Consider the following 60,948-nt stretch of genomic DNA (forward strand, 5'->3'; position numbering starts at 1 on the left):
GATAGCATGAGGAAAGTACATTTCTATGCCTACATGTCAAGATACATGTAAAATCATGAATGTCACCAAAACTAGGAAGCAGAAAGAAAAACAACTCTATACATCTATCTCAAGTACACATGTTAAATGCAATGCCTCTCAGTGATGAATTCATGTACTCACACTCTTAGAGTACTCAATATCACTGCCTCACATTATCTTTTACCATGCTCAATACTCAGCACTCTCAATCACTCAGCACTGTATTATACTCGTTGCGGCGTGCAACCCGATCCATATATAAATATAGCCCTAAGGCTCGTTGCGACGTGCAACTCGACCCATATATTTATGTAGCCCTAAGGCTCGTTGCGGCGTGCAACCCGAACCATATACTTATAGTCGACTGTGCTCACTGGGGGTGTGCAAACTCCGGAGGGGGTTCTTCAGCCCAAGCGCTAAAATCTGCACGGACAACTCACGTGTTGCACGGACAACTCACATGCTATAATATCAATATCAGTATCTGCACGGACAACTCACGTGTTGTACGGACAACTCACATGCTATAGTATTAATTTCAGTATCTGCATGGACAACTCGCTATAGTATCAATATCAGTATCTGCACGAACAACAAGCGTCCTACATGGACAACTCACGTGCTATAGTATCAATATCAGTGTCGGCGCGGACAACTCACATGCTATAGCATCAATATCTCACAAACCGGCCCCAGACTCACTCAGTCATCAATATCTCCAGTTTCACTCACTAGCTCACACTGTCATGAAACTAGCCCGACAACAATGATGTCAATAATAACAACTGAGACTGAGATATTATATGAATACATGAATATGACTGAGTATGAAATATCAATGAAATCAGTGAGATGACCGCAAGAAACGACCACTATGGGTCCCAACAATATCTACATAAAGCCTAAACATGATATCTAGCTTGATGTACAGCTCAATTTACTTATCACATGGTAAAAACATAGATATCAACAAAGTAGAACCACTACATAGTGTCCTGGACACAACAGAGTCACCATTCACAGTGTGCACGCCCACACGCCCGTCACCTAGCGTGTGCGTCACCTCAACATCAATAACATAACACATAATTCGGGGTTTCATACCCTCAGCATTAAGTTTAAAAGAGTTACTTATCTCAAACTGCGAAGTTCTTTACTCCGCTATGTCCTTGCCTCGTAAATCGGCATCCGAATGCCTTGAATCTAGCCACAATTAATGTGATTCAGTCAATACAATTTATATAAATTAATTCCTTGTGAAAATATTAATTTTTCACGAAAATTTGAAATTTAACTAAAAATCGCCCCGGTGGGGCCCACACCTCGGAATCCGGCGAAACTCACAAAGTTCGATAACCCATTCAACCACGAGTCCAACCATACCAAAATTACTAAATTTGGATAACAATTCGGCCTCCAAATCCTCACATCTTATTTTCAAATCCCTAGGTCCAAATCCCCAATTTACACCTCAAAAACATGTAATCTAGTCAGATTATTCGATGATAATTTAATTATGGAGTTGAAATGATCACAAATAACTTACCTCAAGATTTCCCATGATTTCTTGCTTAAAAATCGCCCCAAGCCATGTTCTTTCGCCCAAAAATGTCAAAATGGGCTAAAAAAACCAGAACAAAATTAAAAACCCAATTTTGGTCGCAAAAGGCCTGAGTCCTGTCGCTAAAAGTGTGCACCAGATCCTGCTGCACCAGTAATCTTTTATTTTACTAAAAATATTCTAACTCCATGATACGAACTCGAAATTTGACGATTCTTATTCCCGTGAGTCACAAATAATAATACAAACCTAGTCCTTCAATCAAAACTCGATTCGGAGCTCATTTGCTCAATGTGATACCCATTTCGCTCGTTAAACAATTAACTCATGTTTCGCGTTAAAAACCCAATCGCGACTTGATGAAATTTGACCAAAATTTCCAGAGCACTCCTATAATTCATTATAAAAATTCGGAAGTCTCGAAATCAAATTTTGATCTCTAGAACAAAAAATGGATATTTGGATCATTACATATTTATGCTCAAAATACCAATCTATTCCAAAAACTCTTCAGAAACTCATCCGAGCCCCATGAGGCCCAAACCAAATATACTAACAAGTCACATAATATGACATGAACTTAGTCAATGTCTCAAATTACATTGAAAAATACTAAAACATGAAGCACACCCCAATTCAAGCCTATTCAAAACTAACAAATTCCAATTTCTACATTCGATGCCGAAACCTATCAAATCAATTCCGATTGACCTCAAATTTTGCACACAAGTCATAAATGACATAATGGAGTTGTTCCATTTTCAGAATCATATTTCAATCCCGATATCAAAAAGTCAACTCCCTGGTCAAACTTCCAAACTCAAATTTCCTATTTTCGCCATTTCAAGTCTAATTTAACTATAAACTTCCAAAAATAATTCCGGGCACGCTCCTAAGTCCAAAATCACCATACGGAGCTATTGAAATCATCAAAAATCCATTTCGGGATCATTTACACATATTTTACCATCTGGTCCATTTATTCAACTTAAGCTTCCAAAACATGGATTATTCTTTCAATTAAATTTTGAATCATATGAAAACAAAACTTGACCACTCTCGCAAGTCATAATACACAAAATGATGCTACTCAAGACTTCAAATAGCTAAACAGGATGGAAATGCTATAAATGACAGGTCGGGTTGTTACACTATTCGGTGCCGAATAGTCCAAAACTAATCAAATGGTATATAAATTTATCAATATATGTTCAAAAGTTTATATTCCAACTATTATTGTGATTACCCAACCCTAAGTGTAAGATTCTTAGGACCCGTTTGGCCATAGATTTTGCCAAAATAAACTTGGATTTTATTTGACAAACACATGTTTAGCCATAGAGTTTGCCTATATTTTGGCAAAATCCCAAATCCCAAAACCAACTATTGAACTGGTTTTGGGCCAAAATATTTACAAACACTAATAATATACATATTTTTCCAAAATAAATTTGGGAAATATGTTTTGAAAACGTATGTCCAAACACATTTTCATCTTCAAATCAAATTTCATCCAAATCGGATTTTTCAAAATAAATTTGGGAATCTATGGCCAAACGCTAGTTTAAAATTCACCCTTGGGTCCACATGCCCGTACTCCAAAAATTTTTGAAGAAAGTTGTTACCCATAACCTCATGAACTCAAATATATAATTTTCACTAAATTCCATAACCAATTTGGTGGTTAAATCTCATTTTTATCAAAAACTTAGGTTTTTCATCTAACCCATAAATTCCACAAATTTACATGTTAAAATCTACCCATAATCTATATATTTGTCACGACCCAAACTCGACCGTCGTGATGGCGTCTATCGTACTGAGATTCAGATGTTCCAAATAGCGTAATCCTTTATCACTAGAGGGAACTCAAAGTGCACTGCATACCATAAGCCTCCAAACTTCAAGATTTTAAGTTTATTCAAGCGTACGATGGAAGACGAAGGTCATGAAATTAGAGTCCCTCTAGCATGAAGCTCCTTCAAGTTGTCTAAATCCCTTATCTCTTCTGACATTATGTAATAAAATGTCATAAAATTTTCAAGTTAATCCAAAGAATGAAATTGGATCAAACAGATCAAGTGGCTACTAGACTAATTCATCGCTAAAAAATACAAGAAAAATGAATTAGGCAACATAAATTAAAGAGGCTACTTAATGAATTAGGCGATTAATGTCTTTTTTTTTTACTAATTAGGCAATTAATATTACTTTTGCTTTTCCTACTAACTAAAGTAAATAACTAAAATGACGTACCTGCAAGAGTATGAAGCAAGATGAACAAATAATTGAAATTGACTGCCCTATTAGTTTTTGGAATATAAACATTATAAATTAAATATTGTTGCATTGCTTAGCCTACTTACTGCATGTTGCTCATCAATTTTTCGACTTCCTCATTGAGCCATAGTCTGCTACGTTCTTCAGGATCTTTTTTAAAATTCACTATATATTTACTTATATTCTTTATTAAGTCATGCATTTGAACCTGATTAAAGATATATCATGATATGTGCGTTAAAACGCAAGTCACAAATCATAAATTCGAACTTTGTTGCAACATCCTAGTTTTAAGTCGAGAAAATGGACGGCTAACTTTTGAACTGTATAACACTGACTTTTCAAGGTTTTTAATTAATAAAAGAAGAAAAAGAAGGTGAGAGAGAGATCGTCTTTAAAGTTGTCCCATGACTTTGGTTTAGTAGTAAAAACGTATATCATGATGTGTGCGTTAAACGTAAAGCGAACATCATAAGTTCGAACTCGGCTGCAACAACCCAGTTTTAAGTCGAATTAAGATGTACGGGTAAATTTATTAATCTACTATTAAGTTACGTAGCTGACTTTTCGAGGGTTTTTAATTATATAAAGAAGAGAAAAAAGGTGATTGAGAGATCGTTTTCAAAGTTTTGATTTTAATAATAATTGCCAAATGTAGCTTACACGGACGCTTGGAGAATCTTACTTTAATTAAATGAAAAGGTGACTGCAGAGAAATAGTAGATAAGTAAAGTATATAATAAATAGTATAGAAAAAATATTTTGGTCTGCTATGAACAGACGCCCACGACTTTTGACTCGAAATCTTCACCAAATTTTGGTCCCCCCACCCTACCCAACCACTCCGTAATTCTTTAAAAAAAAAAATTGTTTCTTTTGTTTTTTGTCTTCCAAAAATATGTAATTAAGTCAACTCACGAATTCAAAATTTAAATTCGGCATGTTTATATGAAAGCATATAAATGATGCAAGAAATTTTCTATTTTAATTGTTGATTCTAATCCGAAAGTAATATACGCCTTAGTCGTCGGTTTGATTCATTTGGATCTTCATTTTTATGATCATCTTTATTGATTTTGATGATTAAATAAAATGAATACTTTGAACAAGGAACAACCATTAGTATTAATGCAAAAGGGATGACACCTGCTAGTACGAGGGGGGGATTTAGTAAAGGGATAATGCCGCTTTTTACTAATATAGTCCCGAGTTGGTAATTAGAGTTAGAAGCTTCACAGCTTCCTCCACTCACCTCCACGGGCGAATATAGTCTACTAGACTCTTTCTTGGCTAGTCTAGTAGACTATATCTCGGCTGGGAATCAAGCCCCAACACAAAGAGCTGTGGGCCAGGTTGCTTTGCTTTATCGGATCAATCAGTGTGCAGTGGGCAAGCTCTTTCCCAAGTCGCTGAGCTGTTTAACAGAGGGAAGGTCAAAGAGCTGTGGGGCTAGGAGTGTTCTCAATCTTAGCATTCCGAGACAAAGCCTGGGTCGTCGAACTAAAGAATCTCAGCATTGGCCATAAAAACGCGTTTGAAGGCCTGTTTCTGGGACTGATAGGGAGGGGTCTAAAACTTGAATTTCTGCTATATCAACCTTCCAAACCAAAAGGGGATTCCGCTCCTACCGCTAAAGCATTGTTTCGGCCCCTGCTTCCAGAAGAGTTGGTGCAAAAGTCATTGTAGTCCAAATAGCGTATTTCCGGTTAGGGGCCTAAGACTCACTAAAGCAATTGTAGCTATTCACTCCTTCTAGTTCTAGTGAATTTCGCTCCAAATAGCATAAAAAGAAGCTTGAGTTCAATTAGGGGGGAACCCTCTGTAGTCAACCTGCTCCCAATGAAGAGGTAAGGGGCGTAACGATGAAGTCGAACAGGGTTGGTAAATTTACCGGGTGACTCGAAAGCAGGCTCTTAAAGACCACTCCTAGCGCGTCAGTCATTTCGCTCCCAAAGAGCTCCCTAAAAACGTTGCCAATATCGACAGCAGCTCCTGTTCAAGCTCTTGTTTCGGTTTCGTTAGTTGGGGGAAGAATCCGCCCGAATCGGATTTTTTGAGGAACGTATCGAGAGAGAATTGGATTTGTCGGAATTAAGTTCGTCAGAAAGTTACACCGTGTAAATAGGATAACAATAATCTTTTTATTTATTTGTGAGCTGTTAAATCCTCTTGACATGAAGAAAAAATCAAGTATAGTAATAAAGAGGGTTAAGAATTTGTCATTAGTTCAAATTCCAAACTAAGACATTTTAGAATAAAGGAATTACAACCCATGTCACTTGGCCTAATAGCCCAACCGAAAATGGCCCACATTTGAAGCTCTTACCCTATTTAGCCCATGTTGTACATAACTTGAAAGAAGCTTGTCGCACCTCCTTTTTACATACCGAGAGGGTGCGTAGGGAGTTTTCTCCAATTAAAGGACAGTCGAAACGGGATTTGTTTGTTTGTTTCAGAGTCGCCACCTGGGAATTTTAAGGCGTTCCAAGTCACCGGTTTTAATCCCTGAATCGAGGAGAATATGACTCTGTCTATTTAACAGTCTGCGCACCAGAAATCCGGATAAGGAATTTTGTTAACCCGGGAGAAGGTGTTAGGCATTCCCGAGTTCCGTGGTTCCAGCACGGTCGCTCAACTGTTATATTCGGCTTGATTATTTTGATTTGTAAAATACATTTTTATTGCATGATTTTATTGTTACCGCTTCTATTTAGATTTAAAGACCCTTCTTTGAATCGAATCACGCGTACGTGTATCCGTTTTATATATTATATATATTTTAACGTGAAAAATCGTGTCACGCGTACGTATACACAATGATATTGATAATATAATAATTATTATTTTTTTTCGAAATTTTTTATTATAAAAAAAAAGACTAGTTCGAAATTGTGCTTAAAATAAAATTAAGAACGTTCGTCGCTCTTGTATAATTAAATATTGAACCGCACATCTCGAGTTATATGAAATTAATATTGATATTCTCCGAAGAGCCCCCTTTTTATTAAATGTTCGTTCGAAGTTGCGCGAACGCATAATCCGAATTGCTTTTAGAAATATAATCAGGTTACGCGAACGCATCCCTAATCACGCAAAATATTGTTAATAGTAGTATAGATTTTCCATAAATTGTTGAATGTTGACCGCAAATTATATTTTTTGCGTAAGAATTATATTTCTCCAAGCCATTCAAATTTAAAAGAGTAAAAATAAACGTGAGATTAATAATACCATTTTTCCGTAAATACAATATATGCATACCCAAAAAGCGAATTGCATATAAAACTAGGAAAAAGAATTAATTTGATAAACAAACTAATAGTTTTCGAAGAAATTATATCTCCTTCTCATCTACTTGTTTTTAGTCCAAAGTTATAATTATTCGGTTAATTTTTGATTACGAAGATTGAGTTTGAGATAAATAAACCAATTCTTATTCTCTGCCTATGCGAATATTTGCAAACACTAACTCTATATTTTGTAAAAAAAATCATCGACATTATTTCATACATTAAAAGAAATGAGTTGATTTAACTACGCCATTTGTTATTAATAAAGAGAATTAATCTACCAATTGATTTAATAAGACGACATCATCTAGCCTTAAACAAAATTGGATATTTGACAAAATAAGCTAGTAATGTAATTTCTGGGTATTTCCGTACTATTCTTTACTTAGCTAACAATATCACAAGATTTAATTAATGGCCAATTTTCTGCAATGTTCCCTATCAATTCAAACAGTAAATATCATCACTAGTCCTCAAAACATATAAGATTATCGTGGAATTTACTACTCCAAAAGGTTAATTAGTTAACAGTTTATCATGTCAAGTATAATACTATACTAACCAATTAAAACAAAACTGAAACTTAAACTAATAAAATTTAAATGAGTAGAAGACATCCTTATAACCAAACTTCATTTACTTGCCATGTTGAAGCTTTTCATGACATGAATTTACAGATATGTACCGGATCGAACGACATACGTACGGACTATTTTGACGACCCAAGCATCGAGCGAATGACGATGAACTTGGATGGAAACAATCTGTCCGGAAATGAATCTCGCACCAAGATAACTTGACGCCGAAGATGACCACGAACGGACGACCAAAGAAGGTGGTCGTTTGGCATCGTTTTAAAAACGAAAAATGGCAGCCCGTCACAAGCAGAAGGTAGCAGCAACTCGATTAGTGAAGAAGACGAATGTGAGGCAGCATCGCGGCAGCAGCAGCTCGGAGGAAGGAGGAGAAGCAGCGGCGACGAAGGAGCTTGGTCAACGAACTATGGTGAAGCAATAGCGTTTGGTCGACGTCGAACAGCAGCAGCAGTGGGGTGTCGAGCAGCAGCAGTGTCGACGCGGACGACTCAGAGGCAGCAAGAAGAAGCAACAAGCATGGCGTTATGGCCATGGCGATGGGTCGACGACGAAGACACAGCCATGGACGAGCCTTTTGAGCTCGACATGGAGAAGATGGGCTTCTTGGTGGTGTGTGCGCTTGTGTCGAAGGAGATGAAGCTGCTGGAGCTTAGCCATGGCAGCCATGGATGTGTGTTTTAGAGTTTGGAGAAGAAAGAAGAAAAGAAGAAGAAGAATGATAGGGGCGCGGATGACTTAGGTCATTTTTAGGGTTTTTGGGTTTTGTTTTTTTTTTGTTTTGTTTTGTGTCTTTGAAATGCAAGATAGGGGTACTGGGTCTTTTGGGTTATGGACTGGGTCGACCCAGTTCAAAATGGACTGGGTCGTAGGGAAGATTGGGCCATTTTTTGGGCCTGTGGCTTGAAATTGAAGAAGAGGCCTAATTCCGACTTTCTTTATATTTTCGCTCTCTTTTCTTCTTTTATTTTTTCTAAAACTAAATTATAAAAATACTTAAACTATTATTAAGAACTAAATTAAGTTATAAAAGCGCAAATTAACTCCCAATAATAATTAACGCACAATTAAGTATTAATTAAGCATAAAATTGTATATTTGGACATTAAATGCTAAAAATGCAAACGATGCCTATTTTTGTAATTTTTTAACTTTTGTAAAACAAATTTAATTACTAACAATTTGTAGAATTAAATCCTACATGCGAAATGCGACATATTTTTGTATATTTTTTTTTAAAATTTAGCAAATAAACACGCACAGACAAATACAAATAATTATTCAAAATATCACAAAATATCACAAAATTGTACACCAAAGAAAAATCATTTTATTTTTGAATTTTTTGGGAGTAATTCTCATATTGGGCAAAAATCACGTGCTTACAGCTGCCCCTCTTTGCCCGAAGACACGAAGGGTTTTCGTGCAAAGATAAAGCGAGCGATTTTTGCCCATCCGAGTACTCCGTTGAAGCATTTTTGAAAAAGATTTGACCGAACCTTTGCTTCAAAGGTTTCCTACATATCCTGGGCTAAACAGGAATCAGGCCAATGTAGTTCGGGAAAATTTTGGTAGCTGGGACTACCGTGGGACTGCGTTGTTACTGTTGTTGCATGCTATTATCAGTGCTTACCGATCTCCTTGTTACACCGTGCTTAAAAAAAACAAGAAGCTAGGCTAGAGTACAATTTGTTTTTGTTGCCTTGCTTCCTTGTCTGCTTGCATTTCTTTCGGTGCTTTACTTCTTTTGACACATGTACTTGAGTTTGTACTGTGACCTCTTGTTGCAACCTTCTGTTTCCCGGTGCCGGGGAATTTTATTGTTTCCTGCTGGGGATTCCTATTGTAACCCTCTGTTTTATTGTCCTCTGACTTGATCTTGAAATGTATGCATCTGTTATCTGGGCGGGCTCCCAACTTCAATACTTGAAAATTAAAGACTGAATGTATGCCTCTGTTCTATGGGCGGGCTCCCAACTTCATCAACTGAAATGTTAAGACTAAAATGTATGCCTCTGTTATCTGGGCGGGCTCCCAACATCAACAACAACTTTTAAAAATAAGCGTCATTCCTCTCTTCAGGCGGGCTCCTGACTTAAAATACACAACTTTTAAAATAAATGCCTTTCCTTTCTTCAGGCGGGCTCCTGACTTCAACAACAATTTTGAAAATAAATCGTCATTCCTCTCTTCAGGCGGGCTCCTGACTTCAACAACAACTTTGAAAATAATCGCCATTCCTCTCTTCAGGCGGGCTCCTGACTTCAACAACTTTCTTCTTTTTTTTCAAATTCAAACTTCTTTTTTTTTTTAAATTATCCTAGGAAAAAATTCATCAAACTAGGATTTGATATCTTATCTTAGGAGAAAGATTCATCGGACTAAGATTTGATATCTTATCTTGGGAGAAAAATTTCATCAGACCAAGATTGTGACTCTAGGAGATAAATCGTCAGACTAGGTCCATTTTGTTGTGATCTTAGGAGAAAGATTCATCCGACTAAGATTTTATCTTGGGAGAACAATTTCATCAGACCAAGATTTTGACTCTAGGAGATAAATCGTCAGACTAGGTCCATTTTGTTGTGATCTTAGGAGAAAGATTCATCCGACTAAGATTTTATCTTGGGAGAACAATTTCATCAGACCAAGATTTTGACTCTAGGAGATAAATCGTTAGACTAGGTCCATTTGTTGTGATCTTAGGAGAAAGATTCATCCGACTAAGATTTTATCTTGGGAGAACAATTTCATCAGACCAAGATTTTGACTCTAGGAGATAAATCGTTAGACTAGGTCCATTTGTTGTGATCTTAGGAGAAAGATTCATCCGACTAAGATTTTATCTTGGGAGAACAATTTCATCAGACCAAGATTTTGACTCTAGGAGATAAATCGTCAGACTAGGTCCATTTTGTTGTGATCTTAGGAGAAAGATTCATCCGACTAAGATTTTATCTTGGGAGAACAATTTCATCAGACCAAGATTTTGACTCTAGGAGATAAATCATCAGACTAGGTCCATTTTGTTGTGATCTTAGGAGAAAGATTCATCCGACTAAGATTTGATATCTTATCTTGGGAGAAAAATTTCATCGGACCAAGATTGTATCGGGAGGTAAATTCATCATACTAGGACTTTTTATCCTAGGAGAAAAATATAGTAAAGATCAATGATTTGAGAAACTTACCTTCGTAATTTCTTCTTTTCTTTTCTCCTTCCTTTGAGCTGCTTTGTTCTTGCTTGCTGGGGATAATACCACTGTGGGAGTCTCCTTTCTTCCCCTCCTTCAAATTTGTTTTTGGTTTTTTTTTTCTTCAACACTGCTAGGGATAAAAGTGTTATCTTCTTGGGATAACGTTGTTGAGGATAACGCTGTTGGGGAATTTTATCAAATCGATGCTTCATTCTTTTGGAAGCTGCTGGGGATGATAATGGCTCTTTGCTTTTCTGAGCACAAGTGTCATCCCTTTATTCTGTCTGCTGGGGATAACTTCCTCCATTGGAAACTTATTATGTTGGGGCAACCCTGGTTCAAAGACCACTTCCTTGGTGCTATTTTTATTCTTCCCCAAATGGGTACCTGATTTTCCAGAAAATTTTCTAACTGAAAAGAAAATTTTCTGCCCTAGTTTGACAATCTTTCTTGTGGCATGCATTTCCGACATCAATGCCATTTCCTTTACCTGTTTTAAACAAAATTTGTTAGTTTAAAACGCGGTGGTTGGTTGTGATACTCCTACTTGGGATGGCTTTCCCCTTTCTCCTTCCTTGCTCTGCATTCCACAAGGGACGATATTATTTGCTGAGGATAATCCTTTTCTGCTAGGGATATCCCTCTTCTTTCGTGGCATGGCTCGGAGACTTGCATTTTTCCGACCTTTTAGTCTCGCATGAATTTTCCAAGTCATGCTTATTGCTCTCCTTGTTTGTCCACGGGCCTTGGCCTTGAGGTTTTAATAACCTCTGATTTTGGCAAGGATATCCCTCTTGACACTCGTCAATCCTTTTGTCAATTCCCTTTTGCTGGGGATATCTTTCTTGACACTGGCCTTGTGCTCGTTCCTTGCTGACTATACCACTTGGATGTACTAGCCATATCTCATCTTGCATAATTAGAAAGCTGATGGCCTATTTTGAAGTCATTTCCCACTGGTTCTGACCAAACAGACTCTACTGGGGAATTTTCTATGAAAGGAGAAAGATAAAAAGGAACAGAATAAAAGACAAAGGAAAAAGATGACTCTTTAACAAAAGAAATTATAAATAAAAACCTATCAAACGCAGACACCGACTCTAATGGTCATGACATGCATATGTGGCCTATCCTCCGTCGTCAATCGTCTTTCAAGATCTTCCCTTGACTATCCTCCATCTGATTCCCAATCTTATTCAACTTGTAGTGCCCAAAAGGTTTTCACCATCAAGTCTCTCTCATTTTGGTTTTTCTCTCATCTTTCATCGCCTTATGGTGTCCGTGAAGATTTTCACCGATAAAACTCTCTCATTTATATCACTTTCCAGCTGGGGATTTGGAGTGTTGCCGGTATGACTCTCTCTGCTGGAGATTAGAGTCCTTTCTGTTGTGGAACAGAGTGTTATGTTCACCGGTAAGACTCTCATTTGTCTGACTTGGCATCTTTTGCAGACTGATCAGAAGGTCTTTCTTTGGACCGTAATGTGGGTTTTTTGGATAGGCTTAGAAAGAAAGGGTATTAAAGGCTAAAAAACAAATCAATTTGGGGTTCAAAATTACAACCTTCGAAATCATATTTGTTTATAACAAGAGCAACCCTTGCCCCAGTTTCTTGCTTGGGGATTATTTATTAATTATTATTTTTTATTTATTACACCATGCATACCATGCACATTATGCACACTATGCACCTTATGACCGAGCCGTGAAGCGCCTACGTATCCTCTTTGAGGAATCAGGTCAAACGTAGTTCCCAATTCCTCTTTTTTCTTCTCACTTTCTTTTGTTTTTTTTTTGTTATCATTTTTCTTTTTCTTTTTTTTTTTCGTTTTTTTTTTGATTTTTTTTTACCTTCTAGGCTCGTATTTCCTAGTCGTTGCTATTGATTCCGAACGAGGGGTATGAAAGAAAATAAAATAAGGCTCAAAAGGGGTAACGAAGGATAAAGTGTTTAGGTAGCAGAACAAATGCCTTCGTCATTCCAGTCTTCAAAACATGCCAAGTGCAAACAACATAATTGGACATAGATTTATAGTCTCTTCCGACGGTGCTGGTCTTGACAATTATGTTAAACACTTGCTTTTCATTTGCCATTTCTAAAGCACTGCTGGGCGACACTCTCACTCTCATGAACGACCCTCATGCCAATTCGGCGAATCTTGCATTTAGCGGTTTTCTTTGTGTTTTACTTGCCCTAATTCCACATGACTCGGGCTTCAAATAATCTCACACCGTTCTTATTTCCTTTAAATGGTCTGATCACCTTTCCGAAGTTTTATAATTAACTTTTAAGACTAGGCCCAAACTGTGTGCGCATGTCATGTCCCTAGAATCGGCATTGAACAAAAGCAAAACAAAAGGGTAAAGAAAAACTAAACAAAGAAGATGAAAAAGACCGGAATTTGCTTTTAGACAAAAGGTAGAACCGTTTAAACGACAAAATAAACAGTTACAACCCTAAAACTAAACCAGATAACACCACATTAGGTACTAGACAAATAAAAGGATAAGGGGGTTTGACCACAAGACAATATCCGAATTACAACCCTGACGAAGTCCGGACGACAGAAATGACAACAAAATAAACCACCAAAACTCCTCTCTGGCTGACCAGGAGATGGAGCGCCTTTCCAATTGCCCAATACGGTGTTTTAGCCATCATCATTGCCAAGACCGTTACCAACTTCAATATCATTATCATCAGTTAGCGGCTTTCCGGGATGACTCAAAAATCCCATGTTACCAGGCATCCTCCCCATCATGATGTGCAGGTAAAGGATTCTACGCGATATTCTGGGTGTCATTACCTTGGATCACAATCAGATTTTCCTGGATCATCCTTTCTATTTCTTTTTTCAAATCCTGACAACTTTCAACATTGTGCCCCTGGGCATTGGAATGGTATTCACACCTTTTAGAAGGGTCAAAGCTTCTTGCACGTGGGTCCAGATGATTTGGAGGAATAGATGCAATCATGTCGTGATGCTTTAACCTCTCAAATAAGCTTTCATAGGACTCTCCTATTGGTGTAAAATTATCTTTCAACCTTCGTTCCCCTTTATACTTCTGGCTTGGATGTGGGTTATAGGGCACCTGAAAGTTATGTGGAGGCTTCTGGAGATTTTGTGACGCTCGTGCTCGCCTTCTGGGGCGTTTTGGTGGCCGGGCAACATACTGAGGTGGAACAATAGAGTGTTGTGGGTTCTGAGGGGGATAATATTGCTCAGGGGATTCATAGATAACTTTAGGAGGCTGCTCATACCTTCGAGATGTTCTCCTAGGACCTCTTCTTGACCCTGATGTCATCATGATTTCTTCAATCTTCTCATTTGTGTCGCAAAAATTATCAGACTCAACCCGGACAGCGTGAGTTGCAGCTTTAAAAATTGCTTGACTCATAATTTTTCCTGTCTTAAGACCATTCTCTATTATTTCTCCCATTTTGATTGCTTCCGAGAAGGATTTGCCAACTACGGACATCATGTTCTGAAAGTAATCTGGCTCTTGCGCTTGAAGGAAGACAGTTATTAGCTCGTGGTCATCCATGGGTGGCTTAACTCGAGCTGCTTGCTCTCTCCATTTAATGGCATATTCCCTGAAACTTTCACTTGGTTTCTTTTTCAGGTTTGAAAGGGAAATGCGGTCTGGGGCCATGTCGACGCTGTATTGGAACTGTTTGAAAAATGCTTGTGCCATGTCGTCCCATACATACCAACGAGACGTGTCTTGATCCATAAACCATTCGGAAGCTACTCCCGTAAGGCTTTCCACAAAATAAGCCATTAACAATTCTTCATTTCTTCCCGCACCTCTCATTTGATTGCAATACCTTTTCAGGTGGGCAATGAGGTCTCCATGTCCATCGTACTTTTCAAATTTGGGAGCCTTGAAACCAGGCGGCAAGTGGACATCGGGGAACATACATAGATCTTTGAAGGCAACACTCTTTTGACCAGACAACCCTTGCCTGTTTTTCAACCATTGTTCTAAGTTTTTCACTCTTTGGGTCATTTCTTCTTGTACCATCTTTCGGGCAGGCTCTTCAATCTTTGCAGGAAGATCAAACGAGTACGGGTGGTACTTAGGAGAGTGGTACTGCTCTTGTTGTGTCGCAAATTGTGACTCATGACAAGACTGTCCTTGCCCACTGGCCCATGCTTGACACACTCCGGTCATTTGCTGTTTCAGTATTCTATTTTTCCGGCACAGTAGACTCTTGTTGAACCCTCTGAACAAACCGACCAACTCAACTTTCTTCACAATTCAAAACAAAACATGTTAGAATGGACTCAGTCGATTCTTATTACTAGCAACATTTTTTCCTTTTTTTTCATTTTCTTTTTCATTTTTTGTTGTGGTCGAATCTTATGGAGATTGCCTACGTATCATGACCCCGCATGAATCAGACCTTGCATAGTTCGAACCAATAAAAGATAAGCAATACTAATCATTTTTTTTCAATTTTCATATTGGGTTTCAAAGGTTTAAAAATGACCTGCAAACTTGAAAATCAAACGACCCACATATTATAATCAAAAGTTTTACAAACTCCAAAACAAACGGCCAGCTTCCTTTCTTCATTTGACAAATGCAACCAAACGGTTATTTTTGCAAATGTGGCCCCTTCCAAATTTTGAGGCCGGAGAGGATTATTTTATGACACTTTACACACTTGTCCGTTCTTTTACGAAAATAGCCTTTCGACAACTGAAAGATACTCTGAGGCTATTTCGGCAAGAACGGTTTAAGACGCGGCCGAAGTTGGCTCGGCTTATTATGACAAAATTCAAACGGTATTCACCTGACTGCTGACTCTTTGTTATTTTTTTCATCAAGTAAAACAAGCAAGATGACGAAGGGTAAGAGGTACCTAGTTAATGAAGATTATCAGTATTTACAATTCAAGCAGAGAAATGTAAGTATTGGTGTTACCTCCAATATTAATGGTGATATATACAATTGACCACACTCATCTCAGTTATACCCTATGGGAGCTTACAAATATAGTTTAAGAGAAGAATGTGATATCAAGATTCAGTTCGGGTCTGAGTAACCCAAAAATTGTGGATGGATTGTTATCATTAACTAATGTATCCGAAAGATGGTGCAAATGTGGTAATAGATCTTTTTGTGAGACACCTAGATGGTGAACTTTAGAATAGTACAATCAGATATGAATACTAAAATATTCAGAAATTTCAGAAGATAGGTAGTGGGATCCTAGAAGGGAAAAATATTTCCCTTAGTATGACTCCAGCCCCGAGTAAAAAAAAAGGGAAGAATGTTAGGCATTTTGAAGATCCAGCGAGATAAAATAAGGGGAGCTAAAAGTGAAAGAATATTTTGTTCAAGTTTCAGAATAAAGTGATAGATAAAGATATTATCCAGAGAATAAGAAGAGAGTAAATGAAGCATCCTGAATATGATGTAATATATGGGTGATAACATTAAATCAAAATATGACACGATGACAGAGTCTATAGTCAAGTGAAGGAAAAATACAATAGGTGACATATCTTGAGGCAATAAAAGAGTATAAGCCATAAAGTCATATCCTTATTTCGAGAAATGAGTTGGTGACTTCAACGTGATTACCAGGAGGAAAGGTTAGACCCCAGAATAATAAAAATCAGTATGGGCTGGTGAACAAGATAAACTAAACATGAATTAGGGACTGAAGGATTTTATAATGGTTGATATCATGAGAATTTCAGAGATAACGTTCCGACAATAATAGAATGAACAAAAGAATAACCTTTAAGGTTCATTTAGGAAGATGCTTCCCTAAAGAAAGCACATCGAGCAGAGTTAAGCTTAAGAGACTAAGTGTGCCAGTTATACTAAGTGTCACCCTTGTGCGTAATAAATTCGATTATCCCTGGTATAGAGAGGGTATCGCAAGGCGAGTAAGATGTTAGTGAAAATGTGGAAAAAAATGACAAAAGGAAGAGGTAACTATGGAATAATAAAGTAGGAATGCGGTAAAACGGTGAAAGAAATGAGATAGCATCTTGTAATACCCCCAATATTTTAAATGAGGTCATATGGGGTATTTAGTAAATAATTTAAGTTTTCTTTTAAAAAAAGAAAGAAAAAATCAACTAACTAAGAAAAGTTAAGAATTTAAACCAAAGGGCCGAAGCCCATTGGCACATCTGCCAATAAAAGGTGAAAAGGGTTTAGAAGCAAATTGCTTCTGAAGGAAACAAAGCAGAACAAAAAAATACAAAATGCGCACACAAAAAATGCGAACAGAGAAAGGAAAAAGGGGGAAAAGAGAAGAAGAAGAAAGCTTTGGGCAAAGGCCTTAAGAAGAATTGGGAGTTGAAATTGAAAGTATTAAAGCTCTCATTCGACTCAAGAGGTTAACCTTCTTTCCCTCACATGTTAAACTATTTCACCCATCTATGCAATTTCATGTAGTACAAAAGAATTTAATATCAACTTTCTCTTATATATAAAGAAATATACAATTACTATGGAGATAATGAGGTTATAAAGGTTTGGCTTAAGCACTGATAGGTCTAATTTTAGAGGAATAAATTATATTAAATAGTTTAAAATTGATAGAATTATGGACTAGTTCTATGATTAAATATAATCCACAAACTAAGACTCAAACATGAACCTCGATGATTGGGTATTCTAAATTAGTGAAAGATTTAGCCTAAAGGAGGCGATTAACACGATATCATTGTTATGAAATTATAGATTAATTGGAGGAATTTGTACGAGTTGCTTGAGGTGAAGCAGTTGGTATTTCAGCACGAGTATTGTGAGTAGTAAGCTTATCGCACTTTGTGTTTTCATAAATTGCATGATTTACACATGATTTTTAATGTGAATATGTTACCGATTATTTTGAGTTGCATGTAGGACAAGTCTTTTACTCGATATGATACCGAAATAGTTATTTGAGATGAATACCGTGGTTTTAAATATTTTCGTGTCACTAGATTTGTTTGACCGTTACTTGAATTTACTGTTATCGAAAGGAAATTATATGATTTGATAAGAACCGAAATGCCCTATATTGTTTTAAAATAGTTTCTATGAGTATATACGGATTACAGAGACAAGTATAAATGAGATTAGACATTGAAGGATCTCGTAGCTAACGGCGGGTTTGTTAGACCCGGTGCACCTTGTAATTACAGATTACCGTTATAGCCCTCCCTAGTGGGAAGGTAGAACTAGCATACCGTTACTGATTTCCCTCGAGTAAGGACTACCGTTATATTTGACTTCTTGCGAAAACTTCCACAGTTATACCGATTACATGATCCGTTCATTGAAACCTCCTAAATGTGAATATTTAAATTGTACAGTGGTTACCGAGCTCATTCCTAAATTATTATTTGTATTATATTACAAGAAGAACATGATGAGACTGAATATTATTTATTATTTCTGAAAGGGCATTTTTATGTTATCTTCTGTTTTAGATACTAGCATGTTTTCTGACTTGTCCCCAATAAAAAACGGTTGTGGTTAAGTGTTATTACTTACTGAGCTAGAGACTCATTCCCCGCTAATTTTTTCAGAGACAGCAGTTGACGCAGGCGATGATTTCGTTAATTAGAGCACAGAGATTGATATTTCTCGGTGAGCCTCGCACTTGTTCGCGTGGGCAAAGATTTTTTTTTTTGAACTCTTAGAGTCACTCCATAGTCATTATTTTAGTGTCATGAGTATTCTTTTGTTATTATAGTCTTATGTTGAGTATCGTTCTCATTTATCAAAGTTGGAGATAAATTAGTATTTCTAGTGGTTAGTTGGTGGTTTAGTCATGGTGGAGACTTGTATTGGTTAATTGACATGTTGTCAATTGTTTGGTATTATATTAGGATGTTTGGTTGTTGATTTGAGACAGAAAATTTTTTGGGATGGTCCAAAAACGGGGGAAACTCTCCTCGATTTTCTGTAAAATTTCTGATAAGGCTTACTTGGGAGCACTTGCTCCTAAGTGCCGGTCACAATCGTAAATTGGGTCGTGACAAAGTTGGTATCAGAGCTTAGGATTTAAGTCTCGAGTCATGGAGCAATGTTTAGTAGAGTCTTGTTCATGGGTATGTAGGCGCCCATATCTCGAGGCTACTGAACATTTAGGAATGTTTTCCCTTCCTTCATTCTTTGACCGTGCGTTGAGATAACTTGAGATTGACTTTGGAATATTTCTTTCACAGATGGCTAGGACACGTACACCCTCATCTGCTGGACGTGGTGCTACCTGGGGTGGCGGTCAAGTTGGGGTTCATCAAACTAGAAGACACATTACCCCTCAACCTCAAGTTGGGAACATGGGACAAACCCAAGCTGTTATGCCATATCAAGTGCAAGAGCAGGGAGTTCAGAACGCTCCACCACCAGTGCCAACTGTTGTACCTATTGTTGCCTTACCTGCAGATGTAGTGGCAAGGTTATTGAATATGTTAGAGGAATTAATGCCTACTCAGGGCGGAAGTTCATCCCCTCAGGCTACTTTACAGACACAAGTACCTACACAAACTCAGCCTTTTGGGAATAAGGAAGTGTCCCTACACGAGTTCCTGAAATTGAAATCACCAAAATTCATAGGTTTCGATAATTCAGCAGATCCTCAAAGTTTCTTGGATGGGACACTCAAGGCATTACGTGCTCTTGGATGTTCTAGTGAGAGAGCCGTGGAGCTTCCAGCATACAAACTAGAGGATATGGCCAACACATGGTATGAAACGGTATTTCTAGGAAGGCCAGCAGGAGCACCACCACTGACATGGGACGAGTTCACTAAGTTGTTCAAGAATCATTTTCTTCCAGACAGTCTGATGCAACAATATGCTAGAGACTTTGAGAGATTGATTCAGACTCTAGATATGGATGTGTCAACATATAACACTAAGTTCTGTAAGCTGGCTATATATGCTCTTCACTTAGTGCCTACTGAAGAAGCTCGAGTTCAGAGGTTTGTTGATGGATTGGTTGGTCGTCTATACACTGCAGTAGCCCAACAGATGAATACTTTATACTACCATGATGTAGTCGACCTTGCTAGAAATATTGAAAACAAAGGACGTGAGGAGCGTGCAACTAGTGATTTACGTAATAAGGCCAAGACAGGAGGGGCTTTCAGTGGTGATTTTAGTGAAAATAGAAGAGCAGGAAATTAGGGACAACAACAACAACAGGGTTCTCAGACAAGGACACACATGTCTTCACAGTCCACATACAGACCACATTACAGACAAGGTAATAGGGGACCATCATCTTCTAGACATCGTAATTTTGGGCAGATATATGTCATTACTCCAGTCTGCCAGACTTGTGGTAGATCACATTTGGGACAATGTCGTGTTCTAACTGAAAAGTGATTTTGGTGTGGCCAGTTGGGACATCACTTGAGGGATTGCCCTTAGCATCCGAGAAATTTCAACCAGGCTTCTATTCAGTCAGCTACACCGACTCAGACTACTTGTAATACTTCAGGTGCTACAGGTACAAGACATAGAGGTCGAGGTGTTGGAGACCGTGCTATTGTGAATTAAGGACAAGGCAATACTGGTAGAGGTCAGGCGAGAGTTTTTGCATTTACTAGACAGGATGCTCAGGCCTCTAATGCATTGGTTACATGTATTCTTTCTGTCTGTTCATTTGATGCACTTGCATTGATTGATCTGAGATCTACCCACTCCTATGTGTCTTCGTACTTTGCTTTGAGATTTAGTAGACAACCTGAGCTATTGAATGATCCTTTTCTAGTTGCTACTCCTATTGGAGTCTCTATTATCTGAATACATGTATCGTGCTTGTCAGATTCGGGTTGAGGGAAGAGATACTCTAGCTGACCTTATTGTACTTGATATGATTGACTTTGACATGCTGATGGGAAAGGATTGGTTATCTTCTTGCTATGCTATAGTCGATTGTCATGCAAAGATAGTTAAGTTTGAGATACCAAATGAACCCATTTTTTTTAAGAGGGAGTCAGGTTCTAGAGACTTGCAAAATTGTATCTTTTATGAAGGCTCAACGACTTTTGAAGAAAGGTTGCTTGGGTCTCTTAGCTATTGTAAATGACAAAATAAAGGAAACAATTAGTATAGAAAATGTACCCGTAGTGAGAGAATTTTCTGATGTATTTCCTGAGGATTTACCAGGATTGCCTCAAGTAAGAGAAATAGACTTTGGTATTGATTTGCTACCTGACACATAGCCCATATCGATACCTCCATATCGAATGAAACCAGCAGAGTTGAGGGAGCTAAATCAACAGTTACAAGATTTGTTAGATAAGGGTTTTATTAGACCTAGTGTATCACCATAGGGTGCACCAGTACTGTTCGTAAAGAAGAAAGACGGATCCCTGAGAATGTGCATTGACTACAGGCAGTTGAACAAGATAACAATACGCAATAAATATCCTTTGCCTCGTATAGATGACATGTTTGATCAGTTACAAGGAGCTTCCCACTTTTCAAAAATTGACCTCCGTTCTGGTTATCATCAACTTAGAATCAAAGATGAAGATATTTCTAAGACTGCTTTCAGGAGTCGATACATGCACTATGAGTTTCTTGTGATGCCTTTCGGACTGACAAATGCTCCAGCTGCATTCATGGATTTAATGAATAAGGTGTTCAAGCCGTTTCTGGATAGATTTGTAATAGTATTTATTGATGATATCCTGATATATTCTCGTAGCCAAGGAGAACATGAGAATCATCTCAGGACTATGTTGCAGACATTGCGAGAACATCGGCTTTATGCTAAGTTCTCGAAGTGTGAATTCTGGCTAGACTCGGTAGCATTTTTGGGGTATGATATATCCAAATATGAAATTATGGTAGATCCTAAGAAGATTGAAGCTGTGCAGAAATGGCCCAGACTTACTTCTCATACAGAGATTCGCGGCTTTTTAGGCTTAACGGGCTATTATAGGGTTTTTGTGCAGGACTTCTCCAGAATAGCAGCGCCGCTGACCAAGCTAACACAGAAAAATGCAAGGTTTCAATGGACGGAGGAATGTGAGCAGAGCTTTCAAAAACTCAAAACATGTTTGATAACTGCACCAATATTAGCCTTACCATCAGATTCTGGAGGATTTACTGTATTTTGTGACGCCTCGAGGGTGGGATTAGGATGTGTTCTCATGCAAAATGGTCGTGTTATTGCTTATGCTTCGATACAATTGAAAAAAGCACGAGCAAAACTATCGTACACATGATTTGGAGATGGCTGTAGTGGTAATTTGGAGACATTATCTATACGGCAAAACTTGTGAGATTTATACTGACCATAAAAGTCTGAAGTATATCTTTCAGCAGAGAGATCTAAATCTTCGACAGCATCGTTGGATGGAACTACTCAAAGACTAAGATTATTCTATTTTGTATCATCCTGGAAAAGCTAATATGGTGGCTGATGCATTGAGTAGAAAATCTATGGGGAGTTTGGAACATATAGCCCCTGCAAAGAGACTTTTGGCCAGAGATATTCAGAGACTAGAAGATACAGGTATCAGATTTAGTGTTAGAAATTCAGAGGCATTGTTGGCTTGTGCTCAGGCTAAGTCTTCATTAGTTGAGCGTATTAAGGCCACCCAATATAAGGATGAACGATTATGCAAATACAGAGATGAGGCCTTAGCTGGTAAAAGCAAGGATATGATTGTTGAAAGTGACGGTGTTCTTCGAATGGGTGACAAACTATGTGTAGCAGACGTAGATGGGTTGAGATATGCTATTCTTAAAGAAGCTCACAACACTATATACTATACATCCTGGATCCACAAAAATGTATCATGACCTGAAGCAATTTTATTGGTGGGAAGGTATGAAGAAAGATGTTGCTAACTTTGTTTCGGGTTGTTTAACTTGTCAGCAGGTCAAGGCTGAGCATAAGCGACCCGCAGGACTACTACAACAAATTGAGATTCTAGAGTGGAAATGGGAAATAATTACTATGGATTTTGTCACCGGGATACCACGAACCCTTAGAGGTTATAACTCAGTATGGGTGATTGTAGATCGACGGACGAAATCAGCACACTTTTTGCCGGTGAAGACTACATATTGTGGAGTCATGTATGCACAGATATTTATGAACAAAATTTTCCGACTTCATGGAGTTCCAGTATCCATCATCTCTGATAGAGGATCAGAGTTCACTTCACATTTTTGGAAATCTTTTCAAGAAGCATTGGGTACACGAGTAGATCTTAGTACTGCGTTCCATCCACAGACCGACGGGCAGTCTGAATGTACTATTCAGATCTTGGAGGATATGTTGAGAGCTTGCATTCTTGAGTTTGGAGGTAGTTGGGACACTTATCTTCCGTTAGCTGAATTTGCTTACCACAATAGCTTCCAGTCTAGTATTCAAATGGCACCGTACGAAGCATTGTATGGTAGAAGGTGTCGTTCTCCTATCGGATGGTTTGAAGCTGGTGAGACTAACTTATTGGGACCCGACCTAGTACAAGAAGCTATGGACAAGGTTCAGTTGATCAGACAAATATTGATTGCAGCTCAAAGCAGACAAAAGTCTTATGTTGATAAGAGAAGAAGAGATTTAGTGTTCACAATTGGAGACAAAGTGTTCCTACGAGTCTCCCCTATGAAAGGTGTAATGCGGTTTGGGAAAAGAGGCAAGTTGAGCCCCAGGTTTATAGGACCGTATGAGATACTAGACCGAGTGGGAACAATGGCTTATCGTTTGGTACTTCCTCCTGAGTTATCCTTTATTCATTCAGTGTTTCATGTCTCAATGCTAAGAAAATGTATATCAGACTATCTCAGGTGATTGAAGCACTGACTATACCGCTCGATGAAAAGATGTCTTATAAGGAGGAGCCGATGGCAATTGTTGATAGGCAAGTAAGAAAGCTATGGTCAAAAACAATTGTGTTCGTTAAAGTTTTATGGAGAAATCATACCGTTGAAGAAGCTACTTGGGAGGTAGAAAAAGATATGCAAGTGAAGTATCCCTATTTGTTTCAGTCTAGAGGTACGTACTTGAGTTAAATTCGGGGACCGAATTTCATAAGGTAGGGAGGGTGTAATACCCCCAATATTTTAAATGAGGTCATATGGGGTATTTAGTAAATAATTTAAGTTTTCTTTACAAAAAAGAAAGAAAAAATCAACTAACTAAAAAAAAGTTAAGAATTTTAACCAAAGGGCCGAAGCCCATTGGCACATCTGCCAATAAAAGGTGAAAAGGGTTTAGAAGCAAATTGCTTATGAAGGAAACAAAGCAGAACAAAAAAAATACAAAACAAGCACAAAAAAAACGAACAGAGAAAGGAAAAAGGGGAAGAAGAAGAAGAAGAAGAAGAAGAAGAAGAAGAAGAAGAAGAAGAAGAAGAAGAAGAAGAAGAAGAAGAAGAAGAAGAAGAAGAAGAAAGCATTGGGCAAAGGCCTTAAGAAGAATTGGGAGTTGAAATTGAAAGTATTAAAGCTCTCATTCGACTCAAGAGGTTAACCTTCTTTCCCTCACCTGTTAAACTATTTCACCGCATCTAAGCAATTTCATGTAGTACAAAAGAATTTAATATCAACTTTCTCTTATATATAAAGAAATATACAATTACTATGGAGATAATGAGGTTATAAAGGTTTGGCTTAAGCACTGATAGGTCTAATTTTAGAGGAATAAATTATATTAAATAGTTTAAAATTGATAGAATTATGGACTAGTTCTATGATTAAATATAATCCACAAACTAAGACTCAAACATGAACCTCGATGATTGGGTATTCTAAATTAGTAAAAGATTTAGCCTAAATGAGGCAATAAACACGAGATCAATGTTATGAAATTATAGATTGATTGGAGGAATTTGTACGAGTTGCTTGAGGTGAAGCAGTTGGTATTTCAGCATGAGTACCGTGAGTAGTAATCTTACCGCAATTTGTGTTTTCATAACTTGCATGATTTACACATGATTTTTAATATGAATATTTTACCGATTATTTTGAGTTGCATGTGGGACAAGTCTTTTACTCGATATGATCCCGAAATAGTTATTTGAGATAAATACTGTGGTTTTAAATATTTTCGTGTCACTAGATCTGTTTGACCGTTACTTGAATTTACTGTTATCGAAAGGAAATTATATGATTTGATAAGAACCGAAATGCCCTATATTGTTTTAAAATAGTTTCTACGAGTATATACGGATTACAGAGACAAGTATAAATGGGAGTAGGTATTGAAGGATCCCGTAGCTAACGGCGGGTTCATTAGACCTGGTGCACCTTGTAATTACAGATTACCATTTTAGCCTTCGCTAGTGGGAAGATAGAACTAGCATACCGTTACCGATTTCCCTCGAGTAGGTACTACCGTTATATTTGACTTCTTGCGAAGAAGTTCATAGTTATACCGATTACATGATCCGTTCATTAAAACCTCCCAAATGTGAATATTAAAATTGTATAGTGGTTACCGAGCTTATTACTAAATTATTATTTGTATTATATTACAAGAAGAACATGATGAGACTGAAAATTATTTATTGTTTCTGAAAGGGAATTTTTATGTTATCTTCTATTTGAGATGCTAGCATGTTTTCTGACTTGTTCCCAATAAAAACGGTTGTGGTTAAGTGTTATTATTCACTGAGCTTGCGACTCATTTCCCGCTAATTTTTTCCAGAGACAGCAGTTGACGTAGGCGAGGATTTCGTTAATTAGAGCGCACATATTGATATTTTTCGGTAAGCCTCACACTTGTTCGCGTGGGCAGAGATTTTATTTATTATTATGGTCTTTTCTTTGAACTCTTAGAGTCGGTCCATAGTCATTATTTTAGTGTCATGAGTATTCTTTTGTTATTATAGTCTTATGTTGAGTATTGTTCTCATTTATCAAAGTTGGAGATAAATTAGTATTTCTATTGGTTAATTGGTGGTTTAGTCATGGTGGAGACTTGTATTGGTTAATTGACATGTTGCCAATTGTTTGGTATGCTATTAGGATGTTTCATTGTTGATTTGAGACAAGAAAATTTTGGGATGGTCCAAAAATAGGGGAAACTCTGCCCGATTTTCTGTAAAATTTCCGATGAGGCTTAGTTGGGAGCACTTGCTCCTAAGCGCCGGTCATAATCCTAAATTAGGTTGTGACACATATATTCAGATCCTATAGATATGATATGACTCCAGAACATTATGGAAGCATGACGCCGGAGAGAAGCGGTAAGGGTTGCGCACATGATGATATTGATAAATAAGTGCAAATGAACACTTGATACATAAGGAGCCAATACGAGAGGTAACTTAAGACAAAGTAAATAACTAAAGAGAGATTACGCGGAATATAGATATGGGAATGGACCAACGAGTAGTTTGTAGTTGATTCAAGAAGAGCCAAGTTATGGCTATACAAGAGGTTATAAGCAAATCAGCAGATCATGCAAGATAAACGTAGTGAATCCTAATCTAGTAAATTCAGTCTCGCAGATATGATGTCGTAACCTTGAGAAATATTCAGATAGGAGTTGGGTTACTAAAGGTACTGTATAAGTGTAACAGAAATAATGGAGAGTTCCACTAAGGAGACAATCAAAATCTGAGTTTAGAAGTAACCCTACGAGCACAAGGGCACGAAGGCATGTAACTAAGGATGTTTGTAGGCGAGTAAGAACATCGAAAATCCTTCGGGTATACAGTATAACAAAATCGTAACTTTACAAGATCCAGAAGGTCTCCTTAAGTACTACAAAGAAAGACTAGCTGGGGAAATAAGGAAGAAGGCTTCAACTTAAGCATAATGATATAAAGAAGAAATGGTCTTGTAACAACAGTCTCACTAAAATATGGTATACACTCCATAAGAAAGTGGCACCTATGGTGACTAATGAACGGGAAGTCAAAAGTGATATTTGAGATCATATGAGTTATAGGAAAATCAAGTATCGGTGGGCAATAAGATAAGCCAAGTATTCATGCAACATATGGCATATCGAGGTCGATTATATGTTCCTAATGTGGCAGGGTGAGATGGAGTCCTCAGATATTAAGGTCAATTATATGTTCCTAATGTGGCAGGGTTGCGCCGGTAGGTTATGGGACAAACAATGAGAAAGTAACCTAGAGTTGTGTAGCACACCTCGGTAATAATACCAAGGCTATAAAATGAAATATAGCGATAGTCGTACATTCAGCAAAGTACCAAGCGAAGAGCTTAAGTATACCTATATATGCCCAGAGGGACATCATGTCATAGTTCTATATATGTATTCACAAAGTGAAGCCAAGAGATTTGCAAAAAGCTAGAGGAAAAAGAAGAGAAGAGTCGTGCATAAAAAGACATAGTCAATATAGGATACATCATAAAAGGTAGTCGAAGTTACAAGATTGGAAGAACTCCGGCCATAATTCACGAGGTGAGAATAGGCCTAAAGGGGGGAATGCCCTAGTTTTTAAGTTTATTCACAGAACAATTACCTAGATGACAAATGACAATATTAAAGTATTCATAAGATCCATATGGGATGAGAATGAGAAGTACATCAGTCAACATTCGAGGACAAATGTTCCAAAGGGGGTAATAATATTACAATCCATGTTTTTGTACCTGAAAGTACGTCGTGAGTCAATTGATGTAAGCTCAAAAAGGATGAAATCCTTCTACAATGATAAGAAAGGTTTGCCGAAGTGTTAAGCAAGTTATGATGAATATGAGACTTGTTAATCATGATTTAAATAAGTTTAAAGCCATGATATGACTATATATGATGTTTGTATATGAAGTATAAAGTTTGAGAAAAATCAGATTTAAGTTGCGGAAAAACCGACTAAGGATTTGCCTTCTAATAGAGCTTATTGAGAAATAAATTTCGTGTGCTATATGAGGTCTTTTTAGGACATATTATATACCAAATTGAAGATCTTAGAATGTAATTTTCAACTATCTTAACCATTTGCTCATACGACATCCGGATAAAAAGATATAAGTATTTGAAAAAGGGCCAATGAGATGGTGCCAAGTAGTACCTTTTGACTTTTCAACAAAATGGAGACTATCTCCTTTTTCTCTTCTCTTTCTGCATATTTCCGGAGAGCTCGACCAAATAAGACCCCTAACCTCACCCTTAAGCTTTCCACAAGGTTATCCAACAAGATTATCGTCCGAGTCACGAAATCACGAAGCAATAACACTAGAACGATCCCCACGACATAAGTATTGCTATATAGCCTCTCTTTTTCTTTGTAGTTTGAGTTTTGGAAGGTATTTTGAAGTTAATAAAAATTCTTAATTTCTGGTTTCAAGATCTTAAATATCAAGGAAGATTGATTAATTTATTTCATAATAGTTAGAACTCACGGGACGGTGATCGAAAGTTGTGAGTTTGAGTTATTTGATTTGTAATGGACTGTTTTGTGGGATGTTTCGTGTAGCTTTTGGGATGTATATTTTGCTGCTATTTAATGGAGTTTTTGGAAGATAAATTGTGTGGAAAACACCACTTAATGGCGAAATGATGGATTAGTCAATCTTTGTAATATTTTCAGGGTGTTGGACACTACTATAGTCGTCGTTTTTGGTATAAATCAATTGGGGTGTGTTGGGCTATTGTAAGCTAAATATAACATGGATTTCAACTTGCATCCATTGTAGGAGGTAATTATATTGTTTTCCTACAGGATCTTAAGGTTATCTTGGCATTGGTTAAGTTAAATGGATGAACTAGACATGAACTAGTGAATAAAGTTGCTAATTAAGAATAATTGGAGTTGTGGATCATTTTCTTTGTTATGGATATATGGTATAAGGCTGGAATTATTGATGAATGACTTCATTATCATGTTAATGATACTATTAAGTTAAAGTAAAAAGTCTATAAGGGATGATATGGGGTATACGAATTCCAATTGGAGCTTGTCACTCGTCGTAAAATAGTTATGACTTGTTGTTTTATGGTGTCTTGTTATTGATAATTACATATTGCTAGATTTCTCTGGTAATTGTTGTTGGTATATTGTATTGAAAGAGGCTCTTGTTTTAGGGGAGATGCTGCCCCAATTTATATAAACGAACTACAAGTTTATGTTGCAGACTTAGCCTTTATTCAATACTGATTTTGAATCTCCTTATGCAATGGTAGATTGAGTTGAGTTGTTTGAAGAGTAGTTTGGGAGGTATTAAGGATTCACCATGGTTAAGGTATGTTAAGGCATTTCCCTCTTTCTTTTGGCATGATCTAAAGTGAAATGAATACGCTATTTCATAACGGATCTACTCCTAGAAACTAAGGTTGCCCATGTTGTTCTTTTCTTATAAAGTAATTCTAAGCAAGTATATATGATCCTTGAATCCTATAGAAGCTCATATTGATGGTATGATGTCCATAATGTTAATCGAAGGTGCAACGACCTTAAGTCACTTCAAAAGGTTTAGAACGTGATTCCATGAGTCTAGTATGCATTATATAGTATCTATTTTACTCTATCGAGCCATGCTATAGTCGGCCGGGTACGGAACCTATTGTGCAACCACTAATTAGTTGGATTTACCGAGCTCCACGTGGCCGAGTATGATTCTACCGAGCCTTATGATGGCCGGGTACGTTTTTACCTAGTCCTCTTTGAGGCCGGGTACGATATGATGATGATGATGATGTCTACTGGGGCGTATGTTTTTAAAGTTTATGTATATATATGTATTATGCATTTCATATCAGTAGCCCCTAGAGGCACGCAGATGTTACAGGTTGTATCTCCTCTATCTCTCTTTATATTACTATTCTTGTTTATGCTTTCCTGCCTTACATACTCGGTACTTTGTTGGTACTGACATCCCTTTTGCTTGGGGACGCAGCGTTTCATGCCTGTAGGTCTCATAGGTTGACATTCCTCCGAGTAGGCTATCAGCTCAGTGGAGGTGTTGGTGAACTCCACTTGCTCCGGAGTTGCCTATTTGGTCAATATGCTTTGGATATGTATTGATTGGTATGGCGGGGCTCTGTCCCGGCCTTTATGATTTTATGTACTCTTAGAGGCTTGTAGGCAGATGTTAGGTTTATGGATACTTGTACGGCCTTGTTGGCCTATGCGTTGAGTTTACAAATGGCCATGTCGGCCTTATAGGCATGTATGTCACATATATAAATTTGTATATCATGTTGGGTCGTCATATGTTGAGTATTCCCTTATGTTTTATTCTTATTATCTCATGACGGGTTTCTGGCTCATTTAATCAAGATAGTATAATAAGAAAGATATGTTATGTTGGTACTCGGTTGAGTAAGGCACCGGGTGCCCGTCGCGGCCCTTCGGTTTGGGTCGTGACACTACTATTATTTGCTAGGGGTGATAAACAATCTGTGGTAATGATAAAATAGTGTTTTGATCAATTCTCTACAGCTTCTGGGCTTAAAGCTTACTTAAACAAGAGCTCAGTGTACTTTGGTGGTGTGGATAATGCTGAATAGGAAGCTATACTCCAACAATTGGGATATATCAAAGGTGAATTACCATTCAAATACTTGGGAGTTCCCCCTAACTGCTAGAAAGATGAAGGTGACTCAATGACAGCCTTTGATCGATAAAATAATAGCAAGAATATCATCCTGGTCTGTAAGAAAATTATCATATGCTGGAAGAATTCAACTTATAAGAGTTGTTCTGTTTGGAGTTCAATCGTACTGGTCACAAATGTTTCTGATACCATCCAAGGTGATCAAGACTATTGAAGCATACTGTAGAAGTTTCATATGGTCAGGGACAAATGTAATAACCAAACGAGCCTTGATATCTTGGGAGAAGGTATGCAAACCAAAGAGTGTAGGAGGACTAAACATTCTGAATCTCAAACAATGGAATAGAGCAGCCATAATCAAACTGCAATGGGACTTAACAACAAAAGCTGACAGATTATAGATCAAATGGGTACATATGTATCATATAAAGGGGCAGCCTATAGCTAACATCAAAGTGGTTACACAAGCAAGCTGGATGGTCCAAAAGATCTTGACTATTGAAGGACCAAGTCCACAGATATACTTGCAGCAATTGGGATCACTAGCAAAGGTTGAATGGAAAGCAATCATGTTCAGAAATTTAGCTAGACCCAAAGCAGTATTTTCTATGTGGCTGATCATACAGGAAAGAATGCTGACTGCTGACAGACTGAGCAAATGGAGCATGAATGTGGATACTGCATGTGTTTTCTGTAAGTGCCATTCAGAGAACCACCCCCATCTGTTCTATGAATGTACTGTCATCAAGGAACTATGGGATGATATATTCAGATGGATACAAATACAAGTGCAAACAAGGACATGAAGTCAATTAGTATGCTGGTTTGGGGAAAAAGCAAAGAAAAAATCTGTTGAAGGGCACCTTTTGAGGATGATTCTAGCTGAAACATTGTACAGTATATGGGTTGAGAGAAATCATAGAATTTTTGAGAAGACTCATAGAGATAGACAAAGCATCGTTAGAGAAATAATATACATCTGTAACATCCGAGCTGTTGGTATACTCAAAGATGTTTTACAACACAAGTTCATATAGGGGAGGAAAGAAATAGTATTGTCATGTTACATAGGTCATTGAGGATAGGAGTATAACAGTGATACATGTACGGCTGAGTTGGACTTTATACAATGTAATTTGTTGCTTTGATGATTAATAATATTTGTGAATTACCAACAAAAAAAAATTGTTCATTGAAAATATAACAAATATTCATAGTTTTTTTTTTACTTCAAGGGCAACTTTAAAGAAAAAGAGGTTAATTCCTTTTTAATATCCGAAAAAATTAAATATTGTGGACCATAAAAAAAGACATAAAATTCAATTAAAGTAGTGACATGCCTATGTATTTACTAGGTTGATATAAACCTAGGGGCTAGGATGCAGAAAAGGTAAAAGTTGCCCCTCATATTGAAAATAGAGAGATTGTATATTTGTATCCTCTGTTTTGATTTTGGTATCAAAAATCAAAACAAATGGAAGGTTAAGTTTTAATTTTTCTGAAATCTTGTGATTTTTTTCCACGTGGCCTTTTTAAAAATAAAAAAAATACCCTCCCGTTGATTTTGGGCAGTGACATAAGAAATTTTTCACTTTTTTCCTGAAAAATTCATTTTTTTTCGAAATCAACGTTTGGTCATAAAATTTCCAATTTTCACTTGAAGATGCATTTTAGAATTTTTCAAATCCAAAAAGCTAATTTTCAAATTTTTCACTCAAATCACTTACAAAACTTCAAAAACAGCCCAAAATTATATTCATGTCCAAACACAACTCTAAATTTCAAATACCATTTTCACTTCTTTTTTTTGAAATTTTACAATTCTTATGTCCAAACGCCCACTAAGTCAAAATATTAGCGGCGAGAACTTTTTGATACCAAAATTAAATGGAGGGTATAATTGCTCTATTTTCACTTGTTGAGCGGCAATTTTTACCCTTTTCCCAAAAAAAGGGTGTTTGTACTCTTGTTTTGGTTGCTACTCCCTTCATTTCAAATTAGACGAGATACTTTCCTTTTTAATTTATTCTAAAACACATTTTTAAATTTGAAAATAATTCAACTTTAAACTCTTCATTTTACCTATGTTACCCTTAATGAAAAGCTTTTATAACCACACAAATATCTCACAAAGCTTTTTCCCCTTAAGCTTTTATGACCACAAGTTTCAAAAGCCTTTTTTTTTTCTTAAACACCGAGCCGAGCCAAGCTATATCATCTAAATTGAAACGGAGAGAGTATAAATGTTTGCCTGGAGGGGACAAAGGGTCTTATTCCTCGTAAGTTGCTGGCATGTGACCATGAATCACGGATTTAAGCCGTGGAAACAGCTTCTTGCAGAAATGTAGGGTAAGACTGCATACAATAAACCTTTGTAGTGCGGCCCTTTTCCGGACCCCACATAGAGCTTAGTGCACCGGGCTGCCCTTTTTATATCAATCAAACAAAAGTCAAGAACCATGACTCTTCAAATAGAAGACTTTAGCCTGTATTTTCCATTTAACAAAACTAAAGGTCAGAAGTACCAGTTCAGCACTACTATTCATATTGGATCAGGTTCTTCTAAATCCTGCATTCCACTAGCTAGTAGTGAGTGATCAAATATGTTGTACTGGTTTTAATCACATTTAATGCAATGGTTTTTATATAAAGAAAAACCAGCCAAGATGACAATTTAAAGATCCCTTAGCACATGGTTTGTTCTTCTACCAGCAATTCTTCATTCATTAATGGTATTAAAATTATTGGCATTTTGCCAGAAGTCCCATGTTTAAGCTGATAGCCTAACTAATAGGTCCAAGTTGTTGTCTACCAAAATGAAGAGAGGAATTTTTCACCAATTTAAGGCCCCATATATACATGACCAACAGGCATCAACACATGGCTTTGCCTTCACAAAACTTCAGCTCCAACTCAAAGCCTGTCTACAGCCTCTCTTGTGTGTGTGTATATATATATATATATCTCCTTTTCCATGAGCCTTTTCATCATAAAAACAAGCAATATCAATTAAGTCATCAAAGGTGTCTATAGAGTTTGCTTTCTCGTTTCCTACCTTCCAGAGAAATGACGATGATAAGTGCTAAGAAACTCATCAAGATGGCTAGGAGATGGAAAAAGTTCACGGCCAAGCAGAGGAAGAGAATTTCATTTTCAAGAAATGCCAGTGATGCAGACACTTGTAGTACATCCTCATCTTCTGTAGTTGAGAAAGGCCAATTTGTAGTATATACAGCTGATCAAACTCGCTTCGTCATTCCATTAGCTTATCTTGAAAATGAGGTCATTAGGCAACTTTTTAACATGTCTGGAGAAGAGTTCGGGCTACCAAGTGGCGGTCCTATTACATTACCCTGTGATTCAGACTTCATGGACTACGTCATTTCACTAGTCAAGAAAGGCGTAACTGCTGGAGATCTTCACAAATCATTGCTCCTATCGATTTCTTCATGTTGCTATACTTCAACTTCTAATTTGCACCAACAACTTCTTGTTTATTGAGTTATGACTATCATGTTTTGTAAATGTAGCTCAAAATAGATTGTATAGCAATTGAAAAATAGGCAAGTGAAAGATGGAATAGAGCTTCATCCTGAACTTAACCAGATCTATACCATTCATTATCTTGAACTAGTCCCAAATTATGAGTTTAAGTTCTATGCACTAAGAACGTTAAACTTAAAAGGTAGCTGCAGGTAACTCTATTTAATAACATTGATTGGTGATCTAGAATAAATCATAAGTAATTTGCTTCAACATGTTAAACTATACAGATTGTGTAAAAAATTCATTACACTGCCAGTATACATAACTTAAATCTTAAAATCATATTGGTAAGTAATTTCCTATTGCATTGGAATAGTGGCTAAATTTTAAAGTTGATGAAATCCAATTAGTAGACAAGAATTTTTTTCTTCTTCATTCATTCTTCTTTTTTAAGGACATAACTCCAGAAAAAGTAGGGAAAACTTTACACATTGCACTGTATAATAACACTAACACAAAAAAGTCAAAGCAAAATATTTCACTTTCTTAACATTTAGATAGGAGACATAACACTTGAAAATAACCACACAAAAAAAGAGTTCATAAATCAACCAAAATTACCTAAAGAGCTTAACGGTAGGAAGTTTCTAATCGTGCAACCAAACAGAGCATAATAAAACAGTTACTACTTAACTCTTCGCAAAATAACGAAAATGATTGAACAATCCTACTTTTTCGTCACTGTACACAGTTCCAGGTGGGTAAAAATCTTATGCATAATCGCAATAGACAAAAACGATTTATAAGTCGCATTTTAAAAATGTGACTTACAGGACTCATTTTTATATTCGCATCCTACAAATTTGATTTTTCTGTCGCACATTAATTTTAAACTATTAGTGTTAACTTTATTTTGTATTTATGTAAATTTATCATAAATCTATGTTAATTTACATGCCTAAATGACATGAAAATTAATTGTAAAGAGTTTAATTGAGGTGAAATTATAAAGTGTTCCTCTTCCAAACTTTTTTGCATTTAAAGTTTCATACTTTATAAATCTAGATTGAAAAGAAGCTGCAAATCTCACTTGTTTTTTTTTTTTTGGACTAATTTTTTTGAATGTATAGAATTTAGGGAAAAATACCCTATATACCTATCTAATCAAAAATAATTACCCGTAATTACCCATTTTAAAAGTAATTACATCAATACTTATTCTATTACAACTAATTACCCGCCCAACCCAATTCTCGCGTGCGATGGACATATCTAATTTAAGCAGCAAAAGTGTGAATCCTAAAAAGAAGCCAAAGAATAGTTAGCTTTTCTCAATAGTGAACAGTGTTGTTAGTATCGTACTTTTTTCTGCTATCATCACCCCCCTTTTTTTTATTTGTGCTCCATAGTTTATTTTATCTTCTAAAAGTAAAACAAAAAATAATATGTACTATCTAACTAAAATTTGAATTTTCATGTGTGTTGAAGTATTTGGTGTTAGAATTTATTGGGTATTGTTCTTTGATTATGATGTTAATGCTAATTTCAAAGATTTTATTGTGAGAAAATTAAATCCATCATTGAAGGATCTTAAAACTTGAAACTCATAACTTGGTTTGTTTGAGTTTTTAATTGTTTTGATCCGATCCTGTTTGGGTTTGTTTGGAAAGTTAATTGGAGGTTGTAGCTAAAGTTTTAGTCAATTTGATGGAGATTTTGTAGTAGATTTTAGAAATTTGGGTTGAAATATAGTTGAACCAGAGAAGATGACGAATTTGTATTGTATACCCAAATAGTATACAAATATACTATTTTGGTATACAATTCATTCCAACTATATACCCTATTAGTATAGTTATATACTATATTGGTATCATATGCTAGTTGAATCTTTTTATGGTTGTATTAGCTGCATTTAATTGGTACAATATTTGATTTTCTTTTAATAATAGTAATATAGTACAATTTCTTGAAATACTTTATTATATTAATATGTGGTACGCTATTTTTTTATTTTTCTCTTTATGCGTGTGTGTTATGTAATGGTAGTATAGTCATATAGTTGCCGGAAATTAACCAGTAAAGTTGTATACCATGTTGCTATAGTTATATGTCATATTGGTATCATATGGTAGTTTGAACATTGTTTTGATTGTTTTAGCTGCATTTTAAGTGAATTCTATTATGAAATTATTTATATGAACATGATTTGCAGTGCTGAAATTTTTGTGTGCCGATGAACATAAATTATGTGTATTATGTAATAGTTTTATAATTATAGACAATTGTTGGAACGACCCCATACAACTATATACCATGTTAGTATATGGAATGAGCAAGTTGTTTTGCGAATATTTAGCTTGCAATATGAGCATATAATTTTCTCATTATTTTATTGCGTCCTTTAATATTTTGGTACAGTAGTATAGTTGCAGGTAGTTGTAGCAATATTCTAGAGCAATCATATGCTCTGTTGATATACATATATACCATATTGGTATTACATGGTACAGGAAGTCTTTTTTCGCTACTTATACTTTTGTTGTATTTTTTAATATTTTATTATCATTTTTATTCTAACTAGTATATATGGAGATTTGGTTGCTGTAGATTATGTTTTCTTGCTCTATAGCTGGTTGTATTACTGCTAATGGTAGAGTGTGTAATGATATTTGTAGGGAAGGTGATCAAGGTTTACATGGCATTCACGTGTTGATTCTTAGAATCTGATTATGTAATTTATGGTGCTTAGTAGCAGTCAGTGTGATATTCAGTGAATTAGATCAAGTGACAACTGATATTATTTCAGTTTGAAAATTGAATTTAGAAAATGAGAAAGAAAAAAGAAGGTATATTGTACTAGTTATATTAAAAAAAGGTGAACAAATAGTAACAATATCAGTTATTTTTTCTTATTGTAAAAAAAAAGAATAATAAAAATAGTGAAAACAATAAATAATAGATTATGAAGAGAAAAAAGAATATAAAAAAAGAAGTTAATTGAAATTAAAAAGGGAAAAAGGAAATAAACATAGGAATAAAAAAGAATTGGAGAAAAAAGAAAAACTCTCCACAAAAACTGTTATGGATAGGAAATATAATTAGTTTGATGGGCAGGAAAACAAATAGGTAAACAAGGGTAAATAGTTTTGTTTTTGTGGGTAACTGTGTCATTCTCCCTAGAATTTAATACTATGGAACACCAAAATTGGGTATTTGGTATGATCAAATATATGCACTAGAAAGCTTTAGATATTCCTTTCAGAATTCAAAGTCCATTTACTTGTTTGATGGAAAGAATGAAAAAAAACAAGAAGAAGAAAGGCTATACATTGCCCAGTGTTGAAAGAAATGTACACTGGGAATGTTCTATACAATGAAAATGACCTCTCTCTACAATCTACTCTCTCATTTCTAATCCTGCTTTACAAAATCTCATGGGCAGAAGAATCTGCACCATTGTCTTACTCATAATATCCTCAAGCCGGAAGTGAGATCAACGAACACATCCTCATTGCAAGGTATTGTGAGACCGCCCATCGGATGATCAAAGTCAAACTCTTCTTCAGCTTGAGCCAACAAGTCTTGAAATAAAGGCGGCCTCAAGTATGATACTGGCACAATGAATAGTTTCTTTTGGCTCTCTACTACATATACTGCACAATGTCCTTTTGGAACACCTTCGGAGATTGATGACCTCCTTAGGATTCGATTAGCCTGAATAAATGGAGTCACTTTGATACCCATTGTCTCAAAAAATATGATGTAACTCTAAATGATGAAGAAAAAAAAAAGAACAAGAGTTTTGAGAATTGCACCAAAAATGGATGTTCTTTGAGTGTTTGGATATTTGTGTTCTGCTCAAATGCTTTGTGTATTAATATAATATATATATAAGCTAATGGTAAGTCACATATACTTAATGTTTTTTTGGTGAAGAGAAATTTGAGAGACAACAGTACTTGAAGTTTCACATGGTTTTGCTTACTCTGTTAATGTCAAAGTAATCAGACCACAAATTTTGTGGAACAACAACATTAGGCCCTACTGTTTCTTATGATTTGGAACAAAAGGTACCCTTAAAATAAAATCCACAAGAGTATATAGATGTAGTTGATGACTTAGTCTTGGACCACTTGGTTTAAAGATATAGTGACAAATAATTCAATATATGCATCAACCTCTTTACTTAAAACAAGACAACCAGCCATTTCCACAATTTCTAAGGTCCCATATTATACATCAGCACATGTTTTTGCCTTCAATACCTAATTCAGATTGACAACTAGAGCTATAATTTTCAAAGTCATAACTCTAGCCTCAGCTATAAATAAACTGCTTCCATAAGACATTTTGATCATCGAGCAGATAGAACTTAATCAAACCTTCTAAAAACTCGAACAATATTTTCTTTACTATAAACCAAAGAAATCAACATGATCAGTGTTAAGAAACTCATCAAGATCGCAAGGAAATGGCAGAAGCTTGCGGTCAAGCAAAGGAAGAGAATTTCTTTTCCAAGATCCAATACCCATGACGCAGAGTGTTGTAGTACATCTTATTCTATAGTTGGCAAAGGGCATTGTGTGGTGTATACAACTGATCAAAAGCGATTTGTAGTTCCTTTGGCTTATCTACAACACGAGGTAATCAGACAACTGTTTCACATGTCTGAAGAAGAGTTTGGACTTCCGAGTGATGGCCCTATTACATTACCGTGTGATTCCATATTCATGAACTACGTCATATCACTCATGGAAAGAGGTGTAGCTGTAGATCTTCAGAATGCGTTGCTTGTATCAATAGCTTCCAGTCGATGCTCATCAGCTTCATACGTTCAAGAACTAAGAAACCCGGAATTGCTAGTTTGTTGACCTTAATGTTTTGTAATGGATACATGATATTCAACAAGTTTACAGAACATTCAACATCTAATTATTCATCAAAACTCCATATTCTTGTCAACACTCTTTAACTTTGTGATTATATCTGATTTCTTTCAGTTGCTTTCTAGTAGTCCTATGAATTAAAATTGAACTCCATTAACTATGAGAATATATAGCAACCAATGAATAACAGAGAAGTATGATCATATTTTATGTTGTCAATTTTGAGATTGGCCTCAAAAGTATCCACAGAACAATCAGTAAGCAAAAATAGACTCGCGCGGGCTCCAGTATTTTGATTTTGACTGATAGATAAACTACCATAATATAATAGGGTTCTGAATTAAGTAGATTGGACCCCCAGAATATCCAATTTTCTGTAGTTCTAATTCATAAGAAAGTTATGTCAAAGCTGCATTAAACCATTTTTTCAAATAAGATAAAAATCAAAGTTGGTTCAAAGGTGGACTTTTGTACTATTATTATTTAGCTATCAAAAGTCAAGAAGCATAATAGAAGTTGCTGCTATTTATTATCTCCTGCATAATAGAAACAAAAGTCAAGAAGCATAATACTTCAAATAGAAGACTTTAAGCTGTATTTTGCACTGGTTAATATCACAGTTTTTGTTTCTCGACGAATCTGTGATATCTTTTTATTTATCAATATCCTTCATTTTCTTACACATTCAAAGGGTAGCCCGATGCACTAAGCTCCCGCTATGCGCGGGGTCCGGGAAAGGGCCGAACCATAAACTACACTATTTTGTGACAAATGATTTTTTTATCCTTCTTCCCATGTCCACCAAAAAGAAGAAAAAAAGCAAAGAAAAAAGACTTCTGAATTAACTGCAAACGACTAATTTCTTTGGTTGCTGAATCGCTTAGTTTGTTTTGATACAATTAACCAAAAAATGGTTCAGTTTTCTTACTGCTAACGTATCTTTTGAGTAAAATCTGTCAACAGTGTTACTCAAGCGCAAAAACTTTGTTATAACAAAAGCAGAATAGGACTAGACAAGATGACAATTTAAAGATCATATCCCTAATCTACACGACAAAGAAAGGAGTAGCACATGGTTTTTGCCTGTTACCACAAATTTTTTATTTAATTTTTTCAAAGTACTGGCATTGGTGAGAAGTCTAAGTATTAGCTGATATCATAACTAATAGGTCCAATCTATTGTCAACCGAAGTGAAGAAATGAAGAAACTTATTATTTTCCATCCTTTCAAACTAGCTTCAACCACAAATTTAAGGCCCCATATCAACATGATCAACAGGCATCAGCACATGGCTTTGCCTTTTGTTAGTAACAAAAACTTCAGCTCCAACTAAAGAAAGATTAGTCGTCTCCTGTTTCTTGTATAAATAATCCCCCTTTCATGAACCTTTTCATTACCAATTCAGGACAAGCATTAACAATTCAAACCTCAAAAAGTCTCTAAATTTCTTATTTACTTTCTTGTTTCAATATTCCAAAAAAAAAAAAAAAAGACAATGATCAGTGCCAAGAAACTCATCAAAATGGCTAGGAGGTGGCAGAAGTTTGCGGCCATGCAGCGAAAAAGGATTTCATTTCCAAGAAATGTTAGTGATGAAGATAGTTGTAGTACATCTTCATCCTCTATAGTTGAAAAAGGGCATTTTGTAGTCTATACAATCGATCAAAGGCGATTTGTCATTCCCTTGGCATACCTTGAAAATGAGGTCGTTAGGCAGCTCTTAAACATGTCTCAAGAAGAGTTTGGGCTACCGAGTGGCGGCCCTATTAAATTACCCTGTGATTCAGCGTTCATGGATTACATCATTTCACTAATCAAGAAAGGTGTGGCCGCTGGAGATCTTCACAAAGCATTGCTTCTCTCAATTACTTCATGTTTCTGTTCAGCTTATTCTTTGCACCAAGAAAGTGGAAATCAGCAACTTCTTGTTTGTTGAGTTATGACATAGTGTTTTGTAAATGATAGCTCAAAACAGATTGTAAAGTAGGAAACTAAAAGAATGTGTTACAACAAATGAAATGGAGCTTTCAATTTTCAATTTTGAAATAAGAAATTCTTAACATTATCATCATGGAATGGTACTACTATCTTATCCCGGGCGATAACTTGGTTGATCAAAACTTACAAATATATGAATCATTCTGACTAAAAAAGTTTGAAGTTATATTACATTAGAGTTTTTGGCGAAGGGGATAGAGGGAATTGATCTTTAATTGGATATATTAGTGGATATTGGAAATCAAATGTGTAAAAAATGATAAGTTAATACCTTTTGCAAATTATTATCTGAGACTAGGGGTGGCAAAAATGGTTAAAAGAAAATAGCTAACCACCCATATTATCCACTAAAATATGGGTTGAATAATGAGACATAACTCAATAAACAAGAAGTTACTGATTTCCACTTTCTTGGTGCAAATTAGAAGATGAAGTACAACAACATGAACGAATCGATAGGAGCATTGCTTTGTGGGCCCTGTTCTCTTAAAACATCAAAACGCTCGAAGATTTCCGGCAGCTACGCCTTTCTTGATCAGTGAAATGATGTAGTCCATGAAGACTGAATCACAGGTAATGTAATAGCGCCATTACCTGGTAGCCCGAACTCTTCTTCGGACATGTTTAAAAGTTGCCTAATGACCTAATTTTAAAGGTAAGCCAAGGGAATCACAAAGCGCCTTTGATCAATTGTGTAGACGATAAAATGGCCTTTTAGGTCGTGAGCCTGATGAGTTGACAAATTCCTCTACCTCGTATTCTCTTTCTTCGTTGTGAATTTAAACCACGCGAATTTTCAGTCTAATTGAGCTACCTTAACCACTTTGAAAAAAGTCTCCTTTCTTTATGTATTTTGGCCGCGATCTGAGTTTTCTTTTACATGTACACATGCTTTTTAAAAAAGCTTTTCATCTGCACTTATCAGTCAAAACTCGAAGCAGCCTGAGTTTTCTTGCAACTATTATGCGTCAAAGAGTCGCCCTACCGAACCCCACAAAAACTAACTGATGAAATGCAAACACCTGGAATTGTTTTCCCTATGCATATTTAGATAACATTGCAAATGGAAAAACAACTCTTATGTACTTCTGCGATTGAAGTTCCAAGTGAAACAAATTTTTCCTTTTCAGGAACATTTAATGAAAAAAGAAAACACAATATTTATGATGTTGTTTTAGTCCCTCTATACTAAACTGAACCTCCACACAAAAGTGTATTGCTAAAGTTAGAGAGTATACAAATGAAAAGGTGAACATCAGTTTCTGATGGAGAGAATACAAGACTAGTTGAGCTCTACATTCCAAAAGAAGAATAGTTCCAAGGCTTCTTTCATCCATCCATTTTGGCACAGCTTTCTTGCTTCGCGAACATTCATCTGCAATTGGTTTTTATCTGTCAGCAAACGCGAAGATGTGATTTCGTTTCACAAGAATACTATTCTGGTCTAAGAGAGGTGTCACGTCACCTTTACTAATAAGATCAGTATATAGGATAGATATGTGTAGATTTAAAAAGAATGGATTATTGCATACCCAAGTAAGTTCTCTCGCGAATCTCTTTCTCAGGACAAGAGTCCAGTTGTTCTGCTTCAAACAAAGGAAACATATGCTCTTCATAGGCAATGCCACCGGCTTTAGAGCAAAGGGCTTCCAAACTTGCAACTTACTTTCATTAAAATGTGACATTTGTTTCGAATGTTATTACAGTATGCGACAGCAACATAAACTGGATTCATCGGTCACGGAGTCATGGTGTTCACTATTGTCAGATCTGCTCCTCCTTATCACATTGGAATGTTCTATTGGTTCATTGTTATTTTCCCTCATTTGTAACAAGGCCTCAACCTCAGCTTCTTCTTTATACAACAAACGAAGTCCATACTTCTTCATTTCTCCAGAAAAAGATAGCCTAATAATCCCATAGTCATTTGGTGTTTTTCCATTTGCCTTAGATGTATCCCATAAGACAGCAAGAGGTACAAAGAAAAAATGAATTGGTGTATACCGTTCTGAATCATCGGATGATTCTGTATCACATTCTGATAAGGCAAGTTTCTGGGTCATGCACGACATCCCATCATCACATACGGGAATCAATTGAGCTGTGGTGTCAATTAAAATGTCATCGTAACATACAGCAAAACCCAAGAATTTGTCAGGTATATACCAATTTTCAGGCAAATCGACTGATACACTACTATCAGTTCCCTTATGGTGGAACCAACTTGGGATCTTCTTCCAATAATGCCAAATGGTAAACACATTTTCGAACAAGGAATCTGAAACAGAGATGTCATGCCTCAAGGAAGAGATATTCTGAAACAGGGCATGTGCAAATAAATTATATATAGAATCATTGTGTGCATCATCATACAGTGGCGGGAATACCACCCTCTGTAGTTTCTTCCTCTTTGTTACTAAATCATTGATAAATTTCAGAGCCATATGACAATCTACATGCAATTCATTTAATTCATGGGAAAGTTCTGGCAGTTGTATAAGCGTCTGGCAAAATGATAAGCCTAAGGATCGAAGAGCACCAAGTTGGGCTATGCTTCGAGGCAAATGCTCAAAATTATTTCCTCTGAGATCCAATTCTTTCAAAGAGGATAAGGATCCAATGTCTTCCGGAAGTCCTCCATCTATTAGATTGCAATAACTGAGATCTAGATTTTTCAATGACAGTAATCCTTCAGCCACTGGAGGGAACTCAAAGTGCACTCCATTGTCTCCGGAGCACCTAAAGCTCAAGCTGTTAAGTTTGTTCAAGCGTACGATGGAAGATGGAGGTCGTGAAATTAGAGTATCACTGGCATAAAGCACCTCCAAGTTGTCTAAATCCCCTATCTCTTCTGGCAAGCTTTCCAGTTTTGAGCAACCAGACACAAATAATTGAACCAAACTTATCAACCGACAGATGCTGCTTGGAAAAACTACAAGGTTTTCCATATCGCTCAAATCTAGCCAGGTAATACGAGTCTGGTAGTGAAAACTAGATGATGGTAGTTCCCTTATCCCAGATCTCATGTGAATCTGTATCTCCAGCTTCATTCTCCCGCGGATTTCTGGAAATTTCTCTAAACTTGAGCAACCTGGTAAATCCAGATATTCAAGAGATTCCACGTTAACACATGGAAACCTCTTAAGGCTTTTACAATCGGTCAAATCTAACCCAATGAGTTTGCTGCAACATCCCAAGGAATGGTGAACCTCTTCAAGATTAAAACAGAAAGACATATCCAAATACTCCAAATTTGGCATCCCCGTGAAATCTGGTGTTCGCATCAGGCTTTCAGAGCCCGTGAGATTTATCGTCCGTAGAGACGGCAAATGCTGTTTAGAACATACAGATGATGGTATGAGAAATAATTGAATTAGTTAAAATGATGATGGGAAGACTTGGAGAAAAGAAAAAGACTTAAAGATCTTAGAATAACACTGGGAACAACCCCAAATAATATAAATTACAATAATTTCTTTGAGATGGAAACACATTAACTTGAGCTTATGGAATTAATAACTTTTGTTCATTTAAAGACATGCACTGTAATTCTAGCAAAAATAGAGAGTACCTCAAATAATACGTGACAAAAGCAATAATATTTGTTCCTCATCACTAAATTAAAAGACAAAGATAGTTAGAGAGAAAAATAAAACTTAACTATTGTACCTTTGTTTCCATCCATAAATAACGCAGTGAACTAAATGAGAGTTCAAGGTGAACAAGCATTTTGGGTTCAAATGTAGATGGCAATGACTCACAAGGATAGCCATCCACGTTAAACCAACGCAAGTTGTTGGATAGATACTCAATGGGTTCATCGCTAATATTGAAATCATAGACCTCTCTGTCTATGTATAATATCCTAAGCTTTTTCATATTTTTCATGGCCTCATTGTTAAAGCGTAGTGTATCCAAATCATGAACCCAAATTGCTTCCACTGCCACGGTCCCCTGTTAAGAAAATCATTAGGAAATACTAATGTTACTTTAGAGAAATACTTTTCCAATTAATTCTATAGTTCTATTTTCTAATATTACATTTTTTTAGAAGTTCATTAGAGACAAGTTTATAAGCTTTTCATGTTGCGATAAAAAGTAACTACAATTGAAACAATACCAATAAATTGTAATGACTTTTTAAATTAAAAAAATAAATAATGGTAAAGTGAATCTCTCATTGAGCTATTATGTAATAAAATGTCATAAAATTTTCAAGGTAGTCCAAAGAATGAAATTAGATCAAACAGATTCAGTGGCTACTAGCTAGACTAATCAATCACTAAAAATATATATGAAAAACAAATTAGGCAAGGTAAATTAAAGAGGCTACTTAACGAATTAGGTAATTAATGTCTTTTTTTACTAATTAAGCAATTAATATTACTTTTCCTTTTTCTACTAACTAAAGTAAACAAATAAAATGATGTACCTGCAAGATTATGAAGCAAGATGAACAAATAATTGGAATTGACTGCCCTATATGTCTTTGGAATATGAAAATTAGAAACCAAATACTCTTGCATTGTTTAGCCTACTTACTGCATTGTTGGTCATCACTTCTTCGAAATCCTCGTTGAGCCATAGTCTGCTGCGTTCTCCCGGATTCTTTTGCAAGTTCACGATATATTTACCCATATCTTGAATTAAGTCATGCATTTGAATAATCTGATAATCTTCAGTGATGAACACAAGAGATTTGTCAATTAAAATACGCAATCCATATTCAGCTCCAATATGACAGCTCTCAAGAATTTGTAGGATGTAAGCTTTTTGTTCCCCTCGTAAGAAGCATGCTATATCTAGAAACATCTCCTGTTGTATGGGCTCTAATCCATCATAACTGATTTTGAGCTTATCAACAATTTCCGAATTAGAATTAATTTTCATTTGCTCTATTGCACTTTTCCATTCAGTTAAGCCTAGGTTATGCAGCAGAGAACCCCACACTTTGAGGGCTAAAGGAAGGCCATTGGCATATTTTACTACCTCCAATGAAAGCTTCTTAAAATGCTCATCTGGATCTTCTTTTCTGAAAGCATGTTGACAGAACAATTGAATGGATTCATGATCAGATAGTGCAGTCATTTCATAAATGACATCATTCTTTTCTATCAAATGTTTGTTTCTAGTTGTTACAACAACTCTACTACCATTACCAAACCAACCAATATCACCTGCTAAATACTCTAAATGATCTTTATGATCTATATCATCAAGCACAATTAGCACCTTCTTAGAGAAAAGTCTGTCTGGAATCATCCGCTTCCCATCATGCTTATTATTGACGTAATCATCTTTTCTTCTTGACAATTCAGAGAGAAGGGTGTTTTGCAAAGAATGCAGTTGATGTCTTTTTTCATTTTCTTTTATATCCGCAAGGAAACAAGCAGCTTCAAATTGATGAGATAAAATGTCAAAAATGACTCTTGCTATCGTCGTCTTCCCTAGTCCACCCATGCCCCAGATCCCCAATATGATCCGAACATCATTGATTCCTACCTTAAGTAGGGACTTTAATTTATCCAAATGAGTATCTATTCCTACAACATCTCGCAAAGAAGACAAAGTAGCACTATTGCACAATTTGGAAATTTGGTCGACAATCTGCTGAATATTCTCTGCTTCAATCCTACAAAAATAAGAAGATTAATTATGGATAAATATAAGAAAGTCAAGTATTAGTAAGCATTTCATAATTTTTTTTATTACATAGGGGTAAGGGAAAGGGAGAGAAGATTGCTAGGTGAGGAATCGAACTCTCATCAAACTAGGTGAATCGCCAACCAATTCAGCTACTAAATATTGTTAATTTGCAAAGAGATGATTAAAAGACACCGCATATAAAACAAACGCTCGAAGTACCAATCAAAATATTGTACATGCAAGAATGTTAGGAACTATAGTGTCTTCTGGGGTAATAGCAAAACGTGAATAGCTTAAAGGGTAGCAAAATGGTTAAAAAAAAAATAGTTAACCACCCATATTATTCACTAAAAAATGGGTTGGATAATGAACTTTTTAAAAGTGGGTCAAATATGAATAAGAACAATATTATCCATTTAGAAAATGGATAACCAATAGGTAACCAATGAAATAACTATACCAACAGGATATACAATTGTACGCAAAAAGTTAAAAAAAAATTAATTCAATTATTAAACTGAAATAATATCAGTCGTCAATAAAAAAAATTCTAAAAGGATCTAATTGTAAAAGTATACCATTCCATTATATAGCATACTATAATAATTTATTTATTTATTTGCATTTTTAATTTGCCCCCCACGCTGGGTAAAAGCTTAAAGCAAATTAAAAGGGAGAAGGCAAGTGAATCTGCGGGTAATAAGTATACTATTATAGTCTATTGTATACTACTACAGCATATTGTTACAATATATTACATATTATTACAATATACTATAACAATATATTGTATACTATAATAGTATACTGTTGCAGTATAACTATATACTCCGATAGTATGTTGTATACTGTAGCGGTATACTATTAGGTAACTGTGTTATTCTTCGATTATTACAACATACCATTGCAGTATATTGTAAACTCTAATAATATACTATTGCAGTATAGCTATATACTCCTACAGCATATTGTATGTCGTAACGGTATACTGTAGCTTTGTTCTTCTTCGATTTTCAACTGAAAATTTCGATCTCAATCACCTCAAATCAGCTCCAAATGCTATCAAATTTCAGTATGAACTTCCAGAATATACTATAAGCAATATTTAACAGAACCCACTTTGAATCAAACAAGAAATCTTCAAAAATAAAATTGAGTTTCAAGCCCAACAATGGTGGATATTCAAATGTACATAAAAATTTAGATCTAGGAAGCTTACTCGAAGATACTATAAGTAATATTTTATATCACCACATCGAATCAAACAATAAATCTTTAAAATAATAGCACCACTTCAATAAAGCAATCATGAAAGAAGAGGCGAATGGTGGCAGGGCCAGAGGCAGGGGCATCTTTGAACATATGGGAGGTTACTGAGCCAACGAGAATTTCAACTTTAGGACAAGTCTTGGATAAATAGGATGGGGTGAGCCAACGAGAATTTCAACTTTACTGAGCCAACGAGAATTGATGGATGGGGAGTTGAGCAAAGAATTGGAGGAAGGTAAAATGAGGAAGAAGAAGAGGAACATAACAAAGGCGGGTAAATAGTTTGGGGTGCATAGGTAGGAGTAGTAAATAGTTTGGGCCTGGACATTAAAGGGTAAATAGTTTGAAATTAGTGGGTATAAAGTGAGATTTTCTCTTTTTAAAAATGGGTCAAATATGGATAAGAACCATATTATCCATTTAGAAAATGAATAACCAATGGGTAGAACTTTTACATTGGTAAAGTCTCAAATTGGGGGTTCCTCAAGTTAGGAAGACTACGTGCCCGTTTGGACATACAATTTGGTTGAAGATTTTTCAAAAAAAAAAATTCATTTTTTTCGAAATCAGCGTTTGTTCATAAAATTTTCAATTTTCACTTGAAAATGGATTTTGAAAATTTTCAAAAATTTGAAAAACTGTTTTTTGCAGTTTTTCAAAATTTTCACTCAAATCACTCACAAATCTTCAAAAACAACCCAAACTGAAATTTATGTCCAAACACAACTCTAAATTTCAAATACCATTTTCACTATTTTTTCGAATTTTACAATTTTTATGTTCAAACACCTACTAAGAATTCTCCCAAAATTGGTCATATGCAAGAAGTCATAGATAATATGGCCGGTCAACCCGTTTTTTATCCATATTAAATATGGGTCAGGTCGGATAATTTATCTATTTTTTCATTACTCGTTTTCGATCCAAACCATATCCGACCTGACCGGCCTGTTTGACATTCCTAATAGGAACAATACCTTCCTACTGATAGAAACATATATAACAACCATCATTCCTTTTTTTTTCAGGAAAATAAAAATAAATATATTTTTAACGTCTAAATGATAATCAATGAAATTAGATTGTATAAGCAGTATTCTTAACAAAATAAATTGATTAAGCTTCCACCTTTTAATTTTTATTTTGTAAATATGATAAATTTATTTAGTGTCTTTTCTGTTCAACTCACTTTTTAAGGTACAGGTTCTTTTTCTACAGTAAAATATGTACTCTTCACATAAGCAACCACAGTTGAAAGAAAATTATTCCTTTTGAGCTCCTCACTTTGCTCCTATAGTAACTTGAACCCCGCAACCTAAATTATTCATTAGCACTTGAGCAAACCTCTCTTTGTTTTTTTCATTGTAAGAAATTACTATGTGTTCTTAACTCACCCGTCACGGACATCATATCCTTTTAGATTTGCGGCAGCAGTTAGAGCATTCCTCCATCTTTGGAGCTTCTGCCTTCCTTCATCATCATCCCTATATCTTGGTTCGTGTTTGTCAAAGGCTTCGGCAAAGCTCTCTCTCTGGTTTCGAACATGTGATGGATCCACATCATAGAAGACTGGTATGACAGTCTGTCCACATTGATCCTTGCATTCCATGATCTTTACTAACTCATCTAAGCACCACCTCGATGTTGCATAATTCTTTGAGAAAACGACGAGGGCAACTTGAGACTGTTCGATAGCTTTCAAGAGTTCATCTGATATTGATGCGCCATGCTCTAGCCTTTTATCATCTTGAAACGTAAATATTCCATTGTTTTCCAACCCTTTGAAGAGGTGACCTGTAAATGTTTTTCGAGTATCTTCACCTCTAAAACTTAGAAAGACTTTGTAGTTCCATCGAGGAAACTGTGAAGTACTCGCAGAAGCAAAAGATGATGCCATTGATTCAGCTAATTATTTGAAAAGAAAAAAAACTTGTATGTGGATAAATTGTAGTTGTGGTAAGAGATAAAAGTGATGATAATAGAAGAGAAAGAAATAAACAACTACTAGCGCTTCAAATAAGAAAAGTTTGTATGAGATGGGTTTTCTTTGAATTTTAACAGAAGGAGAGGTAGGAAATTCCTTCAAAGACCACTGTATATACACATTGGACAGCTAAAAAGTATCCCAATTGAATCCAATTATTGCTCAAAGGTAAACGTCCCTCCTCTCTCTTCTTTGCCATAGAAAAAGGACCCATTGATTGCAATTCTTTTTCTGTTTTAATTTTATACGGAGGTCGACAAGGTGTTCGTCCAACAAAATATTTCTCTCTCAGTTTTTTATATGATTATATTTTCCGAGTTGGCTCGTTCTATCTCAACTATTTTATTGAAAACTTAATCAGATAAAAATTAATCACCTAATGATTTTTTGCCAAAAAAAATTCTTGACCCTTGGATGGCTATAAGTGGTAGGCCATTTATGGATAATAGCTTAGCTAGGATTCTTTACTAATGGATAATGGTCATTCGATTCGCGGTGTTAGGCTCATAGAGGGACACTGATCGATCACTTTTATAATTATCGCTATAAGTGGTAGGCCGCCCCTGCTTTATTCAACAAAGTTAGAAAAGATAAGAATTATTGCTAGTGGAAAAGTTTCAAAGTAATTTTCTTTACACAGTTGCACTAATTAAAACGAGTACTATGGTCCTATTTTTCTTTGCGCACAACAAACCAGTATAATCACATTAGTGGGATCTGGGGAGGGTAGCGTATATCCAGATCTTACCCCTACCCGAGATAGAGAGGTTGTTTCCGATAGACTCTCGAAATCCTTCTCTCCAAAAACTCTACACTTTGCTCTTGTGGTGACTCAAACTCATAACCTCTTGATTGGAAGTGAAGGTTGCTTACATCAATCCCTCCATAATAATGTGAAGGAATATTACTTTTCTCAAAAACTTCATATAGAAAAATCAACTACTTTAATTAATTAAAGGCCAAATACATATTCAGCCTCTTAAAGAAGATGGCATGGACTCAGTGTTAATCATCATATTATACTAAAAATAGAAAACTCTTAACTTTAAAGTTGAATTACAATAATTTATATTATACTAAAAGGAGAGTAGAATGCATTGTGGTTAAGCTAAGTGACAAGCTAAAATGAAGCCACTTGGCAATTTTAGGACAATATTAATAATTAGAAATTATATGTAGAAACATAATTAATGGAGGAAGTTTAATGAATCTTATACATAATCTAAATATATCTAGACAAATCTAATCTATATATCTATATTTAAATTTATATGTATATTTGTATCAATATCTATATCTATATCTATATTTATATCTATATATTGATTCACTCATAGATTTTTTTTCTATGTTAGCTAGAAATATGGAGGTGAAAAATTAATTAAAAACTATAATAGAAGAAAAATATATAAAGACGTAAATTGAGATAACCTATGACTATTTATACTTTGGAGTAAGTTAAAATATAAAATAAAACTAAAAATTACTCAAGATATTAAAGATTTATTGAGTTTAAAAACTAAATAAATTCAAGCAGCAAAATACGATCTTACATAAAGTATACAAATTAATTATAAGGTAAGAAAAAAATTAAATAATCAGCAAAAGATATTTTAATAACAAGAAAAATAAAGTCATATTGATATTGATAAATCATGCAAACGAATATTTTATACGTAAATATTACAACAACATTTAGATATAATGTGTTCAAACAATTAAGAAAATATTTTTCTATGATTAATATTTGAATTGAGTTTAGTTAGTTTAAGTTTGAAAGCATACCATAACTTTTTGAAAATATGGTCCAATTAAGAAAATAGAATGATAAAAATTATTTGAATTTGAGATGAGAAATTATTTTAATTTTTATCTATATTATATTAGAATGAGTGTGGTAAAAATAGATATTAAATTCAAACAGGCTAATAATAATTCACATGACAATGTAATAATATTAGGTATTGAATAATATAAAATCAATAATAAAGAATAAATAGAAAAAAACTAAGATTTTTTATCATAGAAAAAAGTGTAAAACTTATTTAAATTTGAGAAAAACTAAAAATATTGAACAATAAAAATAAATTAGAGATAATGTAAGGACATTTATAAATCATAAGTTTAGAAAATAAAATAAAGTAAATATACAATACTTAAAAATATTATTAAATTTTAAATAATTTAAAATTTTCGAGCAATATTTTTGAAACAAAATAAATATTTATTTTATAATTAAAAAATTATATATTTATCTTATATTATTAAAGAAAAGTAGTTGAGAATGATATTAAATAAAAGTTACGAGTTAATGAAAAGCCACATAAAACGTAATAAGACTATATATTATATTTAAAAAATAGGAAAATTATGTTAACTTATTAGAAATTTACTATTAGAAATGAAAAGAAAAGACTATTTGAATTTAAGATTAGAAAGTTCTTAAAACTACGATGCGAATGCTCAAATTATGAATAATACCACCGAAATTGAAGTCTTATTTATGAAAAATAAAAAAATAATAAAAAATAAAATTTTAAATTATAAATAAATTTCTAATATAGGCAATTTCACAAAAATTAAATTTGTATCTTAAAACTAAAAAAAATTATGTAAAGAAGTAAAATGACAGTGAAAATGTTACTACAACATTTAGATATAATATGTTCAAACAATTAAGAAAATATTTTTCTGTGATTAATATCTGAATCGAGTGCAGTTAGTTTGAGTTTGAATTTATAACAGAATTATTTGAAAATGCGGTACAGTTTAAAAAATAAAATGATAAGAATTATTTGAGTTTGAGATGAGATTTTATTTTGAAAATATTATGTAAAGAATTAAAATGACATTAAAAATATTATTACAATATTTAGAAATAATGTGATCAAAAAATTAAGAATTTTTTTCTATGATTAAATAAATTTTTAAAAATACAAAATAAATTTTATTAATAAAAAATAAATTTTTAAAAATAAAAAATAATGAAAATTAAAATTAAAATTAAATTTTATCTTATAGCTAAAAAAGAGAGAAAATTTAACTGCATCTAATACAAAATTAATTATAAGAGAACTCAATACTTTTGGAAAATGATGATCAAATAACTTATGTATTAATATTTTAGACTAATTAAAATTTATAATTTAAAACAAAATATGACATTATTTTGGTTATAGGTAAAATATTAATATAAAACTAATTAACATTTATAGTAGGAAAGAGAATGTATATTAAAAAGAAAATAGAGGTAGTCTGAGGATACTTATACTTTAAATTAATTTTAATATAGATAAAATAAAATAATTAATTATTACTGACAAATTTAAATGATTAAAATGTTATGAATAAGAGGATAAAAGCATAAAAATATATCAAATTTCGAGAATAAACTATTTATTTTTTTCACATACTATTAAAAGGATAATAAGCAAGACATTAATTTAATTATAAGCTAAAAAAATTATATGATGGTATAATAATATGAAATATTAAATAATACAATAACTATAAGAAAAGAACAAAAAAAAGAATTTACGTAAAAATGATGTGATGAATAAGACATATTTGACTTCTTGATAAAAATAAAGTGATTGTAAGAATTTTGTTAAAATAATATGATCTAATATGCTCGAACAAGACCGATCACAATATGACATGTTTAGTATTCTTTAATATCGACAACGGAACGAAATGCAAGTACTAAAATTAAGGGGTTAGGTTGCTACAAATATATGTTATAAAGATTGGTTGTCTACTACGAGATTTGATCAATAATTTCATATCCAGCTTCATAATTAAATTCTCATGTTATATAATTTTTATCTGAGAGATATATATTTTAAGTTTATTTGTACATGATTCAAACAATATACTCGCAATTTGAAATGATTTGTCTGCGTATCGTACGGATACTAATACTAGCATCCTTTAAAATTTGAGTTACAATTTTCTCCTTAGAAAAAAACCTTTAATTAAATAATATTCAAATTAGATTAGAAGTTAGCCGATGATGTTGTAATACTTTAATGCTTCATCAAATCAATTCAATGAGGTTTAGGCCATTCATATTTTCCTTCCACAAACGTTCTCATTTAATTATTTCCTCATAATTACCAATGGAAACGTTTCTCCCTCTTCTCCATTTCTCTTGAATTCTTAATTTCTAAGAGCTTTAATAATACAAATTTGGATCATTAGGTAATTAAAATCAGAAGGTAAAATAAAAAAGGATATTTGATAAGCATGTAAGTAACGGATGGAGAATTTGTTGAGTTTCACTCTTTATATTTTGTTTGTTTCATCTTCCATAGTAACCTCCTTTTTACATTCTTTATTTATGTCAATGTAAATTACCTTAGTTAATTGTTGTTTCTATCTTTCATATTCAACATTAGTAACTTCTTTTCACAATCTTTTTCCATTCTTCACCATACACTATATAAGTGCACAATAAGGTATTTTTATCCCATTATCCTTTTTTGTATTCTTTCTGCAAGATTTATTTTTTTGGCAAAAGAGTGTCTTCACTCACCAGTATCTACAACGGGTATATATGTTTCAATTTATTTTATGGTGTAAATATTGACTTTTTTCAATTCTTTTCGAATCATAGTTAGTAATCTATTATTCTTGATTATGTAATTTTCTTGAAAAGTTCTAAAGTTTAACAGAGTACTAATGTGAAAATCCTCTAGAAAGTCTGGAGCATGATAAGTTAATATTGAGAATCTTTAGGACTGTAGAAAACCTTTTTATTGTCATGTTATGTTCAAATAGCTTATGATGCAATTGTAGACTTCGCTTAGGTCCTTTTTGGATCAGAGCTAATTGACTACTGGTAATGTTTGTTGTGGATTATTTAGTATTATTATTGCTATGTTATATTTAATTAACCTCTTCTGCAGCTATAGACTTCGCTTAAATACTTTTGGATCATAGCTAATTAACCACTATAGTACTTAATGCAGAATATGTTTGTTGCAAATTATTTGGTATTGTCACGACAAAGTTCTTATTACGTTCCATATAGCCTAAATTAGTTACCCCATTTAGAAAACACATCAAATGATTTGTTTGTCCTAATTCTAATGTCTTATTATTTAGATGACTGTTAAATTCACCATTTGCATTAAAACTTAATTTTGATGTTAATGATGATTGTGTATATACTGTTTAAGTATTCTTCATAGCTACATCATTCTTGTGAGACAAATAATAGATAATACAATCCTTTTTTTCTTTAATTTTTTTTTGTTGTAGTGCTATTATTATTTGCTTGTTTGATTTTGTTTTTGGTGATTTTGTAGCATGTCAATTTTGTAAGTTTAATTTTCTATGTTATTCAACTTTGATTGTTTGTTTCTTTCATCTTCAACGGTTATATTATTTTTGCACTATAACTTTTTTAACATTCTTAGTTATATTCTATAAAGGTGCACAACAAGTTTCTATGGTGGCAAACTTGAGCACACACAAAATATTTGTGGTTCCCACTTTCGTGTTGTTGTTACATATTTTATTCATAAATTTTATCATCTTTTATCTTTTCTTTCATATGAAAATTTTTACTTCAAAATTTATGAGACAATATATAAATTCTCATCGAAAATTAATTTGTGTGAATCATTCTTTAATCTACATAATAAAAACATCAAACTATCAACATTTGACATGCGATTGGTGTGTTAAAATTACATACTATTATATTTGTGCAATTCAACTAATATTCTTCATTCAAATTCACAGATGAAAGGCTCATAATTTTGAATCGGACAAAGGGTACATGTACGTGCAATTATGATTTATAAATATAAATTAAATTTATTGATTTCAATAATTATTATGTATCTCTATCACAATTAACTACTATTTCTATGCAGTTGTACACCATAACATTGATGTTGATTATTTAGCGATCCTAAGGAAGATATATGTTGATCGAATTTCTCTACAGCTTCGACAAAATTCTACTTTTATTCGATAACAACTTCTTGACATGTACGCGACTGTGAAAAAGAGGAGGCTACAATTTCTTAAACATAAGGCACAAAGTTTAACACATGTAGCACTTGCAACCATAACCGATGTTGCTCATATTGATATATAAAATATGTGGTGTTGAAGCATAGTAGGCTCACTATTAATTAGTTTTGAGCTTACATTTTTCTTCTTTTAAATATGTTTAACTCATTGCACGCCAATTCTAAGAATATTCACATTGCTTTAAAATAGTATTGGGGTCTGAGAAGGGTAGTGTGTACGCAGACCTTACCTATACCCTGGGGTAGAGAGGCTGTTTTCAAATAGACCCTCGGCATTCTTCCCTCCAAGAACTCCCCACCTTGCTCTTGGGGTGACTCGAACTTAAAATCTCTTGGTTGAAAGTGGGGGTTGCTTACCATCAGAGTAACCCCTCTTATGGTAAGATAACAATAGATATATTTTCAATAAAGTTTATATGTGTAAGAAAATGAATGAGAAAATCATATTTGAAAACTTTCGTGTGTTTTCATTTTTTTCTTTGTACATGTATATATATATATATATATATTATACATTCCACACATATATTTATTCCTCCCACACTAACCCACTAGATTATGTCCCCTTATATTATAATACACTTACTAACCCCATTAATTATGTCCCCCTAATGGTAAAGACATAATATGCTATGCACGTTGGTCTTCTTCTTCACCTTCTTCTCTACCAAGTTAAGTAAATCTCCATGAATGTTAGAATTAGGATATGGCCTCTTCTTCCCAACATCCCCCTCAAGTTGGAGGGTAACTTTGTGACCACTAACTTGCTCAAAATTTCGGAGTGAGAAACCCAGAAAATGGCTTTGTGAAGAAATCCGCCAGTTGGTCTTTAGATGGAACAAAAGAAAGGGTAATGAAGCTGGAAAGGAACTATTGACGCACAAAATAATGTCAATTTCTACATATTTTGTGCGTTCATGGAAGACGGGGTTACGGGCGATGTGAATGACTGCCTTGCTATCAGAGTGAAGTGGTATGGGAAGACTTACTGGTGTAGAGAGATCTTCAAGGAGTCGAACTAACCATGTAAGTTCTGTAGTTACTTTTCTCATAGATCAGTATTCTGCCTCTACAGAAGATAGAGAGATTGACACTTATTTCTTTGATTTCCTGGAAATAGGTGCTCCTCCTAGTGTGATGAAGAATCCACTTACGAACCTCCTAGAATCCTTGCAAGAGGCCCAATCAGTATCGCAAAATGCAAGCAAGGAGAATGGGTGTTCTGCTGAGAGAAGATTTCCTTGTCCTGGATCATAACCCAAATATTTGAGCACTCGTAAGGCAGCAGAGAAATGAGACTTATAGGGTCTTTGAATGTATTGACTGAGTGTAAGGACTGCAAAAGAAAGGTCCGGGCAAGTATTAGTGAGATAGTTCAACTTGCCAACCAGATGACGAAATATTGTTGGATTTTGCAAAGGGTGTCCATCATGACCTTTAAGCTTGGAGGAAGGATCAAGTGGAGAATTGACTCGAGACAGATGCGATACATCAAATTCATGTAGCATATCTAAGGTAAATCTTCTTTGGCTTACAATAAAATATTCCCTTTCTCGCAAAATTTCCGTCCTTACAAAATAATGTATGTCTCCTAGATTTTTGACTTTGAGTTCACTGTTTAGAAAACCCTTGATATGCTGAATTTCCTCCAAGTCATCTCCAGTAAGCAGTATGTCATCTACATAAACAGGAAATCAGGTTTCCTGTCCGTTTAAAGAATAGCGAGTAATCGTTTAATGATGAAGAATACTCCTTAAAACTCAAAGCTCCTATAAGTCTAGCATACCATTGCCTAGAAGCTTGTTTTAAACCATACAATGACTTCCTTAGTAAACAAATATGCTTTGGACTAGGAGGTGTTAAGCATGCTGGAAACCTCATGTACACCTCCTCTTGTATATCACCATACAAAAATACATTATTGACATATAATTGACACACATTCCAATCTCTTTTGGCTGCAATAGTGAGTAAACACCTTATGGTTGTTATTTTCACCACTGGTGAAAAAGTCTCACTATAATCTATTCCTTCTCTTTGGATATCCCCTTGATCACCAGCCTTGCCTTCAACCTTTCAATTCTTCCATCCGACAAAATCCTTTACCTTATATACCCATTTGCAAGGTAGAGCCTTTTTTCCTTTAGGTAATTAAACCACATCCCATGTGTGGTTATCTTCTAAAGCTTTAATCTCTGATTCCATAGCTTCTATCCAACATGGATGTTGACAAGCCTATCCAAAGTTGTTAGATTCTATGAGAGTATAGAGGGATTGCAACACATGTTGATTGTTGGGTGATAGAGAAAAGAAACAAAATTCCCTAGGCTTACTTGGTTGAGTGAAACAAGATGCTGCTACATCTGTGAACATGATATTACTACATACACAATCTTTCAAGTAGGCTGGTTTATTGGAAACTCTTCCTGACTTTCTCAATGGTGTAGGCTGCTTGGGTATAGAAACATGTGAGGTAGTGTGTAGTGTATCTATGATAGACTGAAAAGAATTGGGCTAGTAGACAATTGGTGATGAGAGGGAGTGTATGAACAGATTGGTGATGGTGAGGAGAAAATATCACAAACTTCAAGTTCTAAAGAAATGGGTGAGGATTGATCATGTGATGAAGGTGAATAGGTATATTCTGTAGTAAATGTTGAGCTTGGAAATATAGGATGTTGTGATGTATTGGTTTCAACAACAGAGAAGTGTGATTCATGAAATTTCACATCCCTTGACACAAATACTCTTCATGTGGACAATTATAATAACTTATATCCTTTCTGATGGAGCGGATAACCAAGCAAAACACAAGCTGTTGCCCTATCATCGGACTTGCCTCTTCCATGGGCTATTGTACAAGCATAACAGAGGCATCCAAAATTCCTTAAATGATCATACTTGGGATTTTCTTGAAATAAAACCTCATATTGTCACGACCCGGAATTCTCACCCTCGGGAGTCGTGATGACGCCTACTCGTGGAAGCTAGGCAAGCCAAGAACCTTTTCAAACGTTATCCTATCTCGTTTTATACATGATTAAACAATTTAAATTATAATTGAATAAGCAATTAAAAGATGACGATTAATAAAAGATAGCGGAAGTCTGAACTAAATATAGAAACAGCGTCGAGAACATCGATACAAGTCTCTACCCAGCACCTGGTGTCACAACAATGCACGGACTGTCTAGGATTACTACAAATAAGAGTTTGAAATAAAAGACATAATCTGTCTCGAATACAAATAACAACAGGACATGAAAAGCTAATAGAAGAGACGCCGGGCCTGCGAACGCCGGCAAGGCTACCTCGGAGTCTCGTGGACTGAAGGTCGGCTCCCTGACTACTATTGCATACCATAAGCTGCTCCGACACCTGGATCTGAGCAAAGAAGCACAGAGTGTATCATCATCACAACCGACTCCATGTGCTGGTAAGTGTCTAGCCTAACCCCGACGAAGTAGTAACGAAGCTAGGACCAGACACTAGATAAACCTGTTCAGTTATATAATATATGGCGGAAAAGTAAACAAGTAATAAGCAGTTAAAGCTGGGGAAGGGGAAACATGCTTCGGGGATAGCAGTTAAAAGAAAATAACAGGGAATAATAAGGAAGCTAGCAATATAACTTCTATCACAAATGAAGAAAATAAAGGCAACTTTCACTTTCAGTTTCATCTTGTTGCAGGCGTGCAACCCGATCCCATTTCTCATATCTCGTGGTAGGCGTACCACCCGCTCCCATTTCATCATTCTCGTGGTAGGCGTACCACCCGCTCCCATTTCATAATATCTTGTGGTAGGCGTACCACCCTCTCTTATTTCATTATATCTTGTGATAGGCATACCACCCACTCCCATTTCATAATACCTTGTGGTAGGCGTACCACCCCCTCCAATTTCATAATATCTTGTGGTAGGCATACCACCCGCTCCCATTTCATCACACAATTACAAGAAATCCCGGCAAGGGAACATAAGTGATATATAATAACCTCCCGGCGAATAGTTTTCCGGCAAGGGAATAAAGATATCGAAATAGTCATCCCGGCAAGGGAGAATCAGCTATAACCAATCTTAACTTAGCTTGTACTCAGCCCAAATAATGACAATGCTCAAACATAGATGAGATCTACGAGGATAGAACAGTTCTTTGCTCAATATAGAAGATCATTAATTAAAGCATCTGAAATGTCATTTAAGGATACAACAACTTTCAATTTTAAGACTCACGGTCATGCTCGACACCAACGTATAGATACTCGTCACCATGCCTATACGTCGTACTCAACAAGAAGCAAGTAGCAAATATGACTAAACTCCTAATCCCATAAGCTAAGGTTAGACCGAACACTTACCTCGATTCCTTGAACACCACTCAAGTCTCAATCATAGCTTTACCTCTTGATTCCACCACCAATCCGCTCGAATCTAGTCATAAGTTACTTAATCACATTAATAAATACTAAATGAATCAACCCCAATGCATGAAAATAAATTTTACAAGGTCTTACCCAAAAAGGTCAAAAATTCCCCCGGGCCCACATGGTCGAAACTCGAGGTTCGAACCAAAATCCGGTTACCCTTTCCCTCACAAATCCAAATATATGATTTGTTTTGAAATCGGACCTCAAATTGAGGTCTAACTCCTCAATTTGTAGAAAACCTAGGTTCTACCCAAAACACCCAATTTCCCCATGAAACTTTTTGATTTGAAGTTGAAATCATGTTAAAAGATATTAAGGAGTGAAAAAAATGAATTAGAAATCACTTACCAATCGTTTTCGAGAAGAAAAGTTGTTTAAAAAATCGCCTCTTATGTTTTGGGTTTTGAAAAGTGTAAAAATAACTGAAATTCACGTGTATTTATACCCCTCTAAAGCACCCTCCGCGGACCGCGCAAAAAGGACCGCGGCTTCCTGAAGACATGCGGATCTTTGCCCCGCGCAAAGCAGACCGCGACCGCACATCACCCACCGCGGACCGCGCTAAGGCGACCGTGGCCGCACGCGATTCCTCGCGGGCCGCGCAAAAGGGTTTAGAGGCCTGCAATATTTTCCTGAACCTGCAACATCTGATCTTTTAAGCCTACGGCATCCCGGGACCTACTCGGAACTCACCCGAGCCCTCAAAGCTCTAACCCAAGTATGCACACTACCTCAAAAACACCCTACGAACATATTCGTGTGACCAAATCACCAATATAACATCATGAACATCGAA

General features: G+C 35.2%; 3 protein-coding genes across 4 annotated transcripts; 2 read left to right on the forward strand and 1 right to left on the reverse strand.

The window, feature by feature from the left end:
- The first annotated feature begins 33,471 nt into the window (after positions 1-33,471).
- Positions 33,472-33,906, forward strand: LOC107811673 (auxin-responsive protein SAUR68-like). Its single transcript, XM_016636643.2, has one exon. It carries the CDS (start codon positions 33,472-33,474, stop codon positions 33,904-33,906), a length of 435 nt encoding a protein of 144 aa, XP_016492129.1.
- Positions 33,907-40,276: 6,370 nt separating this feature from the next.
- Positions 40,277-40,717, forward strand: LOC107811674 (auxin-responsive protein SAUR68-like). The gene has a single exon (XM_016636644.2). The coding sequence runs from the start codon at positions 40,277-40,279 to the stop codon at positions 40,715-40,717; it is 441 nt and encodes a 146-aa protein (XP_016492130.1).
- Positions 40,718-41,791: 1,074 nt separating this feature from the next.
- Positions 41,792-49,765, reverse strand: LOC107811675 (TMV resistance protein N-like). Of its 2 annotated transcripts, XM_016636646.2 has the most exons (5): positions 49,089-49,765; positions 45,322-46,411; positions 44,449-44,733; positions 42,312-44,111; positions 41,792-42,154 (listed from the first exon to the last, which is right to left on the reverse strand). In XM_016636646.2, exons 1-4 carry the CDS (start codon positions 49,589-49,591, stop codon positions 42,480-42,482), a joined length of 3,510 nt encoding a protein of 1,169 aa, XP_016492132.1. In that variant the 5' UTR covers positions 49,592-49,765; the 3' UTR covers positions 41,792-42,154; positions 42,312-42,479.
- Between the last annotated feature and the right edge of the window lie 11,183 nt (positions 49,766-60,948).

This window comes from Nicotiana tabacum, chromosome 13 (assembly GCF_000715075.1).
Source record: "Nicotiana tabacum cultivar K326 chromosome 13, ASM71507v2, whole genome shotgun sequence".
Lineage (NCBI taxonomy): Eukaryota > Viridiplantae > Streptophyta > Magnoliopsida > Solanales > Solanaceae > Nicotiana > Nicotiana tabacum.

Excerpts from the sequence above, each read along its gene's own strand:
- LOC107811675 (XM_016636646.2), bottom strand. The coding sequence starts at position 49,591 with ATGGCATCATCTTTTGCTTCTGCGAGTACTTCACAGTTTCCTCGATGG. Across the intron at positions 46,412-49,088 it reads GGATATGATGTCCGTGACGG|GATTGAAGCAGAGAATATTC; the intron begins GTGAGTTAAGAA and ends TTATTTTTGTAG. Across the intron at positions 44,112-44,448 it reads ATTTATGGATGGAAACAAAG|CATTTGCCGTCTCTACGGAC; the intron begins GTACAATAGTTA and ends TGTTCTAAACAG.
- LOC107811674 (XM_016636644.2), top strand. The coding sequence starts at position 40,277 with ATGATCAGTGCCAAGAAACTCATCAAAATGGCTAGGAGGTGGCAGAAG.
- LOC107811673 (XM_016636643.2), top strand. The coding sequence starts at position 33,472 with ATGACGATGATAAGTGCTAAGAAACTCATCAAGATGGCTAGGAGATGG.